The 72,089-nt window shown below is 35.5% G+C and overlaps 1 protein-coding gene across 3 annotated transcripts; it reads right to left on the reverse strand.

Moving 5' to 3' along the window:
* Positions 1-8,829: 8,829 nt before the first annotated feature.
* Positions 8,830-53,459, reverse strand: LOC110115822 (translation factor GUF1 homolog, mitochondrial). Of its 3 annotated transcripts, none has more exons than XM_020849193.2 (9): positions 52,972-53,459; positions 35,529-36,279; positions 35,158-35,314; positions 34,965-35,019; positions 34,259-34,326; positions 34,078-34,182; positions 33,901-33,972; positions 33,711-33,824; positions 8,830-8,929 (listed from the first exon to the last, which is right to left on the reverse strand). In XM_020849193.2, the coding sequence occupies exons 1-9, from the start codon at positions 53,275-53,277 to the stop codon at positions 8,836-8,838; spliced, it is 1,722 nt and encodes a 573-aa protein (XP_020704852.1). In that variant the 5' UTR covers positions 53,278-53,459; the 3' UTR covers positions 8,830-8,835. The 3 variants fall into 3 exon arrangements, 2 of the variants coding, with proteins under 2 accessions (XP_020704852.1, XP_028554655.1); XM_028698822.1 differs by lacking the exon at positions 8,830-8,929 and adding an exon at positions 25,171-25,204; XR_003702140.1 differs by lacking the exon at positions 8,830-8,929 and having other exon boundaries at positions 33,766-33,824; positions 34,082-34,182.
* Positions 53,460-72,089: the final 18,630 nt, after the last annotated feature.

Here is a 72,089-nt window from a genome sequence, read left to right on the forward strand (position 1 = left end):
ACGAAGCAATCTACCCCCTAATGCAATGATCTATCATCTCCCTAAATGTTATGTATTAATGTATGAATCAATGTATAAATAACTTTATTATTTATTTATAAAAAAAAATATAAAAGAATAACCCAAGCCTACTTTAAATGTAAGATAGACAAGCTCCACCATAATAAATCTAGATTTTTACACCTATAAATAATGTAGATTTAAATGTATATGCTTATTGGGTTTTCAAATCTTCTAACTCCAAATCTTCTATAGAATTCTAAAAGATAATGTCCCTAAAAAGAAAAAAAGAAAGCATTCCCTTTTGGAGTCCTACAAGTGTATATAAGCAAGCACATTTAAAATCTTTTACAACACTTTTATTTTTACAACTTGTTCTAGCTAAACAAAGAATATACACTTCACACTTTATATTTAAAACTTTACATTTTACTTCTTTAACTGTTGACCTTCGTGTTATACCCAAAAGAAACAAATATGAAATCATACCTTGACCGTCGGATCCATAATTTCTGCTGAAATCCCGATTGGAATCCTCGTATCTGTCGAAGACGTCCGCGAATCCCGCTGATTCGGCGCCGCTCTCGTCGAATCCTCCGTTATTCCCGTGAACCTGCCTCGATTGAACGACCGCAGATGTCGTTAAATACCGATCCCAAGCTCCTCCCTCCCATTCGTAGATCTCTCAAGACTTCTTCCTCTCCGACTCTTCTTCCACCCTTTTCCTCTCATCCCGAGCTCCTCCCTCTCCCTTGTCTGCTACTTCCGACTCCAGTCCGACGCACGAGCTGCTCCCATCACAGCTCCCTCGACGACTTCCCTTCCAGCCGGATCGAAAGTCACGACATTTTAATCGTAAGTAACAGCGGGAGCTCACCGTGAAGGCAACCTTCTCCCTCTCGCTCCCTCTCTGATCCCCCTCCTGTTGTTCGACTTTGCTCATTCGACGACTTTCCTTCATGCGTCATCGGAGCAGGCGACGAGAGCTCGCTGTTGAAGGTAACCATCTCCCCTTCACGCTTCTTTGGCCGAACCCGTAAGCAGAGAAGAGAGGGGGGGATTAATTTATTAAAATTGTTATTTAATATAATTAAGTATAATTAAATTAGGGTTAATTATAATTAATTATATTAAATTTTTAATTAATTATGATTAATAATAATTGGTTATAATTAATTATAATTTAATTATTTTTTTTAGTTATAATTAATTAATAATGACTTTAATTAAGTATAATTAATTAAATTTAATTATAGATTAATTAAATTAAAATTATAATTAATTACTTTAATTTTAATTAATTAGTATTAATGATAATTAATTAAGTTAATTCTAAATTAACTTTTTAATTATGATTAATTAAAATTAATTATAATTAACTTAAATTAATTATAAATATATATATAATAACCCACTTTCTTGTCTCGACTTGCGTGACAACCTCTACAACCCCACGAAGGTACGAATTTCTTTTAAACTCAGATTGTCGTTTTGAGGCCCAGTTTTCTCGTAGTTTTCCCTTAAACGGGGGAGACGCCGGGAGGCTGCCGAAATTTCGGGTGAAATGTTGCTGCACTCGTACCTGTTTGAACTCAAAAAAAGACATGCACTGGGACTAGAACTCAGATGAACTTGAACAGTGGACTTGGGATCCTAAACCAGAACCAAAACTCAAAAATGATTTCTAAAGGCCAAATTCAAATAAAATAAAATTGCAACCCAAATCCAAAGCAATTTGAACTTATAATTGAACTTGCAAGGACTTCAGAAGATCCTAAACAAGCGCTTCAACCTGTACTTTGAACTCGAACCAGATTGAAAACAAGGGACTAATAAACTTGCGCAGCTAATTCGGACTCAAGTGAACTCTAACATAAATTAAACAAGATTTCAAGAGACTTGAACTCAAGCTCGATCCGAACTTGATCTGAACAACCATACAAAGGTTCCAACTCAAACCAAAGTTCCAAGTACAACTTGCTTGATGATCAAGATGCAAGAACTACCAAGTGACGTAACCACAAGAACTGACAGTTCAATGTCAAACAAATGCAAGGGACTTTTGCAAATCATGGAAGTAAATATGCAGCATGAAATGTTTACAAATAAAGGCGGACGACACAATCAATATCATTTGATTGAAAATGAGTGCCCCGCTCTCCTACAAGACATACCACAATCAAAGTACAAGCAGGCACACTACTAACTCAAGGTGTATAAATAAAGATTGTAGTGGACTTTTACAACAGTCCCTACGAGATCGGGAGCATAGTACCTGCGAGAATACGAATGGCTGCAGAATGCACGGGTGTCCCTCCTACATATACTATTGAAATCTCCTACAACAATCCCTACGAACGCCTGTTGATTGAAGAAGGCGACATTTGAGGTCAATAGGAGGACCCACTATGCACACAACATGTAATTTGCAAGGAGAATGCAAAGAGTCTACCAAGTGTTAGGATGTCTATATATCCTATCATAAAGTAGTGGAAAATAAATGTATCTATCTTCTACAAACAAAGGAGATTTGATCTACAACAAATGTTATCACCAAATCCCACCTGAGATTGATGAAAGGTGGGTAGGATGCAAGAACAATGACACTCCTACAATCAATAACAATTCAGTGCTGATCAAATGCAGTAATTTTCCACTAACAAAGATGGTCAAATTGTAGCAAGTACAACCATCTACAGACCGTCGTGGAGGACCCATCATATGTATTAAATGTCATATACGAGCAGAATGTCAAAACACCATAATAAGTGTAAGCTCCTACGACCGAAGGAAGGAGGCTCGTTAGTGCACTACGATCCACCTACAGAATAGTGCACGACAGTCTACCTGTACAAAGCAGCGAACAACTGATCCAGAAGCTGCTACGCCACGCCACCGGATATGCAACCTCCGTACAAGCAGACAGAAGGCATCTACAAATATTTTAAAATAACCCTGCACGTGCACTGTAATTTGTATATACATAGGTACACTAAAGGAGAAAATACAATCTTAACCCGCATGGGCCCCGGCGAGCGTGTTATTGGTACAAACGTGATGTCTAGGGATGCTACACGGGTTATCAAATTTTAAACCAGATCCTCCTTAGCAGGTAAAAAGGAGTCGACAGGGTTTAATTATAAAATGCCCCCAAACCCGCATGGGCCCCGGCGAGCGTGTTATTGGTACACACGTGACGTCTAGGGATGCTGCGCGGGGTGGCAAGTGAATTTAGATTCGAACCCGATTCTCCTATGCGGATCAATAGGAGTCGACATGGTTCGAACAATCAAATAAATATACGATTGTGGAGACTGTTATATTTATCTTAATACATTCATATTAGGCCTTCAAGGCCTATAACAATGAGAATTCACTATCAAGGGCATAAAGCCTACGAAACCCGATCCTCTGTCGATAGCCCGACAGAGTTGACAAGGTTCAATCCATAAAAAGAAATGACCCCAAACACCCCGATGATGGCTGTGTTGAATGTAGATCTCAACCGGAGGAGTTCACAAATACTTTCAAATGCCTCCCAAAAGTCCATTCCAAACATCCAAAAAATCCCAAAAGTCCAAAAATATTTAAAATTGAAATAAATCCATCAAAAACTTAAAGCAAAATCCATCCACCCCCCGCAACAATTTGACGGGGCGGACAAATTCGAATAAACTCTAGCTCACAAAGAGCCAAATGCCTAGTCGAAAATATCACTAGGATCCATTCTCAAAGAATCTCTTGCCAGTAAGGACGTGATACGTGTCCTCTAACCGGCAGTTTCGCCGTCAAATGGCACTGCAGATAAACGGTTATGACCCGGGGCCCTCTGAACCGAGTGGTTTTGCCGTCAAATGGCATCACAGATAGCGGCTATGGACAGAACCAATACGCTCCTTAATGGCGTTAAATCCTTGAGACATGAATCAATAGGATATGATTGATAGGGCACAAAGCTCTCTATTAGCTAAGGTGGATTTAAAATTGTCCCCTTAGACAAACATCCAACCAAGGTCTACATGGTTCCATTGGACGAAGCAACCCATGGCTGCCGACAAGGATCCTTCTGTCGGGTTGGGTCGACTCTCCTCTGACTAAGTAGACCAGGGACCATGATGGCCCGGGATGACGGAACCATGGGATCTTGATCGGGACTATCATCCATTCCCCAACCATCCGCTTTAAGTTCCAGATGGTGAAAATTCCAGTTTTAAATATCAAACTTTTCAAACCTTTCCAAATACCCAAATCCAAACCCAATTTCCAAAATTTCATACCCATGCTGCTACTATATGCCAGATAACACGTATTTCTACGTATCTGATTGACGATTAGTCTTAATCGAAAGTTCTCTCTCATGATCGGGAGAGGTAGTTAACTATATGGGCTTGCGGCTATAGGAAACCAGAACTCAGATCATAAAGTCCTCACAAAATGAGGGAGAAATCTCTGGGTAGTGTCTTATCTACTAACTCATCTGCCTTCCAAAATTTACCTCGGAACTTATTCAGTTAAAACTCCCTCGCCGAATAAAAAAAACAGCGGGCGGAAGCCGGGGCTGAAATTTTGGAGCCCACATTAACAAAAAAGAAAATACAAACTCTAACTGAGCTTATACAAAATGCAACAAACTGGAAAAGTAAGGTGTAATATAAGGAAAGATGCAGTGCAAGCAAATAAAACTGCAATGCATGTATATGACATCCCAGAGTACTGGAAAGTAAACATACAACATATAGACACTCTACAAGCAAGGAAACCAAATCACCAAAATGCAGAAAAAGAACACCAATCTAGCATAGACTAGAATCACTTGTCCTAGCAAACAAATCTAAAGTTTGTGTTAAGCTGTGTAGCTTGAGTATGTTTTAGTTTAATTATTTATTTATATTATCTGCAACAACAACAACATCATGCCTTTCCCACACTATGTAGGGTCGGCTATATGAATCCTTTTTCTCCATTGTGTCCTAATAAAAGTCAAATTCTCATTTAAATCTAATAAAGAAAGATCATTTCTAATATTTTCTAACCAAGTCTTTTTAGGTCTATCTCTATCTCTCTTAACATAAGTCAAATCTAATACCTCAACTTCCCTAATCGGGTCATCGGAAGGCTCCCATTTTATGTGACTAAATCATCTAAGGCGAGTCTCTCTAATCTTATCTTCCATTGGAGCTACTCCAACCTTTTCACAAATATGTTCTTTTCATATCCTATCTCTAAGGGTAAAGCCACTCATTCACCTGAGCATCTTCATCTGTACAACACTTAACTTACTATTATGCTTCTCTTTTAATGGCCAACATTCGGCAACATAAAGCATTGCAAGTCTCACCACCATCTTATAGAATTTTCCCTTAAGTTTGAGGGGGACTTTTCTATCACACAACAAGCTCAATGCATTCATCCACTTCAACCATCCAACTTAAATTCTATTGATAATATCCCCATCTATTTCACCATCACTCTGAACAATAGATCCAAGAAATCTAAAATGTGTACTCTTATTAATTACTTGATCAAAGTCACAATCCCCTCACTAGGTCTATTACTGCTAAAATTAGACTCCATGTATTTAGTTTTAGATCTACTCAAGCGAAAACCTTTATACTCTAAGTTTGACGTCCATAATTCAAGTTTACCTTCAACTCCCTCTCTAGTCTTATCAACAAGAAGAATATCATCTGCAAAAAGTATAGACCAAAGATATGGGTTTAAGGTTGATCCTTGGTGTAATTCAACCGAAATAGGAAAATACTTGGTCAAACCACCTTGTCTTTGAACACAAGTAATAGCTCCTGCATACATATCTTTAATGATTTAAATATAAGTGTTATTAACTCCTTTCCTTTCAAGAACTCTCCATAGCACTTCTCTTGAAACTTTATCACATGCTTTCTCAAAATCAATAAATAATATGTAGATCCTCCTTATTCTCTCTATATTTCTCCAACAAACTTCTCAATAAATGTATGACTTCCATAGTAGACCTATCCAGCATGAATCCAAATTGATTTTAAGAAACATCGGTATCACGCCGCAACCTACGCTTCATAACTCGCTCCCATAGTTTTAAAAACCAAAGGATTTAATTTAGAATTAAATTTTAATGATTTAGTGTTTTATATTTTATTAAAATGTCTTAAGAGTAAGTTATTTAGCTTTAAGTTTTAAAGAACACTTGTGAATAATAACTAAAAAGTATTTGAAGTAAATAATTAACAAATCTTAACTCTAAATGATAGAGCAATTGCATAGAATCTTTTCTTTTAATTATGTGTTTTATTTATTTAAGTTCTAAAAAATCTTGTTAATTAAACACTACAAAGTTTGAAGCTCTAAATCAACAGTCCTAGGCTTTAAAATTAATGCTTCCCCTAAGTGATAAAACGCATCTATAATAAAAAATCTATCATATTTGAGAATGTGTATTCTTATGAAGCTTCTTGGGGTGTGGTTAAAAATGCATGAAGAAAGCAAGATTTTGGATCTGCATCGGATATTCTTCAAAGGAAAATTAATATCTCTTAAAAATTTATTTTTTTTGGAGCAAGAATAAATTGAAGGAACTGAACAATTTAAAGTCTGCGTTGCAAAAAGACATTAAGTTATCACAAGAAGAGGAAAGCATTCACAGTTTTAACCCGAATAAGCTGCTTGAATTGAGGAAGAAAATTCATGAGCTTAATATTAATCTTGCTAAACTATCAACTTGGTGGAGACAACGTACTAAATCCCAATGGTTGGAAGGAGATCAAAATTCTCATTTTTTTTCATGGTTATGCTACTACTAGAAGAAATGGAAATATGATTAATCAAATTACTATTTCTAATGTAGCTATTGAGACAGATTCTGAAGTTATTCAGTCAGCTTTTGAAAAATGTTACCTTAAGAAATGGGAAAAAAAACAATGTTTTCTTAATAATTGGCATATATTTCAATTTGATCATCAGTTAAATGAAGACTTGAAGCAGGTGTTATTAGTAGATTTTTATAAACAAGAGCTTTTATCTACTGTCATGAAGATGCACAATAATAAATCTCTTGGAAACGATGGAGTTAATGCTTGTTACTTTAAATCATTCTGTAGTATTGTAAATATTGAAGTTCGGAATGTTGTTGAGAATTTCTTTAATTCTGGTATTATGCCTGATATTTGGAAAGAAACTTTTATTGTTTTGATTCCTAAAGTTTCTAATGCATCTGAAGTGACTAAGTTTAGACTCATAAGCTTATGTCAAACAATCTATAAAATTGTGGTAGGAATGATATTAAATAGATTGAAGGAATGCCTTCCTAGGATTATTTCGGAACAATGAGGAGCATTTGTATCAGAAAGATCTATTTTTGATAATTTTCTACTGACACTGAGATTTTAAATAAATTCAGATTCTTAAAAGCATATCCTGGGTATATGTTACTCAAACTAGGCATGGAGAAAGCATATGATAGCATATGTTGGGAAACTTTAAATCATATTTTACATGTTATGGGTTTCCCTGAGAAGATTATAAACATAATTATTCAATGTATTAGCTATTGAAAATTCTCTATTGAACAAATGTTGAATGCAGATTAAGACAATGATGCCCATTATCTCTGTCTTTTTATTCTATGCTCTGAGATGCCTTCTAAAGTAATTCATGACAGAGGAAGTGATATTGGTATTAGAATTGCTCCAAATATAGCAAAGATTTCTCATATGTTGTATGTTGATGATATTCTTCTAGTAGCTGAGGACTCACAGTACAACGCTAAGTTGATCAACAAAATTCTACTGGATTACTGCAGCTGGACTGGACAAAAAATTAATCTCAAGAAATCTATGGTATTGTTTGGTAAATATGTTTCTAGCAGAAGGAAAAGAAAATTAAATAAGATTCTTAGTTATCGAGTAGTTACTGAAATTACCTATCAAGGTGTGAAGATGGCTCCAAGAAGATTAAAAGCTGTTGATTATCAACATGTTCTAAATAAGGCAATGGAAAGGCTTAATACGTTGGGTTCTCGATCTCTTTTATTGGACGAAAAAAATTTGTTGATTAAAATTGCATATTCTTCAATTCCTTCATTCATAAGGACTCGCTCTTTAGTTCCAAAGGGTATTCTATATGATATTGGCAGGTTTTGTAGAATATTTTTATGGCATAAGGAACAAGGAAGACAGGGATTGCATCATATCTCATGGAATACTCTTTGTACTTCTATTAATCAAGGTGGTCTTAGAATTCAAAGTGCTGGTGAAAGACAGGGTCCTTTAAGAGCTCGCATTGCTTGGAACATCATTCAAAATCAAAATTATCTTCTTAGTAAAAATATTGTGGCAAAATATGGTAATGATATTTGGAATGAAGATATTAGAAGAGGCTCTTCACTGGTTTGATGTACAATAAAAGATGGGGCTCGTTTTCTAAAACCTATCATCAGATGGCAAGTAACCAATGGTGCAAGAATCAATATTACAAATTATATTTGGATTCTGGATAGATGTTTAAATAAAGGGCCAACTAGTTGTAATATAAGGGATCTTCAAAATAAATTGGTGTCATTTCTTCTTTATGAAGATGGTAGATGGAAGAAGTCATTGTTAAAGAATTATTTTTCTGATGATTTAACGCAGTTAATCAATGAAATACTGATTATTTCTAATTCAGATGGAAATCAACCAAAACATTTGGTTGCTAATTCTGGTAAATCTATTATAGTGTTGGCGTATGAGGCTTCTACCATTCATTATAATGTTGGAATAAATGTTACATGGATCAGGAAATTAAAGTTAACTCCTAAGAAAGTCTTATTGTGATGGAGATTGATAAACAATGCATTACCTATTAATTTCTGGTTGAAATACAGAAAATTGCAAGATTCAATATTTTGTCCAAGAGATTGTTTGGAAATTGAAGATGTTCATCATATTTCAGTTCACTGCAAAAAGTTCAATCAAATATTTGATAAGTTGAAGCAATGGGATATTCAGTTGCCTAAATTTCATAGTTTATCTCATTGTTTGAATAATTTGGAGAAAATTATCTCATCAAATTCTGGAGCAGCCAAAATTTGCCTGTCTTCGATTTTTCATAACTGGAAAGCAAGTAATTGTTTTAAGCATGAAATTAAGGGTCCTACAACAGGTATGATTGCAGCTCATATTCTTTCTAATTCAATTCAACCACAATTAATTCCATTTGCCAAAACAGGGAAGCTAACCGGCATGTTGTGTTGTCTAAAAATTGGTATCCCCCACATACAGATTGGATTAAGTTGAATGTTGATGCTTCTCTGATATAGTTTAATGTGGCAAGTATGGCAGGAGTTTTGCGTGATTATAAAGGCAGATTCTTACTTGCTTAATATGGAAAGAAGCTATTCCATTGGGATATTTCATTATTGGAGTTACTTGTTGTTTTTTATTTCAAAAATTTAATTAAAGATTGGATGAGTGAAAAGCAAGGAATCATTATTGAAGGTATCAATGTTATCAAATTATTGCAAAATTTAATCAAGAAGATCAATCATCGGAATAAAAGCATGCAAAGATTGGATTTTTCATTTCTTGAAATTTTCCATAATGTAAATTTCCATTTTGTTTGTAGATAGTGTAATAGAGTAACTGATGTTTGTTCCCATTATGCCCTCTTAGGTGATTTTTTTTTTATGCTTTTGTTTCTAACGAACTTCCTTCAAGTTTTATTGACTTGATTAGGAAGGATTGTGATAGGATATATATCACATAGGTTTCTTATGCTTAATGTTATATGCATATCTTAAAAAAAATTTGTGAAAAACGCATCTATTATGTCTCACTGAATGTAAAGTAATACGCAGTCAAACGAGTTCTGTAACCAAATCAAATAGTCAAATGAGAGAACAAAAGTCGATACTGTCATTTGGTATGAACATTGATTAAAAAAAAATTCTTCAGCAACTGCCTAGTATGGTAGTCAAAGAATAGAAGATGTTTGAATTACAAGATGAAGTTTAGCAGACTAGGAGCAATTCTTGATCTGGTTCTTTCTTAGTTAAGGTAGTGGCCAATGTTTGTCCCAAAATTTCTATTACATGCACTTTCTTTTTTAATTAATCCTCTTTCACTTCCTTTGTAAAGAGAGGATTAGTTTCTAAGTTTGTTTATCTAGGCGTTCTCATTGTTAATTTTCCTTTTTATAAGTTATAAATTGCGAAGTGTAAATATAAAAAAGAAAAAAAAGTGATAACATATACATATAGCTTTCATGTTTACTAAAGTTGTTTATTTAAGTGTATTTTATTTATTTAATTCAATTTATTTAACTAATTTGAATTGAATTTGATCAATTATTTAGGTTTATTTATTTTTATTCAGTATTCTCTATTTTTAATTTAATTTATTTATTTTTAAAATTTAAACATTTATTTGAATTTTTATTTAAATTTAATTAACTTCTTTTAAATGTTTAAGTTCAATAATTTTTTTTTTTTTTTAAATTTTAAATTTATTTTTAATTAATTCTTTTTACTACTATTTAATTATTAATTTTGATTTATTTGAATATTATTTTATTTTATTTCATTTTTATTTAATTTTTTTTTTATTTCATTTGGATTTATTTAATTGATTTATGCTTCTTTTTTTATTATTTTCTTAGAAGATGATATTCAACAAAGGTGGATGAGATATTTTTCTAAACTTTTTAATGAAGAATGTGAAAATACAATTAACTTTAGAGACTTCATCACCCTAAATGAAAATAAAGATTTTTATTTTTTCGGCAAAAAAGTAAAACCGAAGTTAGAGAGACTTTAAAGAAAATGAATTGTGGAAAAGCTGTGGGACCTAATGATATTCCAATGGAGATGTGGAAATGCTTAAGAGATTAAAGAATTTCTTGACTTACTAAACTTTTTAATACTGTTTTGAAGACTAAAAAGATGCCAGATAAGTGGAGAATGAGTGTGTTAATTTTTATTTTTAAGAATAAAGGTGATTCACAAGAGTGCGAATTGTAGAGGAATTAAGTTAATTTATCATACTTTAAAACTATGGGAGCGAGTTATGGAGCGTAGGTTGCGGCGTGATACTAATGTTTCTCAAAATCAATTTAAATTCATGAAGGGTAGGTCTACTATGGAAGTCATACATTTATTGAGAGGTTTGATGGAGAAATATAGAGAGAATAAGGATGATCTACATATTATATTTATTGATTTAGAGAAAGCATATGACAAATTTCCAAGAGAAGTGCTATGGAGAGTTCTTGAAAAGAAATGAGTTAATAATGCTTATATTCAAATCATTAAAGATATCTATGCAAGAGCTATTACTTGTGTTCAAACACAAGGTGGTTTGACCAAGTATTTTTCTATTTCGGTTGAATTGCATCAAGGATCAACCTTAAGTCCATATCTTTTTGCTTTAGTCATGAATGTTCTCACTAGACATTTGCAAGAGAAATAACTTTAATAGAGGCAGTTAAAAAAGAGTTGAGGATAGATCCTTTAAACTTCAATAGAGGATTAATCTACCCCCAAAGCTAAGAAAGTTAGAATCCTTAGAGATGAGCTTCTTTTGCACAGAAGTAAAAGATCATCAAAAAGAAATGTTTTCTTTCTAGCCATATATAGAGGGACAACTAAATACTTAACAGGCAAAGATCCTTAAGCAAAACCAGTGCTATATTTAATAGAAATAATACGATTATTAGGAACTTTTTTTTTTTTTTTGAAATTGCCAATAGCATTAAAAAAATGTTGACCTCTGTACAATACCTAAAAGAAACAAAAATGAAATTATACCTTGACTTTCGGATCCAGAATTTCTGCTGAAATCCCGGTTGGAATCCTCTATCTGTCGAGAAACCGTCCAAATCCCCGAAATCCAGCCCGAAATCCTGCTGGAGCCGCTGGACTCGCGTCTCTTCCTAGATTTCCTGCAACGGTGCCTCGATCGAACGATCACAGGCATGGTTAAATAGAAGCCGAGCTCCTCTCCACGCTCAACTGCACAAACAAACGAAATCCTCCTCCTCCCAGACCTCTCTTCCGATCCCGACCACTGCCTGTGCCGAGCCCGATCTCAAAGAAGCAGAGAGAGAGAGAGAGAGAGAGAGAGAGAGGAAGAAGAAGCTGTCATTCTTACCTAGCCAAAGCCGATCGGAAGCGACGACGTCCAACCTCCTTCTCCGATCGAAACCCGACGTTGAACTCACCCTACCCGTCAGATCCCGAGCCTTGTCCGAACTCATGGCTGACCGAACTCCTCTTCAAGCCACTCGTGCCCCTGCTCCGACTACTTTGTGCTGATCGACTTCGTACCTCCAGCAACGACTTCCCTTTCCAGTAGAGATCGGAAGTTCCAACATTTGGATCAGAAGCAATAACGTGAGTTCACTGGCTGTGTAGGTGGCCTTCTCCCCTTCGCGCGCTTCTTCGGCTGTATCCCGTAAATCTCCCAAAGCAGAGAAAGGGGGAGGGGTTAAATAGTTTTAATTAAAATTAATTAACATTAATTTTAATTAAAATTAATGTTAATTAATTTTAATTAATAACTTATAATTAATTAGGAATCATTATAATTTTATATTATAATTAATTGTGATTAGTCATAATTAATTATGGTTAATCATGATTAATTACAAAAATAAAGTAAATGCTTCTCCCTTCCCTCGATTCACGTGCCGACCCCGCGCAGGTATAACTTCTAAACCCTAAAACTCCGAGAACCCGATTTCAACGCATTCGTCGAGAAAAAAACGACCGCCTATACATGCTTTTCTTAGCATGGTGGAAGGGAGTGCGTCCCGACACTTGCGACGAAGCGGGTAATCACCTAAATCCCTTCTTTGAAGTTCGTATCGCCTTGGAAACCCCGCCTATACATGATTTTCTTAGTGTGGTGGGAAGGGAGTCCGGTGCAATGCGTACGACGAAGCGGGGATACCCATAAGTACCCTCTTGCGGGGAAATAACTGTTTTTTCTTGCAAAATATTTTCAAAAAAGCCATACATGCTTTTCTTAGCGTGGTGGGGCATCAAAAAAATAACACGGCCGCGGTGTCTTCGAAAGAGGGCACCTACCATACACGCTTTTCTTACCGTGGTGGGAAAGGCCTAGTTTTCCGTAGTTTTCCCCTAAACGGGGGAGACGCCGGAAGGCTGCCGAAATTTTGGGTGACATAATGCTACACTTGGACTTGATTGCACTCGAAAGACGATCGAACTTGGACTCAGCTTGTGAACCTTTGAATTTGATAGAACAACGGAGAACTTGTACTTGGACTTTTGAACAAGAACTAAATGACTTAATAAAGCAATTAAACTCAAATAAAAAAAATTTATATTGAACTAAAGTCAAGCTTGGATCAATTGTGGACTTGATCTAAAATAAGAAATTGATTGGAACATTAAGACGACAAGGCTTGGACTTGAAAAAGATATAAGAGAATTTAATTGAACTCAAAAGAACAAATGCAAAGAACATTGACTTGAGATTGTAGTTTTGAACAACTACAAGAGAACTTGCACTCGGACCTATTTGAACTCAAAAGAGACATGCACTGGAACTTGAACTCAAGAATAAACAAAGAACAAATACATAGAATTTTGAACTTGATCTTAAGTTCAACAAATTTATTTGGGACTTAAACTTGCAAGCATTTGATTCGAATTCTAGCAAGCTCAATGTGACAACATGAGACTTTAACTTAGTAATTACTCCATGCTAAGTGGAGACCTAAATCTTTTTGATGGATATCAATAATCAAACAAAAAGCTTGCATATTTCAACATATCATGCTTATAATTGATTGCAATGAATGAAGCCTCTTCACAAGCAAATATTGAATAAAGAATGATATGTCCATAATCGACAGCAAAGAATGACATTGAAGTATCAAAGGATCAACATGTCAATCAACATACAAATATCAATGAAGGAAGCTACACACAAAATACAAGCTATGTTCAAAGGCAATAAAAGATCCAATGATTCATTAGCCAATACATGTGAAGGGATGTAAATTCTTTTTGACAGTGAGGCGAGCCACATGTTGAGGATGATGATCAGCATGTTATGTTTGTATAATTTATACAAAAGATACAACAATCCTCACAAATAATGTGGTCTCCTACCAACAAGTTCATTGTAATATATGATGAATATTGGGGCACCCCTATAATTAATGTCAATCCATTCTGATGATCAAGGTTTGGCAAATGTGTTGTTAAAAGACAATACAAATCTTGGTAATCTAAACTCACAGCGACAAGTAGAGAGTACATACACTACTCCAACTACGTCAAGAGCTACAACGATCATTTTTGGGATGAACATCTTGACATCAGCAAGGGCATAATCATCCAAGGTTAAGAAGATTGATTCTTTATGTAAGACAATAACAGAAAATGAGAATGAAAGGGTGTATAATGCATGGTATGCAAGAACTCAATAATCATTTGATGGCAAGCAAGAATTAACAAAGAATTGAGAAGGACATGTGATCTATTTGCAAGCAAATGCACATGAATATTTCAATAAACATCTGCAGTTCATATGAAAGATCATTCATTCGCAAATAATAATGAAGAAATCTACCTACATACATGTAGCAATGGTGGATGTACTACACGAGCCAAATACCAAAACAAAGTGCATAAATAATATGACAGATACAAGCTCCCACGATCTTCTGCTCTGCTGCGAATATTACATACAATCTATGAACAAATGTCAAACAACTGCAACGAATACAAGTATTTACAAACAAGGCAGGAGATTAGTTAGTGTACTATGATCCACCTGCAGAAAGCAACGAGTAGTGCACGACAGTCTACCTGTATAAAGTAACAAACATTTCAATTTAGAAGCTGTTACGCCACGCCACTGGATCTGCAACATTCGTACAAGCAGACAGAAGGCGTCCACAACTACAACGCCACGCCACCGAATCTGCAACACTCATACGAGAAGACAGAAGGCATCCACAAGACTATAATGCCACGCCACCGGATCCGCAACTTCTATGCAAGCGGACAGAAGGCGTCTACAAATACTTTCAAAATACCCCTATACGTGCACCATAGTTTGTATACACATACGTACACTAAAAGGGGTAAAATCAATCAAGAACCCGCATGGGCCCCGACGAGCGTGTTATTGGTACACACTGACGTCTAGGGATGCTACGTGGGTCAATAAATCTGAACCCGATCCTCCTAAGCAGTTAAATAGGAGTCGACAAATTTCAATCAATAATTATAAAATGTCCCCCAAACACCCGCAAGGGCCCCGGCGAGCGTGTTATTGATACAAACGTGACGTCTAAGGATACTGTGCGAGTCAACAAGTGAATTCAAGTTCGAATCCGATCCTTCTATACGGATCAATAGAAGTCGACAAGATTTCAACCATCAAACAAATACATAGTTATAGCAGCCGGTGTATTTATATTTCTACATTCATATTAGGCCTTCAAGGACTAAAATTAATAGAATTCACTAATAAATGCATAAAACCTACGAAATTGATCCTCTGTCGACATCCAGACGGAGTTGACAATGTTCAAACTACAAATGGAAATGCTTCCAAACACCCCGATGATGTCCGTGTTGAATGTTTATCTCAACCGGAGGGGTTCACAAACATTTTCAAATTTCTCCCAAATATCCAAATGCCTATCAAAATCCAAAACTCAACAAAAATACCAAAATCCAAAAAAAAACTCAAATCCAAAAATCCAGAAAAAATATTTAAAATTTGAAATCCAATCATTAAATGCTTGAAGCAAAATCCATCCGCCCTCCGCAATAGTTTGCTGGGGTGGACAAGTTGAAAACTACTTAAGCTAACACAGAGCCAAATGCCTAGTCAAAAATATTACTAGTATTCATTCTCAAACAATCTCCTGCCAGCAAGAAAGTGGTACGTGTCCTCTAACCGACGATTTTGCTGTCAAATGGCACCGCAGGATAAACGGTTATGACCCGGGGCCTTCTGAACCGAGTGGTTTTGCCGCCAAATGGCACCACGAAATACCGGTTATGGCCATCGTCAATACGTTCCTTATTGGCATCAAATCCTTGAGATATGAATCAATAGGATATGATCGACGAGGGACCATGATGGCCCGGGACGACGGAACCATGGGATCTTGATCGAGTCTATCATCCATTCCCCCACCATCCGCTTTAAGTGCTAGGTGGTGAAATTTTATATTTTAAATATAAAACTTTTCAAACCTTTTCAAATACCCAAATCCAAACCCAATTTCCAAAATTTCATACCCATGCTGCTATTATATGCCAGATAACACGTATATTCTACATATCTGATTGACGACTAGCCTTAATCGAAAGTTCTCTCTCGTGATCGAGAGGGGTAATTAACTATAGGGGATTGCGCCTATAGGAAACCAGAACTCAGATCATAAAGTCCTCGCAAAATGAGGGCAAAATCTCTGGGTAGTGTCTTATCAACAAACCCATCTGCCTTCCAAAATTTATCCCGGAAGTTATTCAGTTAAAACTCCCTCGCCGAATAAAAAGAAAAGCAAGCGAGGAGGACGAGGCCGAATTTTCGGAGCCCACAAAAAAGACTATTACAAACTAGTTGTGATAGATAACTTGTCACAATCCTCCTTACGCAAATAAAGAAAGCCCGGAGGAATCTTATTACAATGTAGATCTTCACAAAAAAAATCTCCTAATAAAGCAAAATTAGCATAGAAATCGACTAACTTATTACATTCCCTATGAGCAAAATGAAATAAAAAATTCCCAACATCCTTCAAGAAAGACAAGTCTTCCACCGAGTTGTTGTCCCATTTATTAAAAGCTTTATCCAATGAATTTTGAAGATACTTAATGACATTGTAATTATCTCCTTCAATAATAATCCCTTTTGCCTAAAATTTCCAATCTTGAAGAACATTCTTCAAAGCTCGGATAGCCAATAGCTCCAAAAAACCAATGTCCCAATGTATGAATTTGAACCCAAAGGCAAATAGAAATCTGCCCTTATGGCCTCTAAAAACTTTAGCAATTCCAACTTCATTTGAGTTTAAAAGTGCCGCATCAAAGTTGCCTTTAATCCACTCGGGTGGAGGAGGGTGCCAAGAAGAAATAGACAGCTTCTAAAGCTTATTAACACCCCAGTGATCCGAGAAGATAATACAACTTGATGAAGAAAGAGCAATATTAATAGCACTTGAAGCCATATACCCCACACCGAGCTCTTGTTGCCATGTATGACATTATTCCTATTTTTCCAAGAAAAATAAACAGCGGAACAAAATAGATTAGCCATAAAAGGATTGGAATTTGTTAGCAGCTTCAGTTTCCTTATACAATCTGAGAAAGAAGAAAACTTTTGCAATTTGAATCCCCGCATATTCAGCAAATCTATCAAATGAATCAGCTTTTTCACATAATACTGCAACATGTTATATACTTCCTGCTGCAATACAACCCCTCGGGCAACTGTTAACCTGTAGTAATCTTCTAAACATAAGAAAGTCACACGTTGGAATAGCATTATTTAACAATCTCCATCAAAAACATTCAACTCGTGGAGAAAAATTAATTAATTTCAACTATTTCCATTGAAAGCTTTTAGCAAAAACAGGGGAATTCACCTTATTAGCCAATGAAGGCAATGATTTGCCCGAAAACCTGAACATAAGTTCCATAGTATCAACTTCCTCCTCCTTAACGATCTGCACTTATAAAATCAACTCAACCAGATCAGTTCCAAAATACTTAACAAGCTCCCCTTGATCCCATTCTCCTTCTTTAATAAAATTATCAAGAGAAGGAAAATCCTCCTCCATGACATTAATAAATGTAGGCCACATTGAAAGACTTCTATTAAGAAGCCACGCATTTATTAAAGTATCAATAGAAGAACCAGAAGCTATCTTCCATTTAATCAAATGCCAGAGAGATTGAACTCCTTTCAACAAAATTTTCCAAGTGGAAGAGTTCTTTTTCCTGCCATTGTTCCAAATATTATTCCCATATTTCGCTCTTAATGTTCTATAAAGCAATGAATCAGATTCTTTAATGAATTCCCAAGAAAATTTAACTCTTAGTGGCCCAACAATAGATACAATTGAATGAATCCCCCTTCATCCTTCCTCCCAAGGTTTGCAAAGGACATCCCAAGCTACATAATGCATATTTTGAACATTTCCAGGTTTATTCCATATAAAATATCTACACATCTTCCCTAATTTTTTCAAAATGCTTAGAGGAACCAATGAATGGGAAACATAAAAAACCAGAATAGCAAGCATCATAGATTTGATCAAAACAAGCTTCCCAGGTAATGAGAAAAACTTGTTTCCCCATCCATTCATCCTACTAGCTGCTTTCTCTAGAATAAAAAGATAATAAGAGGAAACTAAGCTTCTCATGCATAATTTGATACCCAGGTATTTCAATTCATTTACTTCCTTATAATTAAAAATCTTTGAAATGATCCTTCTCTTGGCTCGATCAACCGAATTCCCAAATACAATTGAAGATTTATTTAAATTTATTGTTTGATCGATCCAATTGCAATAATCAGAAATAATCCTCCTTAACTTTCTCAAATACATAGATTTTGCCTCAGAGAACAACAGCACATCATCTGCATATAGTAGGTGGAAAATCTTAGGAGCCGAGGCAGCTACTTTGATGCCCAATTCCTTACCATTATGAAAAAAACAATTTGAAAAGAGTTGGGAGCACAAAATAGATAAATAAGGAGATAGAGGACATCCTTGTCTAAATCCGCTTTTAGCTTCAATCCACTCTGATTTAGTGCCATTGAAAAGGATAGAGAAGCTAGAATCTATAACATCCAAAAGATTTGAAAAACCCATTGGAAAACCAAAATGAGCCAACACTTGCTTCAAAGAAGTCCAAGACATACAATCATAGGTTTGTCCCATATCTATTTTTAGAACCACCATTCCTTTTTTAGATTTGGAAAATCTAAATTTATAAAATACTTCTTGTACCAAAAGGATATGTTCAGATAAGGATATTCCTCTTAAAAAGGTAGCTTGACTCTCCGAAATCAGATTATTGATCACAATAGCTAGTCTATTTAATAAAACTTTTGCAATAATTTTATAAATAGACAAACATAAGCTTATAGGATGAAAGTTAGAAGGATCTACCGGGTTTTGAACCTTAGGAATACAAGTGTTCTTTCCACTTGAAGCTCATAGTGCCTGAAGAAGCGAAATGTAAAAAAGCATTGCAAACATCTTGCCCAATTAGTTTCCAATATGATTTGATGAAGGAATATGAAATGTCATCCACACCAGGCGAAATGTTCCTTCCAAGGCTCATAATCACCTTTTCAATCTCTTCAAAGGAATAATCAGCATTCAAAATATTTGAATCTTCCAAACTTAAGGAATGAATAGGCTTCGGCCACCAAGTTAACATACAGCTCCTTTCACTCCCTTTTTGAGAAAAGAAATTGAGAAATGTTTCTTCTATAACATTCTGATCTTCCACCATCTCACCAACTTCATTCTTCACTTGTTTTACAAAATTCTTATTCCTCCTACCATTAGCAAAAGCATGAAAAAATTTTGAGTTGATGTCACCTTCCTTCAACCATTTGACCTTCACCCTTTGTCTCCACCAAGTGTTTAACCGAGCAAGAGTGACATTTAGATCATGAACTTTAGCTCTGAGTAACAAACGAACATCATCTGAATTGCCTTCAGCATTTGTTTCCACGATTTGCAATTCATCCACCTCCTTTTTGAGCTTCTCCTTTAACTCCAAAAGATTTTGATGTTTAGCTCTACTCCAAAAGAATAGAGCTCTTAACACCCTATGAAATTTCATATTCAACCTCTCCATAGGATCACCTCCAATTGTTTTGCTCCAAGATTTTTGCACCACACCAAAAGAAGCAGGGTACGACAGCCATACATCTTCAAACCTTATAATCTTGGTTTTCTGAAATTCTTTATTAAAAATCTGTAATAAAATTCGACATTGGTCGAATGCCATCCGAGCCAAATGCCTATTAGCTGCTTGAGGAACCAATTCAAAAGCTTTAGAGTTAAGTAAACACCTGTCTAGTCTTTCCCAAATTCGAGCATTCCCGCCTTTGTTGTTACACCAAGTATATTTTGGGCCTATAATTCCCGCATCATGATAATCAAAATCATTCATAAAAGAATTCATCTCTTAGGAGCAAGAGAGAATTTAAATTTTGTCCACCTCTTTTTTCTTCTTGAGATAAAATACAGTTAAAGTCACCACCGATCACATATGGCATATTCAATGAGGAATGCAAGCACAAACACTCCCAAAGATTTCTTCTACTGTACACATCTCTACCGCCATAAACAGTAGATATTAACCAATAACCTTTGCTAACAATATTTAGCTTCCCTATCACACTTTGAACAGAAGCTTCAATCAAAGAAAAAGCTTCCAAATTAGATCTCTCCATCACCATAATTCCTCCAGACATCTCTCCTAATGGAGACAAAAAAATCCCAATCTTTGCCCATACAATTACCAAAATCATATTTATCCGTAGTAGAAATTGTCTCCCCTATGCCGACAAAGATAACATCCCAATCTTTAACCACCTCCTTTAAATATATGAGGAACCTAGTTGGAAACAATAAAGCAGCTCTTATTTTTATTCACAAAAAGATCACTACACTTTTCAAACCTATTTAAAAACCACTTGAGTCTATTAACCCGATTAATCGAAGCAATAGAAAAGATAATAACATCAGCAGCAAAACATAAATAGGAAATAGGAAAACCACCCAAAGTTCTATATAAATTGTGAGGAAAATTTTCATAGAGATTGGTAATGCCTCTAGACATATACTCTATGGCTATAATAAAGAGGATAGGAGAGATAGGATCACCTTGTCTCAACCCATGAGAGGACTTAAAAAAACTATGACTTTTTCCATTAATAATAATAGAAAAAAAAAAAGAGTTTTCAATAGACTGTTTAATAAGGTTAACAAAAACAGGATTAAAACCAAACAAATGCAAAATATGGTAAAGAAATTCTCAGTTGATATTATCATAGGGTTTAGTAATATCCAATATAATGATAATATTACCCCCAGGCACCTTACATCTAAATCATGCAACATTTCTTGAGCCAATAGAATATTATCTGAAATAGATCTCTCTTTAATAAAGTCGGTTTGATTAGGAACAATAATTCTCGGAAGCAAAGGAGCAAGGCGGATCATAAGAATTTTAAAGATCACTTTACTAAAGAATGTAAAAAGACTAATCGGCCTAAAGTGATTCCAATAAGAAGCCCCATTATTTTTAGGAATAAGAACAATAGAGATAGAAGAGAAGAACTTAGGCATAGGGTTGCTAGCAAAGAAGTCTAAAATTGAATTAAAAAGATCAATGTTCACAATGTCCCAAGCGCTTTAAAAAGCATAATAGTGTAGCCATTAGGACCAGCAACAGAATCAGAATTCAAATTAAAAACCGTGTTCTTAATTTCCTCTATAGAAGGGAGAATAGTAAGAGACAAATTATCCTCCTGGTTAATGATAAGCGGAATAAGACTAGGATTACAATGCATGAGACTGAAGTTGTTATTAAACAAGTTATTAAAAAATTCCACACCAGAGATAGCAATTTCCCCAGGATCTTCGGTAAACAAACCATCAACTCGAGCAATTTTATAAATCCAGTTTCTAGCTCTATTTCTCTTAACTAACGCATGAAAATACTTATAGGAAATACTTGAGTTCACAAGTAATCCAACCCTAGCAATAATTGGTAAAAACAACGAGAATAATACAAAAATATGGAAGAAATCAATCCAAAATAATAGATTACAATAATGTAATCAAAGCAAAGCAAAAATAAGCAAGATACAATTTATCCTCAATTCAAGAGGATGATTGTTCTCTCCCAATCTCTAGACGACGATTCTAGAGCCCAAGACGCCAAGGAAACTTCAAGAGGAACAAATCAAAGCCTAACCCTAACTCTAAAACACCTCATGCTATTTAATACATAAACGTTCTAAATCCAAACTCCCTCTAAAACCCTAGCTGTCCCCCTCCTTTCTCCTTTTGGATTTAATTTTAATAGTGGAACCCACTATTGTGGGCGGCAAAGAGGGGATGCGATATTAGTCTGCCTCCTATAGACCAAAATCGGCCCTAGGTGGGCCAATTCAAGAGGAACCAGCCTAACAATACCTCTCTTCCAAAAAATCACCTTGTCTTCAAGATGAAAACAAGGAAATTGATGTTTCACCCTCTAGTAGGGCTCCTACATGGCATCAAAGTCAAGAAGATTCTTCCACTTGAACAGCACTTTCTTAGTTCCATCTTTTTTCTGGAAAAACCACCGGTTAGAGAATCGTACCACATCCTTAATGGCAGGAGATTATTTGAGAATGGATCTTAGTGATATTTTCGACTAGGCACTAGCTCTATATGATCTGAAGTAAATTTTAATTTGTCCACCCCAGCAAACTGTTTCAGATGTTAGATGGATTTTGCTTTAAGTATGGATGGATTTATTTCATTTTTAAATATATAGATTTTGAGATTTGTGGAGTTTGGATTATATGGGTATTTGTGTGTAGCTTGCAAGTATTTTGAAAGTATTGATGAACCCCTCCGGTTGATATTTACTTCAATACGGTCATCATTGGGGTGTCTTTGAAGTCTTTTGCATTTGAAAATATTTTCATCTTGTGGATGAACCTTGTCAACTCTGTTGAGCTGTCAACAAAAAATCGGGTTTCTCGAGGTTCATGTCTTTTTTTAGTGAATTCTTATTGTTATAGGTCTTAAAGATCTAATATGAATGTATTAAAACAAATACATCGGTCGTCACAACCATGTATTTATTTAATTGTTCGAACCATGTCGACTCCTATTGATCCGCATAGGAGGATCGGGTTTGAATCTGAATTCATTTATTAACTAACGCAGCATCCCTAGACGTCACGTGTGTACCAATAATACACTCGTCGGGGCACATGCGGGTGTTGTGATTGCATTCACCCCTTGTGTACCTATGTGTATACAAACTATGGTGCACGTGCGGGGGTACTTTGAAAGTATTTGTAGGCGCCTTCTATCTGCTTGCATAGAAGTTGCAGATTCGGTGGCACGGCGTAGCAGCTTCTGAATAGAATTGTTTGCTTCTTTATACAGGTAGACTATCGTGCACTAATCGTTGCTTTCTGCAGGTGGATCGTAGTGCACTAGCTAATCTCCTGCTTTCACCGTAAATGCATGTAGATGGATCACTGTGTGCATGATGGACCTTTTACAGTCACTTGTGGGTACACTATAATTCCTTCTAACATCTATGATCTTTCATTAGTATTTGCACCTAGATATAGTAAAAGCTATCATTCTTTCTTGCATGAAGATCAAGCTCTTTCTCCCATGACCTTCTTTACTTAAAGATCACATTATACTTGCAACATGTATGAAGAACATGGGAATATTTGTGGTCATGCTTGCTTACGAACCCACTATCATATGTACCAATTTCTTTTATTTGCAAGAGGACAATTATATTTGCTCATATGATTGATATACACATCAACTTTCATTATCTTTATATGGTTCATAAGACGTTCTTTTGGATGCATTTGAATGATTATAACTTTTGACATCTTCGTTTAGATCTTGTGATCATTGCTTCAAGGTTGAATTCAATTCCTCGTTTATTATTGATTGATTCTTCCAGGTAAATTATGTTTGGAACTTTGTTTAACAACAACCTCTTGCTTGTAGGAGACTGAGATATTTGCTAGCAGTTTAACTTGCTGGTTGTAAAAGCATCTTGGCCTCTAGTAGATTGTAGGGATGCCTCAATATTTGCTTATATATGAGTGTTCTTCATTCTCATTTAAGATTTGATTTGATTGAATGTTCGAGCCACCATATCACATTCAAATCCAAGCTCCCTTGTAGTTCATTTGACTTTGATATTTTTCTTTGATGTATCTCTTAAAGTAGGATCGATGTTGGTGATAGAGATGGAGTTCCCTTCTATAAGACTCAAGTTCTATTATTATTTTTTTTGTATGTGTTTGTGTCCAAATTCCATTCATGCCTGAGTTCAAACTCAGTATGAGTCTTCTACATTCATTCAAGTTCTTTGTGACATAATTTGACTTGAATTCTTATGGATCATCTATTCCAAACTGAGCATAGTTCATTATCAAAACCCACTTGATATTGCATGGTTCAAGTTCAAATCATATTATTTACATCAAAGCAAAGTTTCTTATTCCTCATATCAAGTTCAGGTCCAAGTTCTATTCATTAATGTTTTTTTGGATGCTCAAGATTTTTGATCATTACATTGACCTTTCAAAACATGTTCATTTGAATCCACTTTCACAAGTCCCTGCTTGAGTTCGAGCATTAAACTCAAGTCTGATCTACAAAATAAATCTGATACTATGATAAGAATGAATATCTTAATTAAGAAAATTATGAAATTTATTCATCAGCATGCTAAAATTATCTATGAGATAGAGAATTACAAGATAATAAAGAAAATTTTCACTTCTAAACTCAATTTCAATTTGAAATATATTTTAGTTCAAAGAAAGAAATTACTCAACATATGGGATGAGATAGAGAGGTCATACTCTTTTATGAATCATCACTATAAAGAGAGTAAAGCTAGAAGAAGCAAGGGAGCCAAAATAACTCAAAATCATCCTCTTTTTTTATTGATTAATCATTAATAGAAGGGAGAACAAAGTCCTTTAGCGTAAGTGCTGGAAGGGGGGTCTGTCTTCCCTTCTAAGGTTACACCTATCTTTTCTCTTTCATATATTTTTTAAGTACAAGTAAGAGAAGAAAAAGAAATATGCTCATCTGGCACTACAACAGAAAAGGTAAAAGAAGAAATGGGTGCTAGCAAAGAAACTGTAGCAGCAACTATCGACTTGGCCTAGGGAGGCCTCCTCTCAACTGTCTTTGAACTCTGTACAGCTTGCTCAATCATCTACTAGGTCTTCTTGGAAATTGCTAACTGCCACTCTCCCTCAGAACTGCAAGGTGACCTGCTACTACTGCCCTGACTGTAGCTCTGACTATCATTGTGGCTGGTATTATGGCTGGGACTAGAGATCATCTGAACTGTCTGAGTAGCCTTGCCCGGAGGCTGCACTAAATCACTGTCTTGGAGATGGATCTTCCGGCTGGCCATCAACCTCTCAATCTTAACCTTAAACATAAAATAATCTTCAATTGTATGCCAAATATGTCAGTGAAAGGGGCAATATAGTGGATGTTCTGTTTGTCTTTCTTCATCCACCTTTTTATTAAATGGGAATGTTAAGATATCTTTCTTATGCTTTCTCTTTTAAAGGAATATTCATTGTTAAGTCTCTCCTGTAAAGACGGTTGACTCTATAAGGTCTTATAAGGAGGACTGGACTACTGAGTCTGTGGTCGTGGTGGAGGTGAACTGCTCATGGGCTTTTTGCCCTTATCTGGTGGCCCATAGGTACTGTGTACATCCTCTTTCCTAGGAGGAGGTGTCTTGAAGACTCTTACCGCTGAGGTCTACGTGAAGGCTGACTCTCAACCTTAGGATGGATTGCATAGGGTATGCTGTCCTGTAAACTGATAACCTTCGTCAACAACTTTTGGATGGTTCTAATGCTGTATCCCTTAAGATAGTGTGCTATCGGAGAAATAAAAGGTCGTAACATTTTTAGCATAGTAAGCTTGCATGAAGCAATTCAAGTTGGGATTCAGAGACCCACACAACAATATGTATCAGCTTCCATGTTATTGCTAAATTGCACCATAGGTATAGTATTAAAAATCACAATAGAGAGGATCCCAGGATTGCCCCCCGAACCATTAATAATGAAGGAGAATGGAGTAAGACTATTAAAAAATTATGCAACATGCTTCTCTATCTTCAAAACGTAGACCTCTTTTATCTAAATTCTGATTATTTACTTCATTCAGAGAGAATATTAATATTAATACTGTGATTGTAATTAATAGATTGATATGAGTTGAATAGACGATAAGATTGAATGAAATTTATTTGGTGATAAAGATCAATTGACTAACTTATTAAGTAGAGTTTATGATGAAAGAATGAAATAGAACTGACTAAGATATGATATGATATAGACTGATTATGCTAATTCTTTTATAATTTATAATTTCACCATAGCCAACTAGTTGTCCTAAACAATAAAGAATACACATCAAAAGAGTATATACCGAATATTTCATTCAAAATAATTAGATCACATTAGTCCAGATTATTATGATCGCAACAAAAAAATATCATATGAACTATGAAAAAATATCATACTGAGTTGTGCCATATAAATTTCCACCAAGAGATCGTAACATTTTTAGCATAGTAAGCTTGCATGAAGCAATTCAAGTTAGGATTCAGAGAACCACACAACAATATGTATCAGCTTCCATGTTATTGCTAAACTGCACCATAGGTATAGTATAAAAAATCACAATAAAGAGGATCCCATGATTGCACCCCGAACCATTAATAATGAAGGAGAAGGGAGTAAGACAATTAAAAAGATATGCAACATGCTTCTCTATCTTCAAAACTCGGATCTCTTTTATCTGAATGTTGATTATTTACTTCATTCAGAGGGAACAAGTCTTATGTCCCCTGCAGTACTTTGAGTTCAATCAAGTTCAAGCCTTATCGACTTAATGTTCAAATAAAGTTCTTGCTTAAGTTCAGGTAGTTCAAGCTCTCGATGAACCTCTTCCATTCATTTGAGTCCCCTGTGGTCCAACTAAAGTTCTTTGCTTGAGTTCAAAATATCAAGCTCAAGTTCTATGTCCACAAGTTTGAGTTCACCTCGTCTTAATATTCAAATGAAGTTTCATTATTACTTAAGTTCAAATTCATTTGAAATTTGAGTTCACTAAGTTCATTGCATCCAATTCAAGTCCAAACTCATAAGTCTCTCATTGTTCTTTAGAGTTCAATCAAGTTCAGGTACGGCCTCGTGTTCACCCAAAATTTTGGCAACCTCCCGGCGTCTCCCCCATTTAGGGGAAAACTACGATAAACTAGGCCTTTCCCACCACGCGTAATAAAGGCGTGTGTGGTAGGTGTCCTTGGATGAGGACACAGCGGCCGTGATTTTTCTTCCCACCACTCGCAATAAAGGCGTGTATGGGGCCTTTGATAGTACCTATTTAAAAAAGTCATAATTTCCTTTCCCCCCGCTCGGGGGTGCTTATAAGTGACCCCGTGTATAGGCGGATTTCCGGTGCTCCACAAACATTGAAGTAGGGTTTAGGTGATTGCCCACCTCATCGTAGGCGTCGGACCGGGGTTCCATCCCACCACGCACAATAAAGGTGTGTATGGCAATTTTTAGGTACACCGCAAACAATGAAAACAGGCTCTGTAGTTTAAGGAGATTACTCGCCTCGTCGTAAGTGCCGCACTAGGGTCCCATCCCACCACGCACAATAAAGGCATGTATGGGTGATTTTTCGGTCCGCCGCTAACTCCGAGAGCGAGAATCTAAGTTTAGCAAAATTCATATCTTCGCAGGGTTGACGATGTTGGCTCGGGGATCGAGGGAGAGAGAGAGGGATTTCTATATTTTTTCTTTTCTTTCAATAAATAATTTTTTAATTAAGATTAAAGAATAATTAAATAGAGTTAATTGAAATTAATCTCAATTAATAATCAATTTTAAATATTTATAATTAATAACAATTAATTATGAATAATCATAATTAATTACATAGGAATTACGTATGATTTGAGCCAAATTTTGTTAGATCTTGAATGGACTCTAATAGCCCGTAAACCTCATGGCCAAATAAATCCTCCTTTTTCCTCATTGCAAGGCAGATTTACGAGATTTAGCTGAGGAAGCGCGGGAAAGGGAGAAAGATACCTTCATAGCCGGCGAGCTCTCGTGTTATCTCCACTCAAAATGTCGTAACTTCCAATTCGAACAGGAAGGAGGGAGGCGGAGTCAGGAATGAGATTGGAGCCGGGTCGGGTTCGGAATGTCGAGAGGCGGCTCCAGCTGGGTGTTGGCTTCAGGTAAGAAGAACTCTTTCAATCTCCCTCTCTCTCTCTGCGTCTAGACCGGGAGGAGCAAGGGCTTCGGGATGGAGATCGGAGAGGCTTTGATCGGAAAAGGAGGGAGGAGGGAGATTGGGAAGCAGAGGAGTTCGGTTAAGGAAAGTGGAACGAGCGATCCAGTAACGAGAGCTTTGCTCTCATTTTATAGATGCGAAGGGAAGCTTTGTCGAGGCGAGATTCCAGGAAACGATGTGAACAAGGCCGAATCGGCGCGATTTCGGCAAGATTTTGAGGATCCGACGGGTATACGGTATGCATGCTACGATCTTTTGGCTTTTACATAGAGGTCAATAAATACCCACCAACAAATGTGATACGCGTCTAGCGAATCACGTTTGTTGTATGATGATTGACCTTGTGGATCTCTAAATATTTATTCTAGATGCCACACTAGGGCTTTCATTTAGTGGATCTCCATAAACTTGTTTGGATGTCACACTAAGATTTTCATTTTGTAGATCTCCAAAAGTCAACCTCTGTTCCTTTACATATTTTTAGATTCACTTGTAATCTTCAATATAGTTGATATTTTTGCTCTTGGTCAAGTAGATAGAAGACTTTGTATTTGGGTCAATAAAGCTTCACTTTGTAGATTGACGGTAACAGATAACATCGCCACCATTTATTTCTAGCATTTCTGTATCATTTGAAATTTATCTGGTCTTTGCACATTCATCAGTCGATGGGATTTTGCTGCCTTAGGCTCTCCATAGTTGCTTTCGGGTTCAGGTACACTTTCTCCCCTTCTTAGTTTTGATTTTGTGCTTGTACTCACAATGCTTTGTATTTTGTACAGGCTACTACAGGAAGAACATCCAAGCTTCATCCAGTTTAGTACCTCAGTAGGCTTAAATTTTGATATGTTTTTACTTTTGTTGTACTGTTCTTTTTCTTTCTTTTGCTGTTCACTGACATTTTCTATTGCTCTACGCAGGCTTCAAGATGAACGGAATGCTTTTTTGTGAGCCACTTCGGGAGACCTCTGCTTCATGTATAACTTTCCTTTTGTAATTTTACATATATTGCATGATGTTTTCTTCTTTCTTACTGACACTTCTTAATACTTTGTGCAGGTCCCAGAAGTGCAGAATATCTGGTCTTTGGAAGGAGCAGAATAAAGTGGTTAACTTCCTCTTCAAGAGTAGTTTAGGGAACATATTATAGTCCTCCCTGAAGGACATTGTACTTTTCCTTTTCTTTTAGCTGATATAATCTTGTAAAAAAAGATGTAATCTACAAATGTGCATATGAGTTCTGAATAAAATAAAAAAAGATGTAATTCAGTTGTGGACGAGCTCTCTTTTTACTGTTCCTGAGATTTTTATAGTTGTGCTCTGACCTGTGCTCCTGGCATTTTTAAATATTTATTTGGGGATCTCAGCATGCAGTACAATGTCGACTCAAATAAATATTTAAAATGCCCCCAATCTTTAAGGACATTTGTAGGCATCATCTAGGGTGCTCATTCCCTGGCTTTGACTTGAATCCTGAGATTCTGATTCTTTTTGTCCTGTGTTTTTTGTTGCGGATATTGATGGAGAATTGTCTGATTTGTCTTTACTGACTTGTCAGGTGATTTTTTTGTATCTTCGGCCCTATGCTTCTAGCTTTGGCGGACTTGATGGAGTAGTAGATGCCGGTGACCTAAACTCTTTAGGTTTGCACTAGGTCGGTGGCGAAAAGTCATCGGTCAAGAGCTTTGTGCATAACGGACTTGTTAATGACAGAATCCACTTAGTTCAACCTTGGGCTTTGTGTGAACTTTGGGATAATTTTCTTCGATCCTTTGCTTTGTGCTTTGGCGGACTTATTGAAGAAAAATTCCTTCGATCCTCGCTTTGTGCTTTACGGATTTGTTGAAGGATTAGCAGGTTCTTGATTCAGCTGATAGTACCGAACGTAGGTAATATCTTGAACCTTAACAACTTGAGAAGACTTTAATCTGAGTCACTTGAGTTCATCAGATCAAGAGAGCTAGGATTTGATAGTTCTTTATCCTCTGGTTGCTGAGATGGGGGTTCCTCTACTACGGCCTTTCTTATGGCTTGTTGAGTAGATGTAGTTGCCAAGGATCCGGCCATATTTGGGCTTGTTGGATCCAACCTCTTATACTCATTCAGGCTTCAGACTTAAGCTATGGAAAATGCGCTTCCCAATGCTGACTTCACTAAAGTTGGTAGATTTGGAGTTCTCCTTTGTGGTTGAAAATGTTGGAGCCTACGAATATTCAGTAGTTGCTCGAGACTCATCCTTCCACTGGAACTTTGATTCTCCAGTCATTTAGAAGAATTTTGTAGAATATGATCACTTGAACTTGTCGAATCAAATTTGCCTTCGTGCTTCCTACAGTCCCTACTGACGGGTTGACGAAGTGCGGGTTCCGCTACTACGGCCTTTCTTATGGCGTGTTGAGTAGACGGAGCTGCCAGCGATCCAGCTATATTTGGGCTTGTTGGATCCAACCTTTTACACACATTCGAAACTTAAGCTTCAGACTGCTGGAAGACTTCAAGCTTTTTTGGCTCAATTTGTTGGAGTATGTAGTCACGAAAGTCTCTTTCTTGACTTTTGAGTCTTTGTTCGTTGGAGAAGGTGATGCCTTGAACTTTTAAAAGATTACTTGCATATACTTTGAAAAATAAATATTTGTATTCTTTAGCACAAAAAAACATTTGAATTGATTATTTTAAATATTTATTCGGGGATCTCGGCACGCAGCGCGATGTCGACCCGAATAAATATTAAAATGCCCCCTGTCTTATAGGGACATTCTAGAACAGAATAAATTTAGAATTTTGATATTTTAAATATTCATTTAGGAATCTCGGCGTGTAGCACGATGTCGACCCAAATGAATATTAAAAATGCCCCCTGTCTCGTAGGGACATTTTGGATAGGCTTTGTATCTTTAAGATTTTTAAATATTTATTCGGGGATCTCGATACACGGTGTGATGTCGATCCGAATAAATATTTAAAACGCCCTCAGTATGATGGGGGATTTTGAAATGCATTCTTGTTACACAAGAGAATTTCAAAATGCAAGGTGTACTTTATATTAAAGAATATATATATAGTACATGATAGTTCGACATATGGTCATTCTTATGCTTAATATTTCTTCAGGTATCGATCGTTGATTTGTGGCATGGGCCTCTGACCATCTAGATCGATCAACTGATATGCTCCTCCTTGATACACCTTCTCGATGACGAAGGGACATTCCCAATTGGACATGAACTTGCCACCGATTTTTCGGTGTGGGATGATTGGTCTTCTCAGCACCAGGACCAATTCCCCTTCTTGAAATGCACGAGGGCGCACCATCCGATCAAACGATTTTGCCATTCTTTCTCGGTAGATTTCCAGGTTTTGTTGAGCTTGCAATCTGATCTCATCGAGTGCATCAAGATCCTCCATTCTTAAATGAGCATTTTGTTCTTGAGTAAAGTCATTCTAGATTGCTACCCGGAGTGACGGTAGTTCAATTTCCAATGGTAATACGGCTTCAACTCCGAACACCAAAGAGTAAGAAGTGGCCTTGGTAGGCATTTTGTAAGTTGTACGATACGCCCACAGTGCTTCTGTCTTCTTCATATGTCATTCTCTTTTGTTTTTGCTAAGAATCTTCTTCAACAGTTTCACCAGCGTTTTATTGAAGGCTTCTGTCAATCCATTTGCCCTTGGATTATATATAGATGAATATCGCCAATCAATTTTGTGCCTATCTTCTAACTTGTAGATTTTTGTACTTTTGAATGCAGTACCATTGTCTGAGATTATGCGGCATGGCACACCAAATCTATAGACAATATTGTAGGTAAAGAAATTGATCACATGTTCGGATGTGACCTCTCTGAATGGAGCTGCTTCTACCCACTTGGAAAAGTAGTCCGTCGCTGCCAGAATAAAACGATGTCCCGCTGATGATGGCGGGTCTATTGGGTCAATTATATCAGTACCCGAGCATTCAAATGGTCATGATGTTATTGTTAGGTGCAAAGGATTTGGAGGCTGATGTATAACATAACCGTGGATTTGACATTCGTGACATCTCTTAGCATGGTCAATACAATCTCTGACCATGGAGGAGCAAGGGCGTCGGGTTGGAGATCGGAGAGGCTTTGATCGGAAAAGGAGGGAGGAGGGAGATCGGGAAGCAGAGGAGTTAGGTCGCGGAAAGTGGAACGAGCGATCCAGTAATGAGAGCTTTGCTCTCATTTTATAGATGCGAAGGGAAGCTTTGTCGAGGCGAGATTCCAGGAAACGATGCGAACGGTGCCGAATCGGGCACGATTTTGAGATTTTGAGGATCCGACGAGTATACTGTATGCATGCTACGATCTTTTGGCTTTTACATAGAGGTCAACAACTAAGAAAAAAATTCATCTCCCATCTCCTACCCATTTTCACTCTCTAAAGAGAGAAAATACACAATAAAAAATATTCCTAAGCCACATCCTTTTCATTCTTTAAAAAGAGAGAGGAAACACGCTTTTCCCATTTTCCCTTCATTTTTCCTGTCTAAACAAAGAAAGAAACCCCTCATCCTCCACACATCTCCATTCCTCCAAACTCCCTCTCAAGATTTTTTCTCTAAATAGAGAGAAAATTGTTTTCTCTCTCTAAAGCTTCTTTAAATCTTTCAAAATCATTCCCCAATCTTCCTCCCCTCTTACACCTTCCACAAGCAAAATTGGTCCCCTCTTTCTCTCCCGTCCTTCTAGAAAGAGAGCTTTCACTCTCTGTCTCTCAAAAATAAAATAAAAAAATCAACAAAACAAAAGTATTAAAATAATAATTTCAGTAATTTTAACTTCAATATACACACACACGTTATGATGTGTATTTGGTTGCTTGCAGGCTCTGTTACTCCATCATGGACTAGCCTTTATGATGCGTACAAGTATAATAGACTTAAATTCAAAACCCATAGAAACTCACAATGATATGATTGACATGGGAAGGGTACCCCTATGCACGCCCTTTCGAGCATTCTGAGAAGAGCCTCGTCGTTGAGGTTTGCAACATCACGAATGGACTCCACTTGCTAGGCATTCAATGCAGCAAGTGGACTCTTATACACGCCCTTTCGGGTGTGGTGAGAAAAAGCTCGTCGGTTACCTGTGCATGCCCTTTCAAGTATAGCAAGAGAAGCCTCGTCAATGGCATGTGTGACGCGACCAAGTGATTTACCTAATACAAATTTCTCATGTAGGTACCTCCTGCACACCCTTTCATGCGTGGTGGGATTTTAAAATTATTAAGTTTCAAGTGTGGTGTAGGTAATTTATGGCCCTGCACACCCTTTCATGCGTGGTGGGATTTTAAAATTATTAAGTTTCAAGTGTGGTGTAGGTAATTTATGAGGCCATAGGTGGCAAGCATGAGGTTGAAATTTCAAGACAAAAAATCTCACCAATACGTGCATGATAAAAATAGCTCAAAAAATTAAATAGCATTACATGTTAGTTTTTTCTTCTTCTATTTTTTTTTTTTTTTCTTCTAAATTGCAGTTAAGATGCCATCTTCCACTAACTGAATTATTTAGAAGTAACATATATTTTAGAGAAACAACACTCTCCTAACATTAGTTGATAGAGAAATTAGTGACATACTGAGCATCTTCGTAGTCAAATGATGCATATCCAGAGGTTATACTTTTCAGTTCGTTGTAGAAATCAACAACAATTTCCCTAAGTGGAAGTTGATATTTCATGAGCACCCTCTGGCTGCACGACAAAAATGGAACATCAATTTGGAGTATTATCTAGTTTATAATTGCCTCATTGCTCAGGCGAAAATCACCTTTCAATAAATGAATATTCAAGTTGATCTCCTCTCCTTTCTGAACAAAGTGTAATAACAGGTCCTACATATCTGAAAGATTATTTGGAAAAAGAGAATGATCAATACTATTTCTTCTTTCAACTAGTCTGCCACGGAAAAAAGTAATGAATATACCTAACAGCACAAGGAACTTACTCACAAGGAAGGATTATAGTTGCAATAACTGATGGTTCCCAACATGCTGTAACACTCTTTCCGGGGTTTGAGGCTAATGCAGCGGGATTCTGAACCTTTACCTTACTAAAACAAAAACAAAGGTACAGATTCAATTACCTATTCAACAGCAAGTACACTGCTCATTATGGTACAATAATACCTCCCATCTGAATACTCAAAAATATAAGGCACAGTTGGTATGGTAGATAAAACTTTTGCACCATATTCCTGCATGATTATGATACGAATATTACTATTTAGTCCAAAGAAAAAGATTTGTCTACCTATACTCCAACTAGTAATTCAAAAACAAAAGAACAAACAGGTGTCTACAAGAAACAATTGATACTCCAACAATGACAACAACATTAAGCCTTTATCCCATGGCTACATGAATCTTTTTTCTCTATTGTGTTATGTTAAGAATTAAATTCTCATTTAAATTTAATTAGAAAAAAAAAAGTCATTTATAATATTTTCTAGCCAAATTTAATACATCTGCTCCCCTAACCGGGTCATCAGAAGACCAACGTTTTATGTGCAACAACAACAGCAATATCAAGCATTTAACGGATACATGAATCCTTTTTTTCTCTATTATGTCATGTTAAGAATCAAATTCTCATTTAAATCTAATTAAAAAAAAAGATTATTTCTAATATTTTCTAACCAAGTCTTTTTAGTCCTACCTCTACCTTTTTTAACATAAACCAAATCTAATACATCTACTCTCCTAATTGGGTCATCAGAAGGCCAACGTTTTATATATATTAAAGGATTAATGTTATAATTATTCAGCAAGTTCTATGCTGGCCGTAAAAAAAAATATTGCATGAAAAGGAAAGGAGAAAATCAGTATAATATACTTGCTCAAGCCGTTGATGAAAGACATCCATATGAAGTAAACCCAGGAAGCCACATCTGTTCAAGTAATAAATATTATAATATTGGTACAGATTAATGGGAAAATAAAAAGAATGACGATGATGAAATTTAAGAAAATCTTAGACAGCTTTCAGGCAGAAATTAATCCATTGATTCAACAACAAATGACTATACCTGAATCCCATGCCAAGTGCTGTACTAGTCTCTTTGGTAACCGAAACACTAGCATCATTGCAAATCAATCTCTCTATTGCATGGTTGAGAGCATCAAAATCAGATCCATCAGCTGGATAAAGGCCAGAGAAAACCATGTGTTTTGCAGGCTTGAAACCTGAACGGTCAGGGATGTATTATTTATATTTATAAAAGAGAAATTTGTGAGGAGATTAGGTAAGCATGAAGCTTGTCATGAGCTAACTTTGTCAAACAAGGTAACATGCATATAGCTTATTTTAGCATGAAGATGCCATTAAAACTCAAATGAAGATCACAAGAAATGACCTTTATATGATTAGTAGGGAAAAGGTGGGAATATGAAACAATACCAGGAAGGGGCAAAACAGTGCTTTTGGCTTGATGAAGTGTATCACCAACACGTGCCTCAGCAGTTGAGCGCATTCCACTAACAATATAACCAACTTGACCAGTCAATAGAACTCCAGTTGGGGTAAGTTCAGGATGCATGATTCCAATATCTGAAACCTCGTATACATGGCCAGTTGCTGAAGAAGCAATTTTATCACCCTTATAAAGAGCCCCATCAACAACAGCAACATGGCATATTACTCCTTTATATTCGTCATAATAAGAATCTAATAGAAGCATCCTTAAAGGTGAATCACACTTTCCAGGTGGAGCAGGTATGCGGTCTATCACAGAAGGAAGGACATGTTCAAGACCCTGGCCTGTTTTAGCAGAAGTTAGAAGAGCATGATTTGGATCCAGATCAAACAGGGACTTCAGCTGAGCCTTTACACGATCTGGATCTGCAGTAGGCTGATCAATCTTGTTTATTACAGGGATAATTGCCAAGTTAGATTCAAAAGCAAGATAGAAGTTGGCAACTGTTTGAGCTTGAACACCTTGTGCAGCATCAACCACTAGTAAAACACCCTGGCAAGCTGCAAGTGATCTGGATACCTCATAGCTAAAATCAACATGACCAGGGGTGTCAATAAGATTCAACAAAAAATTTGGTGCATTTACTATTTCAGTAGCCTCATGTTGCTGAAATTTGTGTCTAAAGAACATTGTAGCTGTCTGAGCTTTGACCGTAATACCCCTTTCCCTTTCAACCTGTGAACATATGTGTAGTTGTGTAAGCTTACAGCAGGGGTACATTAAGAAAAAAAAAACTGTCCACCCACACGCATACCACATGGAGATTATAGGTTGATTTTTCAAGAGAAAGTGTGTGACCAGAGGAATATGACTACCATTTATGAACACCAGACATCAACTATCAAACGGACATGAGTTTTGGGCTGGCTTAAAGTTTAAACAATGAGAACCATAAGCATTGTATGGTTCCTTCTTTGAATATAATACCATGGAGAATTGTTCTTATTTCTGCTTTTATTGTGCTTCTCCCATCAAAGTCGTAGAGGTTTATTTTCTTTCTGTGTTTGGTTTTCCCACTGATCTAAACGAGAATTTGACTTTTAACATGACACAATGAAGAAAAACGATTCATGTTGCCGACCCCACGTAGTTGGACAAAGGCTTGATGTTCTTGTTGTTGTTATTGTTTGGTTTTTACACTGACCTAAATGCATGCTTTTGGGCCAAGAAAGCTATTCTATTGTGAAGAAGATACCATGTGGCTTCTCCTTTCACAAAATATGCTTTTTGAGGCTCTTGCCTTGCCTGAAATCCTAAATTGCCATCAGGTATTTGATACGGTTCTACCTGGACCGCCAAAACCGGCCCTGCCTAGGCCGGTTCATGTATACAAGAGGCGGGCTAAGCCGCCTCCTTCCGTGGGGATTTAGGGGCCCACTTTGGGCGGAATCTAGAGAGAGGGAAATGGGGCGAGCAATAATTAGAAAAATTCTTTTGAATTAGATTTATTCTAGGAAAGTTTTTATAGGCTTTGTATTAGGAAGTATGTATTAAAAGGAAGGAGGCTAGGGTTAGGGCATGCATGATTATTGTTTCTCTCGAAGTTCTCTTTGGTGTCTTGGGATCTAGGCTTTTCGTCTAGAGATTGGGAGAGAATGATCCTCCTCTCAAATTGAGGATCAATTGTATCTTTGTTTCATTCTTGCTTCGCTTTGATTTCTAAAAATTTATCTACGGATTTTGATTGCTTCGACCCAAATTCTTCTATTTTTCTCGCTGATTTTAAGGTTTTCTTCTGAACTCAAGTATTCCCATTAGGGTTACTTGCGAACTCAAGTATTTCTTATCAAACTGGCATCTGAGCATTGTTCCTAGACCCTTGTGGGCTGAATTTTACAAGAAATTTAACAGCAGTTTATGGATCGGAAAAAGATATTTTGCTGAATTTTTAATCTAATATCCAGAATTTTTTATGGCGGCCAAGAAAGTTGACGCGTTGGAAGAAAGATTTGAAGGAGAAATGAGCCAAATAAAAGCCATGGTGGAAGATTGAATCTCCTCCATAGAAGATAAGGTCTTGTCCGTGGAAGACAAAGTTTCCGATCTTCATTTGATGGTGAAGAAGTTGAAAAATCAAATCCAAACAGCGGCATCGGAGTAAAAGGGACTAACAAGAAGAACTAAGACTTCTGATTTTTGTAGAAGGGAAAATGATGTAGAAATCATTGAGGAGAGAGGGGGAAGGTATGTAGAGAGACGTGGCATAGGGATCAAGGAGTAAAAGGGGCTGGTTGGGAGAGAAAGGAAGGGCATTATGGTGGGAGGGGTGATAATTTTGAAGAAAGGAGAGAACAAAGTGAAGGGGAGTTTGAAGAAGAACATGTAAGGGAAGATCGGGATATGTGGGGAGAGCAAAGAACTTGTGAGAGGGGAAATTATAGAGGAATATGGAGATAAGGGGAGAGAAAAAAGTAATGAAGCTCAAAATGCCAATTTTTGAAGGGGAAGACGCTTATGGATGAATCTACAAAGTGGAGAGGTATTTCACCGTCAAAGGGTTGACGGATGGGGAGAACTGAAAGCAACAGGCCTATGTTTGGAAGGAAAGGCATTGTCGTGGTTCCAGTGGAGGGGCCAAACGAGACCTATACAAAGCTTGAGGGCATTCAAAAATTGCTTATTGGAACGTTTCCAAACCGACGGGGGAGCAGACTTCTATGAGCCGTTTTTCGCACTAGTGCAGAACAGATCCGTGACAGACTATCGGGAGCAGTTCGAACACTAGCCAGTCGAGTGCAATGTTTAAAATTGCGTAATCGGATATTGAGGCGTTTTTCGTTCGTGAGGCGAGGCGTAAGCCTCAAGACGATTTGAGGCGTAAGCCTCAAGACGATTTGAGGCGTAAGCCTCAAAATCAAAAAATTGTGTAAACATAAAATGATAAATTTAGTATATACTATTGAGTAAATAATATATAAAACATAAAAATGCACAAGATAAATAGCAATGACATTAACATATCACATAAGAAGTTAAGAACTCACTAGTCATCAGCATTATCATCACTCATAAGTCATCACTAAGGGGGTCTTCATTTGAATAATCATAATGATGAGCTGCTCTCTCCTCTTCCCCCTCTCCTATAGAGTTCAATATCTCCCAATCAGCCTCTTCTTCCTCATTATTAGTTATATTTCTCTTCCCTAAATTGTAAATATTTTTGAACAATATCATAATAAATAATAGTGTAATACATTAATAAAAGTTTAAGAAAAGAAAATTATATTATTTATATACCTTTTTTGATTTGTTCTTGAGTTGTGGTGGATGTGGATGCTTTAAGACCATCAACGAAATCAACATTTAAATCTTCATCTTGTAATTCAGACGGCATCACTTCAACTTCATCATCTACAAACCACTTATCATCAGATGCCACATCATTGCAAAGCAAAGGATCTTCATCGTCCATTAATCCTTTTTTTCTTCAAATTTCTATCTCTGAGTCTCCTATTGTACATAATGTACACCAGTGAGTTCATCCTCAATATCGACAAGCGATTTCTCCTCTTTGTATGTACTTGGTTGTAGGTACTCCAATTTCATTCACAGTCAGATGAAGAGCATGTCAAGCCCAAAACTTTCATATCAAAAAGCTATAATTCTGGAGTCTCATCACCAAATTGAATCCACCACTCAGCTGGAGATCGTTTGGCAATTGTATATTTTGCTTGTTGTAATCCAAAAAAACCTTCTTTGTTCCTAAAAGGTACCAATTGCAAGTCAGCATTTGATCTTTTAGTTGCATCACATATTAGACGATCCATGCAATGATATAATCCCAACTTTATTTCAGGGTTTGTAGACTTGTTCTCTGCATATTGATACTGAGGGTTTAGGTAGTAGCCAGCGGCATGTAAGTGTCGGTGAAGCTGTAGTTCGCACCTATCATCAATAATATTCCAAATTTTTCTAAAGCTTCCCTCACTGCCTCCTAAGTTGGAGGCAATCATCTCTTTGGCTTCATACATGGCATTGTAGATGAAATCCATTGCAGACTTCTTCTCAGCATCCACCATCCTTAAAACATGAACTAAAGGTCTAGTGGTTGTAATGGCATATAAGACACTTTGTTAAAATCTGTCATTTAAAATAATCTTTATAATCTCTTTTCCCTCAGTCTTCTTCGCCCAATCACAACTCAACCACTGTGTAGATGTGAATATAGCCTCTAAAGGTTGCCTAGCAACCAGCATGCTCTCTAAGGTTAAGTAAGCGGTGGGATATCTTGTTGCGACTGGCATAAGAATTTCTTTCTTCGAAATTTTTCTCATAAGAGCTAGAACCCAAGAGTGGTTGTAAATAAACTTGGTTATTTTTTTGGCTTTAGTAAGTGCATTTTTATGTTGAGATAGCTCCTCAAGCTTCTCAAGAATAAGATCTATGCAATGTGCAGCACATGGAGTCTAGTACAAATGTTTTCTCTTCTCCATAAGTTTATTACCAGCAGCCTTATAAGAACTTGTATTATCTGTCACAATTTGTACAACCAAATGTTCTCCCACCTCATCAATAATGCTATCTAATAATCGAAATATGAACTCAGCATCTTTGACCTGGTCAGATGATTCAATTGACCTTAAAAACACAGTACCATAAGGATTATTAATGAGGATGTTGATCAGACTTCTATATTTGATATCAGACCACCCATCTGACATAATTGTTAGTGCTGTTTGGGTTCAAGTCTTCTTAATTTCTTCGATGCTTTTATCAGTGATTTCCAACTCCTCCTTCAAAATCCATGTTCTTAAATCATACATGGTTGGAGGTTTGAACCCTCTCCCAAATGCTCCAACTGAACGAATCATGTTGTAATAACCAGGTGATGTTGCAACATTAAATGGAATTGCATTTTCGTAGAAGAATCTGTCTATATCCTTACACACTCTTCTCCGCGCCTCCCTTGCATTTTTTGGGGACATCTTCTGTGTAGTAGAAGGTATATCCTCTGATGTGTCAATCATATAATGATACATAGGCCCTCTAGCACCCCTAGATGAAATGGGCTTCATAGAAGAAGATGAATCCCTAACGTTGCGCTCACTCCCGTAGCAAGATCCAACATCAACTCTGTCCTCAAATTGCTTCTGTGCAAGATGTTTTGACGTGGTAGACTTATTCATGTATGACTTTCTCTCATCCCTTACAGTATCAGGAACTTTGGAGCATGGAGCAACATTCTTGTGAGAACTTGAAAAGTGTTCCTTCATCCTAGTCACACCACCTTTCACAACTTTATCACAGTAATTACATTTTAGATAGACATATGTTTTATCACTTCCTCCTACATCCACATGAGTGCTATGTTTCCATGCTGGATCTTTTCTATGACCTGACGCAACTTTATCCTTATTTCTAACCATCCTGATTGAGAAAAATAGGAAGTAAACGAGTTCTTACTAATCTTTTCTATGACCTGATGCAGGTCAGAGTAAACAGCAGCCTCGGACAGAAGCGTACGCCGGTCGGACGGAGAAGCCCAACTCGCAGTCTCGCAGTAGAAGAAACCTCCAAGCAAAAGGCGAAGAGAACAGGTCTCGTTTAGGGTTTAATATGCGTGCTGGATGTGTTAAGTATTATATAATATCGAGCCGTCGATAAAGCATAACACTGCGTATTCTATGCGTATTTCTGCATATTATATGTGTATTTTCTGCGTATGTACGACATAATATATGCATATTCCATACGTATTTTGTAAAACTTCTTCTAAAGTATTTGTAAATTAGCAGTTGGAGCAGTTGTAACTTAATGTATGATTTTGTATTAATAGTTAATAAAACATATGATTTTCTAGGTATAGTATGAGTACTGGACGTGTTCAATATTATGTTGTGCGTAATCTATGCGTATACTATGCATAATATATGTGTATATCATGCGTTCACCATGCGTATTATGTGTGTACTCTCTGCGTCAACATTGTGTATCTTGAAAAATAAAAAATAATTAAATGAACATTTGATAGAATTTGATAAATACAATTTTAATGACTATGTACAATATAAAAAATACAATAACAAATTAAAAGAATATTTATAACAAATATAATTTTACAAGAGAACCTATGTACATTCTATTAAAAATATTCAACCAAAATAATTACAAGAGAAGCTTGCTTTGATGTTTAAACATGATTAACAAACAGAAGTAATTCAGCCTGCGACAGAAGGTAAGAATTTTTACTTAAGAGTTAAAAGCGAAGTCTAAGGATGTTGATAGATTGTGATTCATTTGAGGCTAAGGATTACCTAAAAATTCAACCAACCCTCCTAACAATATTTGCCACCCGTCAGTCCAAAGCTAACGAAAATTATTATTCATGTCACGGCCCCTGATCTAATATTATATTGTGCGTAATCTATGCGTACGATGTGAGTAATATATGGGTATACAATGCACACACCATGCGTACTCTGTGCGTAATACATGTGTATTTTGTGTAGGGTATAATATGCGTATCCTTCCTGTGTATCTTTCCATTCATTACTGCAATATTTATCCTCCTCCCATGTTCCTGATGCTAATAACTTGTAAACATAAACATCTCTCTCCTAACCAGGTTTAAAAACATTTCAAAACCATTTATAAAATTATTTTTTTTTGTTAAAATAAATAAGAAATTCAAACACTAATCTTTAAACGCAAATGCCAAACATAAAATCTTTCAAATATCATATTTCTTATTTCTCTTCCTTAAATGCAATCCACCAAGAGCCATAAATCTTTTGTACTTGTTCAAATATCATATTCAAGAGTAGAAAATGAAATCATAAAAATTACATTGCGTCTAATTTATAAATAACAAGTTTAAGTTCAACGTGTTAAACATATTCCTCATCATTTTAATGTAAGTAACTTAAAAACAAAGATATATATTAATTAAAATATTTAATATATTTTAATAAATAAAATTTACTGCGTAATGTGTGCGTGTATTATGCGTACTATGTGGGTCTTTTATGTGTACTATGTGCGTGCGAAATGCGTATTTTGTGCATGCGTTATGCGTATTATTTAAAAACGTTTCAAAACCATTTATAAAATTATTATTTTTTCGTTAAAACAAATAAAAAATTCAAATACTAATATTTAAACGCAAATGCCAAACAAAAAATCTTTCAAACTTCATATTATGGGTATTCTATGTCTATTATCTACTTACGATATGCGTATTATATGCGTACAGTATGCCTACACAATACGTACGATATATGTAATTTATGCGTATTATCATTTAATAAGTTGTTTTTTAATCAAATCAATGTAAATAACATTTATACACAATTGAAAAATATATTCTTCAGAAATAAACATTTATACACATAATGATAATAAACATTTATACACAAACTGTTTAAACATTTATATACAGAAACATTTATACACAGAATGATAAATATTTATACAGAATGAAAAACTATCATGTTTTCAATGTTTTACAAAATATTTTATATGCAAATTCTGTCCTGTACTTTGGCATGTCTTCTTGCCAATTTGTACTATCAGTACAATCAGTGTTGCCTTCAAGACTTATTCTTTCCATATATTTATAGACATATATTCCGCAATCTATAGAGTTATCCTGTTTTGATGCACCTTTAATGGTAGAAAGTTTTCATTTTCAGATATCACTATTAAAAGCTCCTTTCGTGTCATAGTATAGGGCTTTAAGCTGAAAAATACGTAGAGCAAGGATTAGTTCTGTAAATTTTTTAAAAATTGAAGAGTTCATGTTCATCCAACACTTATGATTTTTTGAACAAAAAGCCTATGCTCTTTGACGCGATGGGGCAACGAGTCATAAAATTTCCACTTTTGTTCTTTCAGCAAACCAACCAGCAAGGTAATGTGCAAGGATTCAATGATTGGCTCTAATAAAATGTTGTTTGAAGAAATATAAAGCTCGGTTATTTGGTCGATTTGCAATTTGGTCAATTTATCCCTTCATTTGTTATTCTGCAAGTGCAAGTAGTAAATGTAAGTATGTAACTATGTAAGAACTAAGAAATGGATACTAAGTTACTAATCCAATAGTTAAACTGATTAATTAAATACTAAGTTACTAACCCAATAGACTGGAGATATGTATAGAAATTTATGATACTTGTCAGGCATAAGGTTACAATTCTCATCTAACAAAATGGCAAAAAGATCTACATATTCATTGCCTAAATAATTGTCGCTTAATAACTCATCAATTTCATCTCTGAAAATAAGAATGTTACTAACAAACAAGATACTATCGTCCCTGCACAAAAAAAATTAAATACGCATTTTATAAGCATACAATACGCGTATAATACACATAACATAAACATATCATACACATACAATACGCATATCATAACATACATGTATAATAAGCATGGTTTAAAATTGCACAATATGAGGCTCGCCTTGAGGCCCGCCTTTGCGCAATTCTAATAAAAAATGCCTCGATGCTTACACCTCGAGTTTTTTTATGAGGCTTGCGCCTCAACTTGATTGAGGCCCGCCTCGCCTCACTGACATGAGGCTTACGCCTCACACTATATATATTAAAACTTACATAAATCTTGAAGTAAATGCCTGACATTGGACTCTATAGGAAAGGAGGAAGGGGAGAGAGCAGTTCACCATAATGATGATTCAAATGAAGAACCCCTTAGTGATGACAATGCTGATGACTTATGAGTTCTTATGTGATATGTCATTGCTATTTATTTTTGGAAATCGGAATTATAAGTTAATGAAAATAATACTATGATTTCAAAAAGATAGAATTTTGAGTTAAACTATATTTCATGTTGTCTTATTATTGAGATATTTTGATTTCACTTCTTAACTTATGCTTTTTTATATTTTATATTATTCACTCATTAGTATATAACAAATTTATCATTTTATGTTTACGCAATCTTTTGATTTTGAGGCTTACGCCTCAAAACGCCTTGAGGCTTACGTCTCGCCTCACGAATGAAAAACGCCTCAATACCCGAATACGCAATTTTAAACATTGATAATAAGCATACAATAAGCATAAGTAACGCATATCATACGCATAACTCACGCATACCATATGCATAAAAATATTCAAACATAAAATAATTTACAATTTTTTTACCTTCGATTGTACTTCTTCAAACATTCATGAATAAAATTTCTTTTCTCAAAACTCAAACTAAGAAGACTTTTGTAATTTTCTATTTCAGTTGCATAAACAGAAATTATAGAATTTATATGAATGTCATCTACTGGGATTGGTTCATTTGGATTTGTATATAGAATAAGTTGCATTTCTGCTGGGATTGACTCATTTTGTGGGATTGGCTCATTTCTGGATGGGATTGGCTCATTTTGGGGGATTGGTTCATTGGGGCTGTGGGGAGAGATATCTGATTTATGTTTCTTATTGGAAGATGAAGAGTAACTAACACTTTTTTCTGAGGAAGTATTTTGCTCTGATCAATGTAATTATTGAGCTTGAGCTCAATAATCTCAACTCTTTTAGTTATGTCTTCAAACTTTCTGCTCAGCCTATCTTCAAATTAAAGAAAAAATTTTGTGCATGTTTCTTGACAGGATTTAATTATTCTTTATTGTAGAGATTCAAGTGCTTCAGCAGAAAAACTTAAGTGTGGTTGCTGATGAGATTGGTGGGGGTCTTGTTGAGGAGATTGGTGAGGGTCTTGCTGAGGAGGTGGGTATGATGGGGAGATTGGGGGGTTGTTTTAATGGGTGGATATTTCATGAGGGGAATCAGGGGATGGAGGGTTGTCTGATGGATATTTCTTGACATTAACCATATCCATTTTAGCCTGAAAAACTGCTTGGATGACATTATAAATTTGACTTTTCCTTATATTAGCAAATAAGTTAGTGACCACCTCTGTATTATATATAATATCATCGGCCTATCGTAGAAAACGGGGCCTTTTGTCAGTATACATAGGAGCATGAAAAGAAGTATGCTCCAGGAACCAAATCTGCATAAGATGAAAGAAAAATTTAGCACTCACATTGAGCATTAAAATTTTGAATGAATTTAGCAGTTAACACTAAGCACTCATAATTAGCAGAGGTACAAAACTGTTGATGTAACATGCTAGCTTTTTATTTGAAATCTTGGTGGAGGTCTTATTACTCTCTAACTAAAAATTCCCTAATTGAACTAGCCCAGTTTATTGACAAAAAATCATCTGGATTATTTGCTATTCTTTGAAGCAACCGAGTGGTTTTGAAGTTAAGTTGAAAAAGTAAATTTGAATATAAATACATGATAAACGTTCTTAACATAGTCTCGGGGGGGGGGGGGTTACTTGTTCAACTCCAGCAGATCTGCCTTAATTTCCGATGATGTAACTGAAGTATGTGCTAAGGAATGCAAGGATATTTATTCTCCTTTATTTGGGAGACCAGTAAGTAGGACCATTTCATCAGCAATGAAAGGAATGGAGTAACCTTTTAGAACAAAGCATTGTTTTGAAATGTTCCACCTTGATATCAGCTCATAAATAAGAGGGACATTTTACTCAAACCCAGGAAATTGCAAAAACTGTATGATCTTCAACCGTTTCAACGTGTCCACGACTTCAGGAAAAATTTGCTGAGCAAAGTTATCACAGATTGATCGAAAAGAAGAAACATAGCATTGATAAGTAATTGGATGAATATATATCTAAAAATTTTAAAAAATAAAAATATATAGAATAAGTAAATAAGATACGCACAAAAAATGCACAACATAAGCATAAAATACGCACAACACAAGCAACGATCACGCACAGCATACGCATAGAGTACTCAAAACATACGCACAAGAACGCACATTTCAGAAAATATGGCAGCAAATTATATGCACGCATAAAGTACGCACGCAGTATGTACGCACAACATAAACAATTATCACGCACAATATACGCATAACTTACGTATAGAGTACGCACAACATACGTGTAGAGTACGCACAACATATCATAGAGTACTCAGTGCTTCAAATTTAGTTAGGGTTTATGTTTCAAATTTCAACATAAATTCATAAACCCAAATACAGAGAAAATCCGATGGAATCAAAGTATCAAACAAACATTTAAAAAGTTTCGAGAAGCACTGCATACGCATAGCGTAAGCATAAAAAAATGAAGAACTTCAAAACCTTGAACACCTACGCATAGCATAACCATAAAATATGCAGAACTGAACATAAATTATGGCAGCAAATTACCTTTTTTTTGGTGGGTGACGACATCTGAGAAGGAATTGAGGGAATGCTTGGAATTGCTCCGGATTGAATGCTTCGAAGTTAGAACGTTTGCTGGAACTTAAAAACCGTAATGCAGCGTCTGACATTCGACCTTTATCAGTGTTTAAATGTTGATGCCACGTCGACATCTCACTAGGCGCAATTAGGGGTCGGAACTGAAAAAAAAAATTTAGGTTAATTTTATTAGAGGCGTCGCCTCAAAAATGTGAGGCGAGGCGCGCCTCATTAAACTTGAGGCGTAAGCCTCAAAACCTTAACTTATTGCGTAGGCTTTGAGGATGATCACATTGCGGTAAGGCGCGCCTCAAGGCGCACCTTTTATTGCGCAATTTTAAACCATGGTCGAGTGGAGCGATTATCAGAATCTTCTTTGGAGGGAAATTTCATGAAGGGGGCTCAAGGCAAATATCAAAGCAGTGTTGAAAGTCATGATACCTCGTGACTTGGGAGAAGCCATGAAGTTAGCCAAACTGGTAGAGAATCAAAAGAATCTAGAAAGAGGAGCCAAGACCAGCAGTTTAGGAGGCAAGTACCTGATGATGACTACTCACTTAGCACCCAAAGGTCCTACAGCAGGAGGGGTTTGCGAATATCCTAGGGAGAAGATAGTTGGAGGAGGAAATAGGGGCAATTTCAAGAGACTGACGGAGAAGTAGATGTAGGAAAAGAGGGCTAGGGGGTTGTATTTCAGGTGTGATGAGAGGTACACTCAAGGGCATATGTGTAGAGACCGAACTCTTCAAGTTCCCACCGTCTGTGATGACGAGGAAACTAAGGGAGGCAATGGAGAGTTAGAGGAAAAAGAGGATTTACACCTAGATTTGGCAGAGCTTTCCCTGAATTTTGTGGTATGATTCACTATGAATAATACCATGAAGGTGAAGGGGGAGATAGACGGCACGGATGTGGTGGTTCTGATTGATAGTGGGGCTACCCACAATTTACTTTTCACTCAGGTCGTCGACCAACTGGGAGTGAAACTGGTGGACACTAGTTGTTGTGGGGTGATAATTGGCACTGGGAATGTGGAGAAAGGCCAGGGGATCTGCAAATGAGTGAGATTGACAATCCAGGGCATTCAGGTGTGGGAGGATTTTCTCCCATTAGAGATAGGGAGTACGGATGTCATCCTGGAAATAAAATTGCTACAAACCTTGGGGGACACCAAGATCAATTGGGGGGACCTCACGAAGGAGCTGATGATAGATGGAAGGAAGGTGATGATCAAGGGAGAAGCAGAGTTGTCCAAATCTAGGGTGTCTCTCAGAACCATGGTGAGGAATATCAAAGTAGGGGGAGGATATTTGTGGAGCTACACAAGTTGGAGGGAGTTAGGTTTGAGGAGGGAGGAGAGATACCCCTCTTCATATAGCCGCTGATAAAGCAATTCCAAGAGGTGTTTTAGCCACCTTAGGGATTTCCACCACCAACGGAGCATAAGCACGCTATTACTCTGAAAGAGGGGGTGCCACCCATCAGCTTCAAGCCCTACCGATATTATCAATTTCAAAAAGATGAAATTGATAAGCTAATTAAAGAGATGCTGGAGGCAGGTATTATTAGACCCAGTATCAATCCTTTTTACAGTCATGTGTTATTAGTTAAGAAAAAAAGATGGTAGCTAGAGGTTCCGTGTGGATTACAGGGCAATCAACAAGAAACAGTGCCAGACAAATTTTCGATACTAGTGATTAATGAACTGTTGGATGAATTGAGTGGAACAGTAATATTCACCAAGATAGATGTGAAATTAGGATATCATCAAATCAGAATGAAAAAGTAAGATGAGCCAAAAATTGCTTTCAGAACTCACGAGGGGCATTATGAGTTCCTTGTGATGCGGTCTCACTAAAGCTCCAACCACATTCCAGTCACTTATGAATAAAGTCTTCAAACCTTATCTTCAGCGGTTTGTTTTGGTATTTTTTGATGATATCTTAGTTTATAGCCGGACAGAGGAGGAGCACTGGGAGCATTTGAGGAAGGTGTTAGAGCTCTTACAGGAGCATCAGCTAAGGGCCGACCTGAAGAAGTGCTGCTTTGCCCAGATGAGGGTGGAGTACTTGGGTCATATTATTTCTAAAGAAGGGGTGGCAGCCGATCAGTCAAAGATTGAGGCCATGTTGAGGTGGCCCGTACTTAAGAATCTGAAGGAATTGAGAGGATTCTTAAGACTGACAGGATACAATAGAATGTTTGTAAAATGATAAAGCACTATAGCATAGCCACTGACAAAGCAGTTGAAGAATGATGGGTTCTTATGGGGAGAGGCGGCCACAGCAACATTTGAGAGACTGAAGAAATCAATGACTATTGTGCCAGTATTAGCTCTACCAAACTTCACTCAGGCCTTCATAGTGGAGACAAATGCATCAAGTGTTCTAGGGATAATAGTCAAAAGATAATACCACAATTTGAAATATATAAAGAAAAAAATATCAAATGCATCAAGTGTTCTACCATCATATGGAAACAAAATGATGAGGTCATCGATCAACGGTTCAGACACGTATATCGCCGGAAGCATCGCCGATCGATGGCCACGATTCAGAGCTTATATTTTTAGTTATTCATGCATTTTCAGTTTTCAGTATTCCTGTTTTACCCTTGTGTGTGAGTGAGTCATGTTGGGGCCCCGAGGGCGATTTAGTCATTATTTATGCTTTTATTTTTTTTTATATCTCATGACCTATATATAGGGGTCATGTATCATTGTATGGGGTTAATGAATATTTGAATGAAATTTTATGTTATCTTCTTCTTCTTGCATGAGGGCTAGAGAAGGGTGATTGAGCTCAAGGTGAGCGTTTGCAATACCCACCAGTCGTTGGAAGCGTCCTCGACTCGTGGTTCGTGTTATCTTATTGTTTTCTTTTCTAAATTTTGGTTCTCCTTTTCTCCACGACAATCTTCACCCGAGATCCATTCCTCCAACACTTCATCCAATCGTTTCCACCACTAGAATTCCAAGCTCCGCCAAAAGAACCCCACCCAACCCGTCGGCCACCCCACCCCTCCTCCTACATTAGCCGCCGGCCATCCCATGCTCCACCCTTGGTGACGACATCCATCATCCTAGTGGCTCCTTGATTGTCGCATAGCAATGAATGAGGAAGTTACTACATTTTGAATTTCAAATTTTGAAATTCAAAACTTTTAGTAAATCTCTCCCCTCCCTCACCCATGCCGCCGGCCACCCAAGGAGGAATCCCATTAATGCAATGTTAATGCATTCACTACACCTATTTCAAAATTCAAATTCCAATTAATCTCCCTCCAAATTTAATTAAATCTGAAATTAAATTCAGATTTTGATTAAAACTGAAATTTATTTCAGAATTATTGAGGAATTAACTGGGATTGAATTTCTCAAACCTTACTCCTCCCCTCTTGGAACCCGCCGCCCCACTTCAGTGATCTCCCGCCGGCTCTCCCACCTCTCGCCTCCCTTCTTCCCACCAAAGCAAGGAGTCTCTACTACCATCCTCTAGTTCTCCTCCACTTGAAGAATCCCCTAACCCAAGCATGAATGGCGGATCCGGAGTTTGAATGGGGATTGGTCTTCAACGCCGACGGAAGCATCAACGTCCTACGCTCACCGTGCTTCGACGTAGGATTTGAAGACGAGACCACCGTAGAAGAGTACTTGGAAAGAGTCGTACCAATCCTTGCGAGCATCTACGACCGGAAATTTGCAAAGCACACTTGGAGTCTCGAAAGTCAAGCATTCACGCCCGCCGCGTCATCGTCGACCTCTCCGTGGCTCAAGACCCTTGGCATCGCAACCTTCCTCGTGGCATCGTTTGGTGTGCTGAAATTCTTCTCCCGCAAAGCCTAGTCTAGTTGAGAGAGTATTTCCCCAAGGTGAACTTCTCGTTATTAAATGACGGATTGTTGTAATAGCTTTTAGTGTTGCTACTATTTTTGGTTGTCTGAAGATTTTGGCTAATCTACATACTTCTTCACCTAAGCTAGTTGATAACTACGAAATTTTGAATGATTTTCTTGCTATCTCAATAAGATATTAATTGAAATTACGTTGTCATTCACTGTTAATTCTCTTAAGAAGCTCCTTCGCATGTTCGTTCTACATCACAAAAACATCATTTTCTTTCTATGATAGTTCAAGATAACTTGCAAAAAGAATGTTCTAATGGTAGCTTAAACTAATGCCACACTGCAGAAATGATAAACCATATGTAGCTGTTCATATGTTCTAGCGCATCATATAAATGGTTTCAAAACCTATTAATGCAAAGAGAAACTGCTCAATATTTTCACTATAATATGGGTGGCAAATTAAAGGGATAAAATAAAGAGGAGATAATGAAGGGGACATCATTAATTAAGAGGATATATTACAAACTGTAGATAGTAAATGAAATAGTAAATAACTTCCAATCTAGCAAAATCCTGCAATAACAAAAACCATGATCTAGGGATATAGATCATAAAATAAATAGGAAATCACAAGCTCAAAAATCTATGGAACTGTTTGAAAGCTTGTGGAAGAGCAACTCAATATTCTTCATATATGATTCCTTACCCACCAAATTTTCTTTAAAATAGTTGCAGTTTTGTGGAGAATCAGTTACCAGAGAACTGCGGGAGAATTTGAATGTGAGAGAGTTACTAGAGGCTCAACAGAAGTAGAGGCTATCAAGTATAACTCAACTATGGAATAGATAGTTGAGAAGAAGAGCGTGACTGCGAGGGAGAGATCAAGATCGTGGCGTGCAGGATCAACAATTTGGTGTATGGTGTTAAAGTGGAAGAGGAATTTAGGCTTATGTTTGTAATAGATATGCATGCGTAATTGTGTTGAGAGCATAAGGGAAATTTGAATGTTCAATCAGACAAGAACCATGAAATGCAAATTTTGCATAAGCGGGTGCAATTTTGTATTTTCAAAATAGACAAATTCATATTATAGGCCCAAAAACAAGGTTTTTTGGTTGGGAGATGAGCAATCCAAACGCTGGAAAAAAACAATCTTTTGTGTCAGAAAAAAGAGAAACATGTTAATAACGAAGCCTAAATTGCTTGGGTTTATTTTTCAAGTGTAGAGCAAGTGATTGCCCATTGATGATTGCTAGTTGTGTCAAAATATCTTATCTTGATATCAATATATTTTTATACAATTCACCCTACAATCACATCATCATAGGTATAAACAACAAATTTCAGCATAGATTCTATTTGCTTCCATGTGTTGGATATTAAAATATAAAGATTTGAAATTTTTCTCCCCTACCATGGCATGCCTTCTTTCCCATTATTTATTATGAAAGAGTCATATAATGTATTTTTCAGCTTTCAATTTTATAAAATCAAATTAGGATCTTCTTCCAGAATTATATTACATTTCTTCAATATTGCAGGTCCTATATAGATCAAGTCTTGTTTAGGAAAAGTCATCCACCTTCTAAGCAAGCGAGCTTACTACATTCATGGATTAGTCTTGACATGCTACTCTCACAGTTATTACCACAGTCAAATTTCTCTTGATTTGCAAGCTTGCAATGCGGAGGGAAGATAAAAGATTAACAATATTTCTTGAACGAGTTCTCAGCATTATGACAGGCTGACGGTTTTTTTTTTTTTTCTTTTTTTGTTTTCTTTTCTTTTGCAATTCTATGCTTTTAAGCTGGGTTTAAGTTAAATCCAGCCAGAGTGTCTTTTAAGGAGTCCTTAAATCTTGCATTTCATAAATCAATTATTTGACTAGATTTAACCTAAATCCTGCATTTAATAAATCCTTCTATTAAATTAATGGATTTGAAGGACCTAAGGATTTAGTAAATCCTCTTACATGCATCCAAAAAATTTTCAGGATCCAACTCAGATTAATGATATTGACAACCACAAAGTTCTGAGAATTATACACTACCTATTTTTGTCACCAAACACGCACATACAGGATTTACTATATCCTAACTGTAACCAAACAGCTCTGAAGACTGAATAGTTGACACTGGACCATTTGGCAATGGCAGATTCTTGAGCAGTAGACTAGCTTCATCTAATTCTACGATAAGAAAAGGTACAAGCATATGGAACTCCATCGAACATTGAAGATGCTTTTAAGAGAAAAAAGTACAAGATCCCATTTTTCTAACCTGCAGTTTATCCAGGTACTGCGGCTGCCCATGACCCTTCTTGATAGTACCCGTGAGCTCTAGAAGGCGATCAGCAAGAGTAGACTTTCCGTGGTCTACGTGAGCAATAATGGAGAAGTTTCGAATTCTCTCCGGTGGGTACTGGCTCAAATCTAAAGCTCCCTCTCTGCTCTTCTCTCGAGAATGGGAACAAAAGGAACACTCTCCTCCAATTAACGGTAAGAGAGTTCCGAATCTATAGGATTCGTATAACAGAGGCCGGAGCGTAGACGTTACAAATCTCGACGATCGATACAGAGCTCTCATTGAACTTTTCACCGCGTAAATCGAATTAACTGATTTCCTTTCCGTTGAAAAATTAACAACGGGAGAATTAGGGTTTTGGCAGGATTAGGCATCAGAGTTGGGGGAGTTTGGGCGACGAAAGAAGCAAATTTGACAGCCTGGTCTGTCTATTAATGTAGGCCGATGGGGAGTCTTCGGTCTGGACACTGCATCACCGACTTCAATAAAATATTGAGAGGTGGAGTGTATACATGAATATTCAATTAAATTTAATTTTTATTATAGAAATTAAATGTGACCGCATAACTTTAAGCATAGCGCATATAAAGCACAGGTAAAATACAGTCAAAGCGCAATCAAAAAGCGTAACAAAAACTCAGGCCACGTGTCAATTCTTAAGTGGATGTCGATGTAGTCCGAACCTAATAATTTTCCGATCAATAGGGCCTTAAACAGTTCAGCTAAAGAGATTGTTTTTGTAAAATAAACCTCGAAAAAAAAATAGAGTCATTTGATTATTGGAATTTTTTTTATTAAATGCAAATTGCAGTAAAAATAAAAAAGTCCTAATATAAACTACTAAGTGATACAAATATTATCACAATCCTCCTTTAATAAAGAAAGAAAAACAAGACGAACCTTATTACAACTTAAATCATCCCAATAAAAATCATCAACTAAAACAAAGTTAACACAAAAATCTACTAACTTATTACAATTTTTATAAGTAAAATGAAAAAAAAAATTCTCAAAATCTTTTAAAAAAGACAAGTCCTCCACCACTTCATTATTTATATCCCAATAAGCTTTTCCAACTGAACCTTGTAAATACTTGATGATATTATAATTATCTCCGTCAATTATAATACCTTTAGTTTCAGTCATCCACTCTTGGATTACCTTCTTCAAAGAACAAAATGCCAATAGCTCCAAAAAACCACTATCCCAATGAATACATTTGAACCCAAAAAGAAGTTAAGAATCTTCCCTTATGATTTTTAAAAACTCCGCCAATGCCAGTTTAATTAGATTGTAATAAAGTAGCATCAATATTGACTTAATTCATTCGGGAGGAGGAGGGTGCTAAGAATGAGAAAATAGTTGAAATTGATTAACACCCCAGTGATCCAAAAAAAATTAAATTTTAATGAAATAGAAGCATGACTAATAGCATTTGATGCAATGAAACCCAAACCAAGCTCTTTACCACTATGCTTTAAATTGTTTCTACTTTTCCAAGAAAAGAAAACAAACGAACAATAAAGATTTCCAATGAACTGATTACCTTCAGATAGCTCTTCCAACCTCCTTTTACCATCTAAAAAAGAGGAAAATTTTGGAACAATAAATCCCCATTTATTCAGCAGCACGATAGCTTGGTTTAAGTTTGGAACAGTTAACAACCACATGTTCTAAATTTTCCACTACAATGCAACCTCTTGGATAAGAGTTATAATTCAACAATCTTCTATACATTAAGAAATCATTAGTAGGAATTACATTGTTAAAAATCTCCCACAAAAAACAATTCACCTGAGGAGATAGTTGCAACGTTTTCATCCATCTCCAATAATCCACAATATCCAAATTAGTTGTTTTTTTAGAAGCCATAGAAGCAATTGATTTTCCGAAAAACCTGTTCATAAGATCCAATTTATCATTTAAAGTATCCTGAAGGATTTGAATTAGTGTTATAACATCAACTCACCATCCAAAATAATTTCGTAATTCTACATAGTTCCAAGCATTATCAGCAATAAACTTCTCAAGAGTAGGAAAATCACCATCCACAATAGCTATAAAAGTAAGCTATCTATCAAAACTTCTATCTAAAACCCATACATCTTTTAGAATATTGATAGAATAACCTAATGCTACCTTCCATCTTACTATTGGCCGAAGAGCTCTTACTTCACTCACCATGATTTTCAAGTGTTTGAGCTGTTTCTCCAAGACTCGACGTGCCAAATATCATCATACTTAGTACTCAATGACTTACTTAAGAGAGAATCATGTTTATTATAGAAATTCCATGTGAATTTTGTTCTCAAAGGACCAATAATAGATCCAGCTGATTGCAGTCCATGTTCTCCAGAATTTAACGGTTTACAATGATCATTTCATGCCACATAATGTAAACCATGATTTCCTCCTTGCTTATTTCATATAAAATCCCTACACATCTTATCAAACTCTTTCAAAATGCTCAAAGGAACAATGGAATGAGAAGCAAAGAAAACCGGAATGGAGAGAATAATTGATTTAATCAAGACCAATCTTCGAGCTAAAGAAATTAGCTTGTTACCCTACACATTCATCTAGCAATCAAATTTTTTTAAGAGATTTAAAAAAATCTGAAAAAACCAACCTCCTCAAAGCCATTTTAATACGCCAATAATTCAGCTCCTTTACCTCCTTAAATCTCAACAAGCTTAGTATGATTCTTCTCTTTCTCCGGCTGATAGACTTCCCAAAAATAATACAGGATTTCTGAATATTAACTTTTTGCCCTGTTCACATGCAATACTCAGAAATAATTCTTTTCATCTTCTTTAAATACTTGAATTTAGCTTCATAAAACATAAATATGTCATCAGCATACAATTAATGGTTGATCTTTGGTGCATCAGGAGCAGCTTTGATGCCTAAATACCTTCCTCTGTGAGTAAAAGAATTAGACAAGAGCTAAGAACAAAGAATAAACAAATATGGAGATAGTGGACAGCCTTGTCTAAAGCCACTTTTATCTTAAATTCACTTATAATTATTTCCATTAATAAGAACATAAAATTTAGGATCAACCACACACTCCATCAAAAGATTAGAAAAATGAAATAGAAAATCAAAATACTCCAAAACCTGCTTTAAAGTAGGCCAAGTCGTACTATCATAGGCTTGCTCCATATCAATTTTAATAGCCACCAATCCTTTTTTTAGACTTTGAATATCTAAACTTATTGAAAAGTTCTTAAACAAGGAGATTATGATCTTATAAAGTCATTCCCTTTATGAAAGCCAGTTGAACATCCAAAACAAGTTTATGTATAACTTTTAGCAATCTATTTAATAAAACCTTAGTCACAATCTTATATATAGAAAAGCTTAAACCGATCGGATGAAAAGGATAAGGAAGAAGAGGATTTTTAACAATAAGAAAACAAGAGTCTCCTTCCATTTGGAGCACATTTTACCAGAGGAAAATTACTGAAGTATTGCAAGCCAAACATCCTAACTTATAACATTCCAATAAGCTTTTAAAAATGAATAAGTGAAACCATCAAATAATGGAGAAATATTCTTACCAAGGCTTTTCACCACACCTTCCATTTCTTCAAATGAGAAATCATCATCCATAAGCTTACAATCTTCTTGATTAAACTGTGATGGTGGCCAACCTCTCATATTACATATTCTCTCCCTCCATTTATTGCTAAAAAAATTAAAGAAAATATCTTCAATATCCTCTTGAATGTCAATAAGATATCTTTCATCATTCTTCTATTAGTTAATGAAATTATCATTTCTTTTACCATAAGTAAAAACATGGAAGAACTTAGATTTCATGTCACCTTTTTCTAACCACTTCACCTTTGCCCTGTGTCTCAACCAAGTGTTCAACCGAGAAAGTGTAAAATTTAACTCATTAACCTTGGATCTGAGTAACTAGAGCTTGTCATCAAATAATCCTTCATCATTTGCTTCATCCAACTGAAGACCAGCAACTTCCTTTTTTAGCTTTTCACTAAATCTCACTCCCATATTTCATCCATTTCTAAATTAACCAACCTAGGTTTATCCAAATTTTCCCCATCCTCACAAAATGATTCCAAAATTTTGAACATGTTATTTTCAGTACAAATAGAAAAGGACTAAGCCTTACCTCTTCAAGTAGAAATTTCATGAACACTAGCAGGTTTTTCAAGATCATCAACTTCTTTCAAAACTACTTGTTTATCTCTAATATTTCCTTTTGCCATTGGGAAATCACATTCTTGAACAACACCTTCCTGAACAGCAACTTCTTTAACAACATATAATACCTTTTGAGCTTCCAGTTGAGAAAAACCAATCCGAACAGGAAATGTTTTGGGAACATTAATATTTTTCTTCGATACAACAGTAAACTTTCACTTCCTTCTATAATTAACATGGATTTAAGGGCCATATGTTGAGCCATCATTTGAATCTCTTGTCATTTGAGATTTCTCCATTGGCAAAGAATTTCCAGAAAAATTCTCATGAATGATTGTCTTCACCGGAATTTTGTCAACACCTATCGTATCCTCCATTTTACAAACATTAACCAAATGACCAATTTTTTCACATTTATAGCAAAACGAGGATATTTTTTCATACTCCACTTTTTGAAAAAATCGACCATGCAAACCTTCCAGCCATACTCCCAATGGAAATTGCTTTTCCAGTTCCACACGAACAAATACTCTTGCAAACTCTCTTCTAACCCATTGAAACATATTATCATCTAGCATAAGAGGAGTACCAATCAAAGAATCAATTTTAGACACATTGATCTCATCACAACAATAAAGAGGTAGATTAGGCATCCTTATCCAAACCAAAGATAATAATCCTTTTAATGATGTAGGAGAAAATCTGGAATTCCATTTGTCAAGACTAACAATATGGCTATTAAAGAACCAAGGTCCACCCGATAAAACATTTTTCTTAGCTTCAATAGAGAAAAAAGAGCATAATACCCATCCTAGGCCAAGAATCGTAAGATGGAATTTACCAAATTACGACCATTGACATCGTAATTCTTCTGCTATCATTTGAATTGGGACATCTCTACCGAAAACTTTCACAACCACTAAAAATTGAAGTCTTTTAGAATTGACTTTTACATTCAGCTTATGCAGTTTAACTGCAACTCCATCTTCTGATAGAAATGATTCTTCTTTTGAAAGATTAATCTTGAAATAAGGATATCTAGACCATGGATTAACAGTATATTTCCTGTCCAGAACACCTACATCCTTCAATAATTTTCCTTGTTTAACATGTTTTAGAACCTTTCCTTGAGCATTACCACAAATAGTTGATGTATTGTCAAAATTATTTTGAAATAAAGGGTCTCTCTCCAAGATTAAAGCAGGTTTCAAAATCACATTGCCAAATCTATTAACAAAAGGTTCATTCCATATGATGACGATGCTTCATAATCATTTTTTCTAACCTTCCCATTAGATCGGGGTGTCTTCGACTCAAAATCTTCAACTACTTGTTTACCTTTACCACTCACTGGTGAAGAAGCCTTAACAGGAACATCAGAATGTTCCTTAATTATCAACGGACTATTCATGAATTTGACATCTTGATTTCCACCACATTGCATTGACTTAATAGATTGCATAATGATTATTGGAGTTTTGAGTGTACTGAAATGCATCCATCTTGAAATTCAAGTTTTTAGTTGGCTAAAAAATAAAATTGAGATTTTTTTTGTAGAATTTGAAGCTCATTTTAAGGGGAAATTATTAGGTGCAGAGTCCAGATGTAGCTCTACGTTTGGAGTCCAATAAAATCGTAACATTTAAAATGTATAGGTGGATATTAATTTTTATTTTATTTTTTATTCTTTTTTTGCCAGGCCGACCAACACGGCCCAAAATGTTAATGTTTAAATTTAGGGTTTTGAATTGGAGCTTTTTTAAATGAAATACTATGAAACTTCCATAGTTTTTAGGATTTCAACTAAAAATATATTTTCATAATTGCTTAGAAAGAAGAAACGAGGAAAAGACGATGAAGATGATGACTAGTTTGGAGAAGGAAAAGTCACTGAAGATGACGCCATGCAAACATCCTAGAAGAGGAAGAGGAATAACTAAAGTTGGAAGAAGAATAGGTTGCAGGAAGGATAATTTTTTTGTACATTTAATGAATATATTGGGGGTTCCTAGGGGGCAGCACCCTCTGGTGGGGTTCACCCAGTTTTAAATTTATTTATACTCTATGATTTGCAGTAAGAAAAGCGCAGTCGTTTGTACTCCATAACTTTCCGTGATATTTTTGTTCTTTTTAAGCTTTCTCATCTTTTTCATAACTATGTATTACAAAAACTTTAAAGCTTTCTCAGCTTGTTTATATGCCCTAGCTTCTCCCTGCCGCTCAGTACCATTCAGTACCCCTCAGTACTGAGCGCTATGGAGGGGTGCTGACCACTATCTAGCAGTACTGAGCTTTGGTACTAAGAGTATTGCTTATTGAGTGGTTCCAAGCAGTTCTGAGCATAGTTATATAGTTTTACTTATTGAGAGATACCAACCAATATCGCAATGTACCAGTCATGTTGATTTAGATGTAAGAAATTTGATTAAGAAATAAATAATTATTTAGTATTGATAATTGAGAGGTATCAACCAATACCAAGCAATATTGAGCATTGGTACCGAGCAGTACCGATTATTAGTATTGAGCAGTACCAAACATTGGTATTGAGCGTTCATTAGTATCAATATTAAATATAATTAAGGATATAATTATGTTCAGTACCATGATATAAAAATCATATTTATTCAGACGTAAGAAATCTGATTATGAAATACATAGTTATTTAGTATTGCTTATTGAGAGTTATCAACCAATACCGAGCAGTACCGATTATTGGTACCAAGCAATACCGAGCAATACTAAGCATTGGTACCGTGTGGTACCTATTACAACATAGTTTTCATAACTATATTTTTATAACATGTGTCTTTTTGATGATTCCAAAATCTTATTATGTTGATTACTGTTTCTTCTAATATATATTGGAAATATTATTTATGTTGTTTGTGTGTATTAATTTTTTAGAGAAATCATACTCCAGACTATTGAAGACTTCAAGATAGATTAGATTAGGATTTATTATAATTAAAGTTTATACTTTTACAATTTTCTTGAGTCTGAGATAGTGTGATTCTAATTGGGTAATTGTGTACGCACATACTAGGGGAGTATAAAATTTATTTTTTAAAACTAATCATACTATTTTATCATGGATCGTACGGGATGATTTAACCATAGTGTTCCTCCAGATGGAGTTGAATAAATCATGCCAGGAAAAATTTAAAAAATCATGTTTGTACTATACGAAGTTACATTCATCCTAACGACATCTAAAGTACAAATTGGCTACATACCAATTCATCCCAAACAAACTCAAAATTTTTTGAACTGATCATATTATACAATCATAGGTTTATACAGATAACATCCAGAGTACAAAATGGGTACGTACCAGTTCATCCATACTAACATGTAAATTTTTTGAACTGTTCGTACTATACGATCTTAGATTCGCACAGACGATGTCTAGAGTATGAAATATACTCATCAATTTTCATATCAAATGAAGCTTGATTTTGGTTGAACAGATCATACTGTATGATATTAAGTTCATATTGTACACTATCCAAGGTATGAAATTGGTTCGTACTAAATCATCCTAAAGGAATCAATTCAATTTTGAATTGATCATACTATACAATGCCAAATTGTACATTCGCCAACTAGAGTATGAAATTGTTTCATACAGGATTGTATGAGCATTTTTTTTAATTGATTGTACATACGATGTGCAATTATACTATATGATCCATGATGGTCAAATTGAAATTTTTAGTTTTCTGAATGATTTTTTGTGTTATTTATATTTAAGGTCATAAAATCTAACTAACAAAGAACTCCTATGAACTCCTACAACAAATTTCTTTTGAGAGTGCACTTGGAGAGTGTTTGGGAGTGTTTCTTGTTATTGGAGAGTGAGAGATTTCTTAAGAGGGAATTGTGAGGGGATTCATAAGGTTTCCCAATGGTGAGTATCTTTTGCTTGTTCTTTAAAGGTCTTCCCTACTCTCTTGAAGTCTCTTGGGAGAGGATTTCCAAAGGAGCATCGATACTCTGCCGACAATAGGAGGGTGTGAAAGAATAATGGTATGTAGGGAGACGAAAAAGATCAGTTTCAAGATCCAATTTATAATATGATGAAGATTTTGAATCAAAAGTAAAATAGCCTTTTTAAGAAAAGAGATAAAGAGACAAAATCATGAGTTTCCGTCCTTTGACTGTTTTTAGAGAAGTCAACCACAACTTACATAAGAATTCAAGAAAAAATAGGAGGTAGGTTTTTCATTTTTAGAAAAGTGAGCATGTGTGTTGATCAGAGGGAACATCACAAAACTAAGTATAAAAGCTAATTGAAAATTTCAAAGTAATAATAAAAATGAAGAAAAATAGAAAAAAAAACATAGAAAATAACTAAAAATGAAACCCAACACAAACAAATAAACACGCAAACAAGGCCTTTAAACATCATCTTGCTCATGGTCTCAGAAGCTAGGTCTACCCAGGAGATTTTTTATTTTTCAGTACTTTCCATTTTTATAATTTTCTTAGCTTTGTCCTTTTCTTTTGCAGGAAGAGTTCTCAAATTAAGGCACTGATTTTTCATGTGTCCAGGCTTCCTACATCCAAAGCAAATAATGTCAGAAGAAATCTTAACATTCTTACCATTTTTACCTTTGTTCCACTTTTGTTGGTGCTTATGCTTTGGTGGGATTTTTAATTTGCTTGATAAGTCACCACTTTCATCACCAACTAAGCCACTTTTCTCTGAGTCTTCAACATTTAGCACTATCATCTCACCTGCATCCAAAATTCTTTGACCCAAACTTTGCTCGTAGGCAATGAGTGAGGCAATCAAATTATAAATAGAATATTCATTCAAATTCTTTGATTCACAAATAGCAATAACTTTGGCATCAAATTTATCAAGTAGACAACGTAGAATTGTATTAAATATTTTAAAGTTTGAAAACTCCTTTCCTAAAGCATATAATGATATAACAATTTGAATAAATCTAGTATACTTGTTTAAGATCGTCTCATAAGATTTCATGCAAAAAAGTTCATAATCATGCATTAAAATATTCAACTTTGATTGCTTGATTTCACTAGTGTCTTCGTATATGGTGTGTAATTTATCACAATTTTCTTTACCAGTAGTGCACGTTGAAACTAACATACAATCTTCAGAATTTAAAGCGCAGAAAAAATAGTTTAAAGATTTTGCATTCAATTGAGAATTGATTTTCTCTTCTCTACTCTATTGACTAAAAGGAATATCAACTTTAATTCCATCTAAAATACTAGACGGTATAGAATAACCATTTAAAATCATTTTCTACATTTGAATACTAATTGATTGCAAAAAAGTAGACATGCAAATTTTCCAAAAATAAAAAATAATATTTTCAAATAAAGGCAGTTTGGTTATTGAATAACCTTCCATAATTACGATTAAAAAAATTAGCCATGGATCAAAAATTCAAAAGCTTTTAAAAACTAGATTTTATGAACCTGTCTCTGATACAACTTGAAAGATCATTAGGGATGTTAGGCCCCTTATGAATTGGCCCAAGGCTAATTAAGAGATAGGTGAATTGGTATTTTAAATATCTTTAAAATAAAATTCAAACCAAACCAAAATTCACCACAAAGAAAACACAATGCGGAAATTAAATGCGGAAATAATAAAGGAAAGAACACACTAGATTTATAGTGATTTGGTAAAACCTTGACCTACGTCCACTCCTCGGAGGCACCCTCCAAGTATTGCACTAAACTAAGTGTCTCTCCTTTAGGCCCCACAGCTAGGCGGAGAAGCACTTACAAAATCACTTCCACCTTCCCCGGTGCAGCGGAGTAGCCAGGTCCTTTGACACCAAAGAGATCTTCTTCTTCTGTGAACTTCCCTCAAGAAAAGACTTGAATCTGACAGTACTAAGGTGAAAGCTCGCTGGAGCAACCACGTGGAATCCCCCTCCACACTCCCTTGAGTCCCCCACCAAGGATCGTCTCCCTCTCTCAAACTCCACCCTTTCCTCTCTCCCTTTCAAGCTCTCTCTTCAAGTTTTCCCCAAAAGAATGAAGCTACAATGGCTGTTAAAGACACTTATCAAGTGTCTTGTCAAAGCTTAAACAGAATATCTCAAAATGAGCTCATTAATATAATTTGCTAACTTTATCATCTAGGCCGATAGGAATATCATCCTGGCCGATCAGTACAAAATAAGCTCAATAAGTCGGGATGATTTGGGATGATCAGAAGAAAAAATGGTTACATCGTTTAGGGTGATACAATATCATCCTGGCCAATTAGTTCCAATTCGAGTACAATCATCCTGATCATCGCCTTGAATAGAGGCTGACCGATGTCAATCATCCAGGACATCATCTTGGCCGATCCTGTGATCGGCCCGATCGATGTGAAAGTATCAATCATCCTTAATTTCTTTCCATAATTACTAGATTAATTTAGGCATAATTATTCTACATCATCCAGGCTGATGTTTAGATCGTCCTGCCCGATGTCCTAAAATAAAGAATACCTAAATTAATCATGGCAGCTATTTCTTTCTTAATTGAGCTTATCGGCCTGGCCAGTATAGGGATCATCCAGGCCTATCGGTTTAATGACGGTTGCCTTAATGAGGATGATGTCCTAATTAGGGTTTCTATTTTTGAACCGATCATTCAGGCTGGTATAAATATCATCCCAGACGATGTGACCAAAAATAGTCAACTCTTAGGAACAATCAGAAGTCTTTCCAAGGTGTGTGTGTGCAAAGTTACTTAGCATCAGGAGCCACACCAATTACAATAAACTCAAGAAAGGAAAAAGGAACAAGCTAACTCAGACCTAGTCTACCCAATCATGAGCTCGTTCCAAATTGCAGTATGATCTTGTGAACCTGAGATGTTAGTAGGCAATGAAGTCATAGAGAAACAAGAGTGTTTGCTATTATCAAAATCTTAATCAATGAATCCAGATCCGTAACAGCAGTCAGGTGACTATTTAAGTAAACATAGTATACATGTCAGATATCTATTCACTAGGTTTCATGCAAAAAAGTTTATAGTCATGTAGTAAGATATTCAACCTAGATTGCTTAACTTCATTTGTCCCTTTATAAGTAATACATAATCTATCCCATAATTTCTTACCAATAGCACAAGTTAAGACACACATGTAATCTTCCAATTTGAAAGCACAGAAAAAATAGTTTAAACATTTTTCATTAAGTTGTGCAAAATCCCTATCATCAATTGGCTATTTAGTAAAAGGAAGTTTTGTTTTAATGCCATTGATTTCATGAGTTGGTGGTGAATATCTATCCTTAACAAACATCCACATGCGATAGTCAATAGATTATAAAAAAGTGGACATGTGAGTTTTCAAAAAATTAAAAGGTATGTTATCAAAAAAAGGTGATCAGGTAATAGAATTTCCTTATATAGTATTACGAATATTGAAGTTAGCCATGGAAAAAAATTTAAAAGTTTTCAAAAACTCAATTTTGTGAATCTTGCTCTAATACCACTTAAAAGTTTGTTAGGGATATTAAGCCCTTATGAACTAACCTTAGACTAACCAAGAGAGGGGGTGAATTAGAGTTTTAAAAATTCTCAAACAAAATTTGCTATCTAAACCAAACTAATCATCCGCCAGAAAATAAATTGTACAAATTAAATGCAAAAATATAATAAGAAATAACAAACTAATTTTTATAGTGGTTTGGTCAACTTGACCTACTTCCACTCCCCGGAGCCTCTCCTCCAAGTATTACACTAAGCTCAGTGACTCTCCTTTTACTCCCGCAACAAGGAGGAAAAGCCTGTACAAAAACTCCTTTCTACCGACATAACCCAACTCCTTTTGCTTTTTGTGAAACAGGTAAAGAACCTGACCCCTTTTGCTTCCTCCTGAAGCAAGCATAGAACCCTAATCAATTACTAAAGTAGACCTCTCTAGAATCTCCAAGGGACTAGGGACGAGGATCAGAGAAGATAACTCAGTTTCTTACTTGGAGCAACCTTTGTGAAGCCCTCACAAACTCCCCCTCATAAGATCATCTCTCTGTCCCAAGCTCCCCATATCCTCTTGGCTCTCTCAGGTCAGGATAGAAGCAAAAGCTTTTATCTTGACTAAATAAGAGATCTTATAAAGAACAGTTTCAAATTTGCCCTAATTTGCAATTAATTGATAAAGATCATCCAAGATCATCCTGTACGATCAGTACAAATTTAGCTCAATCAGCTAGGACGATCTGGGGGAGGCTAGACGATTAAAAGGTTTATTTGTTTTGATCATCTAGGATGATGGTAGTTTAAGATACTGAATATCATCCACATAATTGCTCTTTTGGGCCAGACATTACCTGTTTGGATGATGAAAAAATAATTAAACATACAGGATAATTCCACGATCATCCTGTATGATTAGTTCAAGATGTTGAATATCATCCAGACAATCACTCTATTCGGCCAGACTTTACATGTTTAAATGATAAAAAAATACCTGATTGTCCAAGACGATTCTAGGATTGCCCTGTACGATTAGTTCAAATCAATACATATAATCCAAAACATCATTCTAATTGTCCAGTAAGAAAGTAAAGTTTGTTTAACTTATCATCCCGAATGATGCTATGATTTTCCAAGATGATATGATCGATCAATCAAACCTTAACTACTTTGCTTAATAATCTGACTAATTTAAGCATAATTGTAATTCATCATCTTGGATGATGTTCTGGAGGATGTTTAAAAATTATAATATGCATAAAAAAGTTGGCAGCTGATTCTTTCTGATTTGAGCATATCGTCTAGGATGATTATAATATAGTATGGGATGATTTGTTTAATTTTGGCTTTCTTAACTAATATGCTCTAATTAGGGTTTTTATTTTTATTTGATCATCTAAGATGATTTGGGATCATCCTAGACGATATGATCAAAAATAGGAAACTCTAAAATAAATAGAATTTTCCCCTTCGAGTGTGTGTGTGCAAGGTTACTTAGCATTATGAACCATATTATTACATTTGACGTTCACTTACAGACTGACTCAATCCTAATCTACCCAATCTTGAGCTAGCTTGATTTGAAATTGACCTTGTGAACTTGAAACGTTAACAGGCAGGGTAAAAAACTAAAATATCCAAAATATTTGCTATCATCAAAATTATAATCCTTGAATCTAGATTCGCAACAGGAACAAATTTCCAAACATTGTACAAACAACTACTATTTATTCAAACAATCAAATTTAGAGCAAATGTGCAGTCTTGTTTATAAGAAATTGGTTGTAAGACCCACTACCCAACAACTTTCAAGGGAAAAGTCATAAGTCTGACCTTAGGATAAAGTTTTAGGTTAAATTAACCTAACTCTTAACCCTCAATTAAAACCCCAACCGCTTCTAATAGAAGTTGTATGTCTGACTTTTGAGGAAAACATTTAGGTGATAATACAACCCTAGACCCCTCATTTAGGAATCCTAGTCTATAGGATTAGGTTGTAAGACTCACTTTCGGGCTACTTCTAAGTTAAGTCATAAGACCCACATTTTAGAAGAATTACTAAATAAATTACATTGATTCTAAACCTCAAACAATCTGACCCAAACCTTTGGTCATCCTAGTCTATAGGGCTTAGTTGTAAGACCCATAACTCAGGCCACTTAGTTTCCTATACTAGGTCGTAAGACCCAAAATTAGGCAACTTCTAAGAAAGCAATAAGACCTACCCAACTAAAATCTTCGGGCTACTTCTAAGTGAAGTCGTAAGTCTCATACGTTAGGGAACATTTTTAAAATGAAGCACATTTACCCTAACAATCCTACAAATAACTAGACAAATTTTTAAGGGAAGTCATAAGACGTAATCCAAATCTAACTAAAAAACCAAATTTAATCCTATGGGCATCCTAGTCGATAGGATTAGGTTATAAGACAAGCTATCAGGAAACTTCTAACTGAAGATAAGTTCCATGTTTTAGGAAAATTGTTAAGTAAATAACAATAATCCTAAACTCCAAATAATCAAATTTAAAACCTCCAGGCAGCCTCACTGTAGAGTTAGGTTATAAGACCTGCCCTTGGGCAACTCATAAATAGAAAAATAAGCCCTAATTCTAGATCATATATCCGGGCCACTTCTATAAAAGCTTTAAGTCTAAACCTAAATTTAAATTCCTGGGCTACTTCCTAAAGAAGCCTTAAGTCCCGCTCCAATCCAAACTCTGGGGTTACTTCTAAATGAAGCCATAAATACCAACTCAATTAATTTCCAGGTATTCTAATGGATGTAATCCCCAAAATATCCAATAAAATTAATACCCACAACTAATCATTTCAGTCTACTCGGGATCCCTGAGAGGATGCAACCCATGGCTGCTAATCTGATTCCATATACGCTACAATCAGTGATTATTAGTGTTGATAGTATCAAATCTATGGTATACCCGAGACGAAGGAACCATGGGATCTTGATCAGGTTTACCTCCATTTTCTCACTATTAAGACTAAATATCAAAAATTTATTTGTCCTTAAACAAGAGTTCTCTCTTACATAGTAAGAAGGGTAATTAACTATGAGTGCTTGAGCTCATAGGAAGTAAGGACCCCAGATCTTTAAACCCTAACATTACCCTCATGGGAAATATAGTTAATTATAATCTAACTTAATGAAAATAGAATCCTACAGCTATAAAGTGGGATTCATGCATTCGTGCTATTTTTTCTTGAGCCAACCCTCTTCCAATTAATAGTGGCACAAAGGGAAGGAAATGATTTGCATAGTAAATGGTGATTTTCCTAAGAATGGAAAATAATGTAGGAGATAGAAATATTATAGTGAGCGAGATAGTTATTCTTGAATATTCTTGTAATGATGGAGAGAGAAAATTCAATCTTGATATTAAATTTAATAGGAGTTTCCTTGGTATCTACATGCAGTAAAATTTTTTCTCTATAAATAAATGGAGTTGGATCTTGAGGTCACACTTATTCAAAATTTCAACTTGCTTTCTCCATTACTTATACTATTATTATGAGTATGACTATGGATGCACTGAGAAAGTTTGCTAATGAATTCATAACATTACATGACTTACTAGAGTCTAGGGATCTAGATGATGCATTAGTAATCCTTCGTAACCATTTTATACGGGGTCTTTAGCTTTCACTTTGTCAAGTTGGAGGTGTTGAATTACTATGGGGTCATCCTTGTCGAATACTTCCCAATTAAGTGTCAAATGTCATTTATTTTGTTTTGTATCTATACTAGTGTTAGCTTTCATAGATGTTGAACTTATTTCCTACATCTTCATAATGAAAGCATCAAATCTTTGTTGCAAGCAATTTTTGTTGATTTTGATGAAGGCTTTTATGATGGCAAACAAGGTTAGTGACTTGAAGGTGATGTTCATAATTGTGCAAAGCATGATCCCCTATATGGTGCTAACTCACCTAATGGTGTTCCTTAATAACCCACCATAATTGGGGAGGAGTTGATGTTGTTCAAAATAAAGGGGGAGCTGTTGATTAGCCTCCATCATCTCCACCTATTACCTTGTGTTAAAGATTTTTTATGGTGAGTTTCATTATCCTTAAATGTTTTTAAATTTTTTACTTGCATATTATTGACTCATTTCCACTTGTACAGAGGGTTTTATTATTTAGTTAGTAAAATTAATGTTTTAAGTGTGTAAGTTTTAGTGAAAATTTACTTAATTTTTATTATTTTATATAGTTAAATTTTAAAGAAACAAAATTTTAAAAATAATTTTAGTATCACAGCGGTGGTGCTATCATTTCAGTGCCACAAGACCATCTGAGGGAATCCTCGGTGCTCAAATAGAGGAATTGACACCAGATGACAAAAAAAAGTGTTTTCCAATTATAATTGTTTTTATGTAAATGGTACCTAAGTTAATAGTTTTGTGTAGGAAAGGATTGATACAAGAATCATGATTAAGGGAATGCCATGGAGCAAATGACTATAGCATCATAGTACCACACTAAGCAACATTGTAGTTCTATAAATAATGCTATAGTGGAGATGACAGAATCCAATATAAAGAGCATGGCACCGAGGCACCAAGGTGGAAGAAATGCATCACCGTATTGCCACCGCAATGCCAAATCTCCATAGTTCCACGACAGTGACAGTTAAAGATGATTTAATCAACAAAATAATGCTTCAATTTTTGAGATGACACATTAATTTTATTTAATGCCATAGGAAAAAGTGAGATAACACTGAGCGCTTGAAGTGCCATGGTGCCACATAGGTCAATGCTTTTGTGCTAGTGATTATTTTAAAAATTATAAATAGGTGTCTCATTTCTTATGTGTAGGGGAATGTTATGGGAGAGTTTAGTTAGTGAGAGTGTATTTCTTGTGTTGTAAGCAATGCTTTTAAAACTGGACCGGACCGGCCGGTTCAACCGGTTGAACCGCGAACCGGCCGGCTGGCTGGTTACTGTTCAGCATATAATCGGTTTCTCTCAAAACCGCTTTTGAACCGATCGAACAGGCGGTTTGACTGTCGAACCGCCGAATCGGTTCCGGCTAATGATAACCATCAGATTCAATTTTAGCGAGATCCGACGGCTGTGATTCGGGAATGCGAAGCTTTTATGGGAGAGGGAAAAACGAAAAGTCAAAAAACCCTCATTCGGACGATCTTCTTCCCAACTTCTCTGCTCGTTCGAACTTCGCTCTCCCCGTCTCAATGTCTCTCTCGTTCACGAATCCAGAATAGTAGAATACAACAAGACAACAACGACTCATGCTATCTATTCGTTCGTGAAGCCAGAAGCCAATATTCGAACACTATTTTGGCGTCTCCTGCTCCAGGTTTGTTTCTAGGGTTATGTTTTTTTTTTTTTTTCAAAATCTACAGATTTCATTTGCTCTATTCTCTTTTTTTGTTTTCTTATGATAGTACTATTTTTTTAAAATCCAGGTTTTCCTTTGCTTTTTGTATCATGCTCATCTCCGTTAGCAACAGTAGCTACTTTTTTTTTGTTCTTGTTGTGTTTTTTTTTCTTTTTTTATTAACTATGATAATGAAATCATAAACAAAAGCTCAATAAAAATCTTTTTTTTTGTTTATTTGATTTGGCTAGATGTCCTATATTCACACATGAATGGGATTAAATTTATTATTTCTACAAGTTTGTTGTGAGTTTGCTTGTTTTGTTAGTAAGAACTAAGAACCTTTTATCCTATTTTAGATTCATTTTACAGTTGTACTAAGCTTGAGTTCTTCAATTTGTAATGGCAAATTGCTCTGTAATGTTCCTCTAGATAGCCATACAAGATAATTGTGTCATTATTATAATATTTAAATATAATAAGCATTTATTATGTCATCCGGTTCGACCCCGGTTCGACCATCGTACCCCTAACCTCTCATTCTTCCGGTTCATTGACCGGTCCAGTTTTAAAGCCTTGGTTGTAAGTTGTAAGTGTGAGATAGAGAAGGGTAATATTGACATTTCAAATAGAGAGACTAGATATGATTAGATCTAATTTCTATTAGACTTCCCATATGATAATGTTTTGATCCCTCTAGCTTACGCTCATGTTTCCTATTTTATTTGAAGCAAAATTGTTTGTATTTGTTGTTTCAAGAATTTTAGTAATTAAATATACTTTTCTAAACTATTGGTGCACTAATTTTTATTCATGTTTAAGGAATTGATTACATGTATAAAAAAATGTTATGTAATGTTTCATATTTTCATATGCCTAATTTAATTATGTAGTTGGAAACTTACTTTTGAAAATCAAGGATGATATACAACTTTGATAAAGGTGTAGTGGAATCAACAAAGAAAAAATGAATAAATGTTAATTCTACGTAGACATAGGCTAATTTAATATTTGAGGTATTTAGGAGATATAAAAAAATATAATTATACTTAGAATCTAGATGGATTTGATAAAGGTCATTGGTTACTATCACTCTTATCCATTTTATTAACATATTCTAATATATATTGTTGATTTGGATAAAATTAAGAGCATTAATAGTCTAAAAAATTAATAGAATTATAAAAAATAAATAATTAAAATAGATTATATGATAGATTTACTTCTGTTAGTCCACATTTATCTGGCAAGATAACTTATAGTGGTTTGTAAAAGTAACTAGATTTTCATATTATACTTAAGTTAATCCTTGTGGAATGATAGTCTACTCATCCTTTTATTACTTTATTATGACACATACACTTACATATAGAGCTATATTTTTCATATCCTTTTATAATATTGTGGGCTTACATAAAAAGTTTTTTGCATCAATACTAAATATTTAAAAGTTGTTTTGAGGAAGTTGATATTAATTCTAAAAATAACTAATTATTTTTTTTATTTTCAATTTTTGTTACTATATTAATGTATGTGTTTAACCTTGTTTAGATTTTGATTGCCATCTTGTTGTTAGTAATCTATATTGTTGTAAGCAAAAGGAAAGAAAAATATTGTTATGTTTTTGTACAATTGTTACATTCAATTTAGAATTCAAGATTTTTTTCATTCATGTTTATGTTAATTTACTTATTCCATATGTTCTAGTTTATTAATTTGTGGAAACATGTTCATTACAATTGAGAGTTATAGATTTGCTTTTGTAATTGTAAATATTTATTGAATATTGCAATAGGGTTCAAGCTTTTCTTTCTTAATTTGACCTAGAAATAAAAAAAAGAACACTTAGACAAATTAAAAAATAAAAATAATAAAAAGAATTAAAAATAGCAAGCCCTAGTAATGATAATGACCAGTCTAGACTTTGAAGCTAATCCTTTAGTATATATATATTTTTGAAGAATACTAAAAAGCATAGATTAAAGCAAAGAAGAAAAGAAGAAACCTAGATACAAGCTAATGAGTAGAAACTACCATATCACATTCTTTCTTCAACAACTGAACGAAAGAATTAGGTAGATCCTTCTCAGAAAAGTACT

The sequence above is a fragment of the Dendrobium catenatum genome, unplaced genomic scaffold, assembly GCF_001605985.2.
Source record: "Dendrobium catenatum unplaced genomic scaffold, ASM160598v2 fragScaff_scaffold_1150, whole genome shotgun sequence".
NCBI lineage: Eukaryota > Viridiplantae > Streptophyta > Magnoliopsida > Asparagales > Orchidaceae > Dendrobium > Dendrobium catenatum.

Excerpts from the sequence above, each read along its gene's own strand:
- LOC110115822 (XM_020849193.2), bottom strand. The coding sequence starts at position 53,277 with ATGAGAGCTCTGTATCGATCGTCGAGATTTGTAACGTCTACGCTCCGG. Across the intron at positions 35,020-35,157 it reads GCACTTGGCATGGGATTCAG|ATGTGGCTTCCTGGGTTTAC; the intron begins GTATAGTCATTT and ends TTACTTGAACAG. Across the intron at positions 34,183-34,258 it reads TTTGAGTATTCAGATGGGAG|TAAGGTAAAGGTTCAGAATC; the intron begins GTATTATTGTAC and ends TTTTTGTTTTAG.